Below are 72,089 nucleotides of genomic sequence, written 5' to 3'. Positions count from 1 at the left end.
CTAAAAATATTGTGTGTCAGGTTAAGGACAGTCGTGTAGAAATTGTTCAAAGGGGACGTTTCAGACGCTAAGGCTATATGTGTTGATCAATAAATGAGTGCCGTGTATACAAGCTCGTGGTGGATAAACACACTTACTAAAGGGATATCGTCATGGCAGCCTTACTGAAGTTTAAACTGAGAAGTGCATAAGCTCAAATGATGCTAAGTAGAAACGTTAAATTTTAACTATTAATTTGACATTGGCAGGGAACGTAAATAAATGCGGAGGGATCGAGTTCAAATTACTGATTATTTCAACTGAAAACACAGCTCATATTACATGGCAGAACACAGTTATCTTTGCAAGACACAAGTCGCATTCTATACAACTACATAACAAAAAAAATTACCCGAAAAGTGCTCCGAAACCTACCAAAATATCAAGACGCGTTAAACGAGTAGAGAAGCGATTATATAGTTGGCCTACAATTCAGATGTTCTGTGGACAGACTGATTTATGGCCGACGTGAGTTGAGACGGAAACTTCAAAGTACAAAGCACGTTGAAGCCTGTATTTGTAGCGGCTGAGTACAGATCTGAATTCGTGGCAGTGGATTAATACGCTAAGATGCGCTGTGCAATGCGCTATTTCACCATAGCTCGTAGATCGTAATAAGTGAACGCAGAAAGCAAATCTCATCGCAAGCCTGCACTCCAGTCTTCTCCACAAGGAAGTGCCTGCACAGAGCTGCAAATACGGACCGGAGCTGCAACCACCTGCCAGCCTCTCCGTCTGTCTGTGTCACATCACGTCTTAGTTCTGACTAGCCTCGTTAACCCCATTCGAAGGCAGTCCGTGTCTTGTTGTCCATGGCCGCGCTAAGCTCTCACTGGACGAGACACTGTTCGATAAAGAGCGTCGCTCGGACTGCCCTTTTAGACTGAGAAAGACTGGCTCCATCTCAGATATCAACTACTCGGTACCGAATAAATTTATAAATGTGTTCGCGAGACAGAAAACACGGAAAATAGTAGAAGCTCAAAGCTGACACATGTGACAAGCAGTTTTCAAGAGCCCGTTGCTAAAGTATCAAGTGCAGTTAAATGCAATCAGATCGCAGTTTACGCCAGTTATAATTTGTCATTGAGACAAAAGAAAGTCCCAGGTTGAGTTCAGTGTTACAAACGATCGTTACACCTTTTGTGCTTGGTAAGAAGGAAATCTAAGAGTTTGAGGCGTAATCTTACGGAAGAAAGCTGAGGCTTACGTGGACAGTTCTGATATGAAAAAAGGCTGCTTAGAGTACCAGTGACAGCAGAAAAATTAGGAAAATGAAGAGTAGAAGTATGGCCAGAATGATAAGAAATGTGTTTGTGCAACAGGAAACACCTTCCGTAGTACTTAAGGAAGCTGTAGTGGACTGTAATGTCCCTAGGCGGGAAGATCTCAGGCCCACGATGCCATTGAACCCCGTTAGTCACGGTATCAAATAAATAATATGTGGCTTCCGGGGAATTTATTACAGTCCGTAACGGTAGGATGTCCTCCCTTATCAATTTCTATGCGTCTGGAATCTCCATGTGAGTACGTGGTCGTCAGCTGTTTCTAAAGTAGATCATTCTCCCAAAGGCATGTAAAGATTATTTGTGCTTAATTGTCAAGCTTAATTACCGTGTGCCGCGCGGTTTGGCCGCACGGTTAGAGGCACCACGTATGGATTACGCGGCCCCTCCCGCCGGAGGTTCGAGTCCTCAAGTCCTCCCTCAGGCATGAGCGTGTGTGCTATTCTTAGCATAATTCAGTTTAAGTAGCTCTAGGGAGCGATAACCTCGGCAGTTTGGTCTCTTAGGAATTCACACACACACACACACACACACACACACACACACACACACACAAATTATCGTAATTCATCAAACGGTTCAAATGGCTCTAAGCACTATGGGACTTAACATCTGAGGTCATCAATCCCTTAGGCTTAGAACTACTTAAACCTAACTAACCTAAGGACATCACACACATCCATGCCCGAGGCAGGATTCGAAACTGAGTGATACATCCCTCCCTCGTGTGTACGTAAGGGTCTAAAGTAGAATAAGATTGTCTTTGCTTTCTCTACATCCAGTCCGTTACGAAACTTTGTAATAATTAATGTTTCGTTTGCTTTTCTTCAAAGGATTTTAATAATTGTGGCAGAAGCTATCAAAGATAACGCACAGGTAATGCAAGTAAACTCGTAGTTTGTCACTACAAGTCGTGCCGGATCTTAGCTTATCCGTTGCGTTTATCGTCTTTTGTGTTTGATCAGTTAGCAAATGTAGTTCCTAGATGTGCTGCTTTAATAAGAAGGGAACCTGTACGGTCCTTGCATATGCAGCGAACGATTTATCCGTCCACTAAGCGAAATATGGCCAACGAAACATTACACTGTGTGCTGACTTAAACAGAATTTATCCGTTTCACGCAGCGAGTCTGTTCAGAGTTGGAAATACAGAACTAATTAATATATTCCCCTTCTATAGAAAGTGATTTTACACTTCAGGAGGGTATCAACCAGCATAAGTGCTTTTCTTGTAACTTTGTTCGTTACGAAGGTAAGAACAGCAGTACACTTTTTTTAATACCGTGCTATATTTTATGCAGTAATCCACTTTATTCTACTGAAGACCTGTTCGAAACCTTATCACAGTGTACCATTAACGTAAACGTGATGGTATGAAAAAGGTAAAACAGAATTAACAGACTCCCTGTATTAGCGCATTCTGTATGTAACATGGGTAACCCAAGCCATTGACAGTAAACAGATGAAAACAAAGGAAAAACTACACTAGTCGTTGCGTCAATCACATTCAGTCCAAGGTTTGTATGAGTACACAGTGTACACCAAAGGTACGACCCACGTGGAGGTCTGTATTCCAAAGGACCATTTGACTTTCTGTGACCGTTAAGAAAAAAAATCGAAGAGTTTGATACGGAGTGTTACTGAGGAAAGCTGATACTTAAGTGCATAGTTAATATATGAAATGAAGTTCTCTGCAAATGTAGAATATGTGGGGTGGAGGCGAGTGGATGTAATCGAGTACAGTGCTCTATTACGCCTCCAGATCAGTGCATATGCACTAGGTGTTGGGAGCTGTACTACATTTACAAGAAATTTTAGAATATGGGAAGAGACGTCAAGTCAAGATCGTATGGGTAGAAGTGACATAAAAATACGTATAAATTGCTGAAAATACGTATAAATTGAGAGGAAATAAAGCGAAATGCGGCGGAAATTGAGGATGTACTTGTGTGTCTCCTGGTTGGTGCAGAAGAATTCTTGTACTTGGGAACGAGAATGTGGCAGCAAGAGGAATAGAAGAAAAGGTTGACATGTAATCATCGGGAACCAGGAAACTGTCACTTTTTTCGTTGAGGCAGCATTCTACTGTATGCCTGTTGAGGCAATTGTCATTCACACGAGTTGACTGCTATCTTTGATGCTTTCCTGGAAAAACAGAGAACCATCTGCCTCTAAAGTTACTTGCGTCTGCATTAAAGGATGATATAGTGTGGATGGAGTGATTTGTTGAGATGGAATTGTAACGAAGTACAATTTAATGGTAGACTGATGAAGCATTCTAGAGAGAGAGAAAGAGAGGGAGAAATTGCTGCAGGTCATTTGACTATTTTTTCCCGATGTTCTGTCAGAATGCATCAGTCGTGTGACACAGCCTGCGTTCGACTCGTCCAGAACCACGAGTCTGTGTGGGTCTGAGAGCAATGTCTACTTGTGATCATTAGCAGTAAACCTCCCGGTCACCAGAGGACTTCCATCTCATATGTGACGAAACGTGACATATTCCTCTGAACGAATGAAAATTTTTGTGATGTACTCCATTTCCCTGTCACATCTTGGGTATAAAATCAAGACTTCAGTTTCATAACTAAGATGATTCTTTGTTGGCAATAGGTGTTTGTGAGGCAATGCAAACCCCGTGTATACATTTGCTTCACAGATATCCAGTTTACACAGTCATTGGCGGCATGACGTGTAATTTCAAATGTCAAACGTTACTGCTATGTGTTTATATGTTCACTTCTAAAATTTATTCTCCGTTAGTAACGTTCATTTTATATAGGACTGGTACAGGCGTACTATAATATTTTCTGAACCGCGATTGGATGTGAATAGTGGCCGGTGTACATCTCTGGAAAGCTATATTGTGCACTTTTCACTCAAATCGATATTTTAAAGAAGTAGTTTTTTTTTCATTTTGCGGTTTGTTGTCATAGCTTATTGTAGAGAAACAGGCCAGAAGGATGCATGTCATGCGCTGCAACTATATTTCCTACATTGCAGTATTAACAGCGTTACATTCGATACGACTGATAGATTGGAAACTGGAGCGATCTAACATTATAGCCTGTTTTAAGCGCGGAACCTTATAGCCTTATGAGTGCATGTGTTTATGTTCTCTCTTACCAATACCTTCCAGGTACTGATCCCAGACTCGAGAAAAGTACTTTTGAGTTGATAGCGTGATTCATTTACGTAAAAATACCTCGAATTACATCTGTCTGGAGCTCCAACATGCATAAAAACCAGCCGTTTCTTGTTCTCTTAAGCATCTGTTATTACATCGCAACACTTTCAAATATGTTACTGTACATCGATAAGGGGTGCTAATCTCCTCGACGTGGGCATATCTGAAGAAATCTTCTGTACCTGTGTGGGCGAGAACTCAGGTAGCTCCATTCATTCACGAGACGCAGAATGTAGCGGTCTGCATCTGGTTAGCTGTAGATTAAATCTTTAACGGTGCTGCTAGGCGGGCTGGTCAAAGATAGTGCGAGGGGTTTTTTCAGTCTCTAATTTTATCCTAAGACTGCGAAAATGCTCTGTGGCTCCCATCGACATAGAGATGGATCCTAAATTATGCACTATGCTCAAGGTGCTAGAAATATGTAGAACACTGTCTGGTGTACTTTGATGATGTTTGTATTCATTAATTAACAATGAGTGAACGTACTGCACAGTCATCTATCTGCATTTGCAATGACACTCGCAAAGTAGAGAAGAGGTGGTTTAGCTATGACACTGAGATTGGGAAACATGCTGTCGCATCATTGATCGGTGTTGAACTTACTGCAAAATTGCTAAAATTGTTCGCACTATCAACTGTGAAGCTTATTATTACAGAACATCAACGGAGTCTTTTCCGTCCCATCCATCCACTGGTACGGTGTTGGTTATCACATAATGATTGGCTGAAATCGCTTGTTTGAGTTGGAGAAAGAGTTTTCGTGGAGGGGCAACACCTTGTGGGGATGGATAGCACTGAAACAGTGATTGCGTGTGTCACTGCAATATGAGGAATCAGTCGAAATGGAATGAAGAACCATCACCTATTCCGTCACTGTGACAGATGAGTTTAAATGTAGAGGTCGTCAAACACCTTGAGACAGCAGCTTGGAAACTCTCCACAACGCCACCAAACTCTTCCAGTTTCCTTACGCTGTGACTGTCTTTCATTTAAAATCATCCAGTGTGTATGGTATGTTATGATAGCAGCAGTAACAACATGATTTATACCACGAGATGTCTAGTTTTCTATGTGAAGCAATGGATCACAACATGTTAATGTCAGTTTAGAGCCTGACACAGACCTCTAAGTCGTCGCGGAAAAAATCAAGATGTATGGCATTATACAAAGCATGTTACAGGAGAAATAAAAAAAAAACAATGTTTCAAACAACGACACAGTGTCACAGGGAGGGTATATTCTACTTATAGTACAGTTTGTGAGATAGTATCATCCCCCTAAAGTACAGGCAATGCATATTTACACTGGTCCGTGCAGTGGATCGATAGCTGTATATTTAATAGAATCGTCACATGTGCTCGATGCCGGCATGCAGACGGTATTAGTTTTTGATGTATGGGAGGAGAGGGATGTGGTGAAAATCTTATCAAGTTCTCTATCTGATGATGTTAGTGGAGAGTGTTTAGTTCATAATTTTTCTCTGTTGGATGGTACAGAATAACGAAGGTAGCATGTTGGGTTGACATACACTCCTGGAAATGGAAAAAAGAACACATTGACACCGGTGTGTCAGACCCACCATACTTGCTCCGGACACTGCGAGAGGGCTGTACAAGCAATGATCACACGCACGGCACAGCGGACACACCAGGAACCGCGGTGTTGGCCGTCGAATGGCGCTAGCTGCGCAGCATTTGTGCACCGCCGCCGTCAGTGTCAGCCAGTTTGCCGTGGCATACGGAGCTCGATCGCAGTCTTTAACACTGGTAGCATGCCGCGACAGCGTGGACGTGAACCGTATGTGCAGTTGACGGACTTTGAGCGAGGGCGTATAGTGGGCATGCGGGAGGCCGGGTGGACGTACCGCCGAATTGCTCAACACGTGGGGCGTGAGGTCTCCACGGTACATCGATGTTGTCGCCAGTGGTCGGCGGAAGGTGCACGTGCCCGTCGACCTTGGACCGGACCGCAGCGACGCACGGATGCACGCCAAGACCGTAGGATCCTACGCAGTGCCGTAGGGGACCGCACCGCCACTTCCCAGCAAATTAGGGACACTGTTGCTCCTGGGGTATCGGCGAGGACCATTCGCAACCGTCTCCATGAAGCTGGGCTACGGTCCTGCACACCGTTAGGCCGTCTTCCGCTCACGCCCCAACATCGTGCAGCCCGCCTCCAGTGGTGTCGCGACAGGCGTGAATGGAGGGACGAATGGAGACGTGTCGTCTTCAGCGATGAGAGTCGCTTCTGCCTTGGTGCCAATGATGGTCGTATGCGTGTTTGGCGCCGTGCAGGTGAGCGTCACAATCAGGACTGCATACGACCGAGGCACACAGGGCGAACACCCGGCATCATGGTGTGGGGAGCGATCTCCTACACTGACCGTACACCACTGGTGATCGTCGAGGGGACACTGTATAGTGCACGGTACATCCAAACCGTCATCGAACCCATCGTTCTACCATTCCTAGACCGGCAAGGGAACTTGCTGTTCCAACAGGACAATGCACGTCCGCATATATCCCGTGCCACCCAACGTGCTCTAGAAGGTGTAAGTCAACTACCCTGGCCAGCAAGATCTCCGGATCTGTCCCCCATTGAGCATGTTTGGGACTGGATGAAGCGTCGTCTCACGCGGTCTGCACGTCCAGCACGAACGCTGGTCCAACTGGGGCGCCAGGTGGAAATGGCATGGCAAGCCGTTCCACAGGACTACATCCAGCATCTCTACGATCGTCTCCATGGGAGAATAGCAGCCTGCATTGCTGCGAAAGGTGGATATACACTGTACTAGTGCCGACATTGTGCATGCTCTGTTGCCTGTGTCTATGTGCCTGTGGTTCTGTCAGTGTGATCATGTGATGTATCTGACCCCAGGAATGTGTCAATAAAGTTTCCCCTTCCTAGGACAATGAATTCACGATGTTCTTATTTCAATTTCCAGGAGTGTACATCAATGGGCTCTGACGGACGTGGATCTGCTTCGGAAAGCAGTACTTGTATTTAATTTGCGGACGCACTGCAATGCAGTCCCCGTACTGTCTTTTATACTATCTCGTGATGCAGAAATAGGCTTCGTTTGGCTCTGACCTTACACATTGTAAACTGTTGGCGGAGCTACGACAAGGTGTTCCCATTTCCACCAAATTGGTAAAACATGGTCCTGTCGTCCTACCTCAGGTCACTCTGTTTCTACACAGGTTGCGAGAGGTGGCAGACACAGCTTTATTCGACTTCTGCTCAGTTCCTACTTCAATTCGAACGATCACATACGCAAAGCTACATAAATGGCAGCAGTTGCAAGAGACATAGGGACTATCTAAAATTTTGCTGTAGCTGATAGGTTCAAAAAAGGTGACTCATTTCAGGATAGGAGAGTGCCAGAAATATGATTCACTGCTGGTTGAGCCGGCCGAAGTGGCCGTGCGGTTAAAGGCACTGCAGCCTGGAACCGCACGACCGCTACGGTCGCTGGTTCGAATCCTGCCTCGGGCATGGATGTTTGTGATGTCCTTAGGTTAGTTAGGTTTAACTAGTTCTAAGCTCTATGGGACTAATGACCTCAGCAGTTGAGTCCCATCGTGCTCAGAACCATTTTAACCATTTTTTGAACTGCTGGTTGTAATCGTAAATGACTTCTCCATAGGATCCAACGCAGGTATGCGGTTGAATGAAAAGACTTGATTCCAAATCCCAGACAGCGTTTCTACTGGAGAGCGTGATACTAGAGATCTGAAAGGCTAGTGTACTTTTCTTGTGACCTCAATCAGTACACCATCTACTGTTTGTGATCCTTCTCTATCAACCTTCTCTTATAATCCAGTGGATAAATCGCAGAACCTCTCTCATTGTATCAAGAGAGAATGAATTACAGATACTGGAGAAATATCTAGTGGCAGTATGAGGAAGTTGCAAATTCCGGTGTCATACCACATTCCTTACCCGAATCATTTTCTAAATTGAGTGATTTTATCACACGGTTGCATCATTGGCTATGTGTAACTGCACTGATGGCCTGATAATATACACTCCAGCGATCACCATCTTTATTCAGTGTCGCGGTATTCGTCTGCAAAAACCACTCCATTTGGAGTAATGCCATGCCTCGATTTAGAAAGCCAGTATAACTTTTAACATGAATACTTTTGTGTACCTGTAGAACCACGACCGCTTGTGATAGTTATACGGTCATTGCGATCGTGATTTTTTTAAAACATATGGCGGTTTGTAAGATGATTACGCTTCTCTTTCTAAGATGCAGTCGGACCACTCGTAAAAAAAACTTAAGAGACATGTCCACCATTGCTGGTTTTCAGTCAGTATTATTTCGTATCGCTGGCAATCAGTTATTGGCTAAGTATTAGACTTAGTTGTAGGGTATGCGAGATAGTTTTGCCTTGAGCATCATGCTTATAAAGAGTGTGTGTGTGTTCTGATATGTGCAAAGGAAATGACTATGTCTAGTCGTAAGAAAGGTATGGATTTGACGTGGAATACTGTGACAGCAAAGGGGAAGTGTATGTCACGTCATAAGAATGGTACAGATATTTCTATTTCCAGGGTCACAGCCGTCAGCAAAGTGTATTTCCGATACTTCGCTCATTGTCTAATGTCGTAACGTTTAATTCTAAATACAGCAATCAAATATGCAAGAAGCTTCTGTCTGTGCGTGCTTGGAGTGTAGTGCCAATGACCTGTATTGGGAATGATTCACGTTTCCGGCTAATGGTAGGAGCTGATCGCTTGGAGAGGCCTGTTGGGGTGCAGGAATGTAGTTGACTTAACCGTGTGGTCCTCTAGACGGCTGAATAGCGAACTAATACTTAGTATATGTTGGACAGCTTTCGTGATGGCGTGGAAATTTGAGAAGATTCAATATGGACGGCTGTTTACGCTGGACCATTATTCCCTCCCATGTAAATTGTCCGTTTGACTGCTTCATCATATTTCGCGCTTTTATTTAGTTACGAGAACATCGATTATGGTGTGTGCATCTAGCAGGTGAAACACAATTGGAAGATATGTTTGAGGGTTCTCTAGACATGAGAAATACCATAGCTGACTTTGAAAATTATAGGGATGAATTGGAATATGTTATATCACCGTTATCGGTATTTGGGACTAGAAATATCAGTTTCCTTTATTTTTTTCGAGGTTTCTCGTAAAGGTCTTCGCAGACGGGATAAGTTTCTAGTTACTCAGTGGTTTACAGCAAGCTCCACCTTGCTAAAGCTTCGGATTTCTGGAGAAATAATTTCCAATCTGTATCTTCGGAAGTATACGGTGCAACCGATTGGTAGCGTACTGTTATGTGCTTGATATCTACACCTACATCTACATCCATACTCTGAAAGCCACCTGACGGTGTGTGGCGGAGGGTACCTTGAGTACCTCTATAGGTTCTCCCTTCTATTCCAGTCTCGTATTGTTCGTGGGAAGAAGGATTGTCGGTATGCTTCTGTGTGGGCTCTAATCTCTCTGATTTTATCCTCATGGTCTCTTCGCGAGATATACGTAGGAGGGAGCAATATACTGCTTGACTCTTCGGTGAAGGTATGTTCTCGAAACTTTAACAAAAGCCCGTACCGAGCTACTGAGCATCTCTCCTACAGAGTCCTCCACTGGAGTTTATCTATCTTCTCCGTAACGCTTTCGCGATTACTAAATGATCCTGTAACGAAGTGCGCTGCTCTCCGTTGGTTCTTCTCTATCTCTTCTATCAACCCTATCTGGTACGGATCCCACACTGCTGAGCAGTATTCAAACAGTGGGCGAACAAGCGTACTGTAACCTACTTCATTTGTTTTCGGATTGCATTTCCTTAGGATTCTTTCAATGAATCTCAGTCTGGCATCTGCTTTACCGACGATCAACTTTATATGATCATTCCATTTTAAATCACTCCTAGTGCGTACTCCCAGATAATTTATGGAATTAACTGCTTCCAGTTGTTGACCTGCTATTTTGTAGCTAAATGATAAGGGATCTATCTTTCTATGTATTCGCAGCACATTACACTTTGTAACGCCGGAAATGAATATCCTCCTATTTCCATCTATCGTACACTAAATTTTTTCCTTATTTTGTTACCTGAAGATATGACATTTCCGTATCTTTATATATTATAATTGTTTTATTATTTATGCATTTATGTCGATGTATAATTGGTTTGTTTTGTAAATATTATTTGTATTTTTACGCTAGGTGTGGCCTAGGGAAAACTATGCTATCGAACGACTACATAGATAGGTCGTGTGGAGAACCAAAGTGTTTAGGGTCTTTGGTAGTGTTAACTCTGCCGCGTGGAGCGCGGGCAGAGCAGAGAGAGTCTGGCTGGAGTAGTGCGGTGGAGCAGGTGTGTTGTGTGACGCTCCCGCGAGTTGCCGCGCTTTCGGGGTTTGGCAGCATGTAATTGCGCTCGACTTGCTATGATAGTTTCTGACACGATGTCGCGGACGGGAAGCATTAGCTGGCGCACATCAAGAGCTCGTTTCGCCTGGTGACAGTGTCGAGAAGAAGGCGCGCCAACATCCAGCTTCTGCGACAGCGACGGCCGACAATGAGTGACTGTCGCCACCTCCTCGACCGACGACTTCAAACCTTCAATCAAACAACAAGGAAGACTGGAAGCACGTAAAGTTTTAGAACTGTATGGCAGACCTCAGCTTTTAAAATTGTTCCATCACAAAATTACAGCAACTTAGCATAAATCTTTGTTACTCATTGTCCCAATTGCATTACCAAGCACGGTCCCTTCCTTCTCCGAAATGAACCCGAGTGTCGTTGAAATTCAGACGCCAGCATTATAGTAATATCATTCCACTTCACTGCTTTAATTTCAAAGTTCAGTTAAGGTATTCATAGCTGGCTACAATATTTAGATTACACAAGCACAAATTAAGAGTGCGAGTTTTGTTAGCATATTTTAGCTTACCTGTGAATGCAGCTCAGCTTGGTACGTAGTAAATGTTACTATTGTTAATTGCCCAGAATCATTTAATTCAAGTTCAAAGTTAAATCTCTTATTTCTAAATTGCATAGATTCAAGTAGCTTTTGAAATGATTGTTGAGGTAGCCCAAGACTAACCTTATTTTACTGAATTTCGATGTGCTTCAGAAACAAATCTCACTATTAATTGCAGTCACTAAATTAACTTTCAATTTTCCGGTTTTATTAATTATTTTACTAAATTAAGTCAGAGTGTAGCGAAATTTATTACTTCTGACAAACTTTCAGTTTTCACACAACGTGTCAACCTTCAGTTGCCACGCTTTTAGTGCTAATTATATGTGCAATAACCTTTCTTTTTCAGTTATTACAGTAGTTGTCCGTAGGACTGGCGACCGTAATTTTCTCTAAATCTCAAATATCTAATTAACGCCAATTAATTGTTGACGTGACGACCGCACATTTACTTTCTTTATTAATTTTACCCTTGTCTCAAAACTAATATCCACCAATTTCATTTGCATTTTTCCTTTCACATTTAGATGTAACCCTTGCCTCCCTCTTTAGTGACAGAATAGCTTCGGTGACGATTGCTTTTCCCAAATTTCCACTAGGTACACGCGGTTTAATTTTTCACTGTCATTAAGGTCGATAAGTGAGGGGGAGGTTACAACCTGTCTACATTGAGATCCAATTGCCATTCCCCGCACCTTGAGTCAATTCGTTGCTGATCCTCCTGCATTTAAGTACAATTTTCCGTTTTTACAACCTCTCGATACACCACAGCACCATCTACAAGAAGCCTCAGTGATCTTCCGATGTCATCCACAAGGTCATTTATGTATAATTTGAATAGCAACGGACCTACGATACTCCCCTGCGGCACACCTGAAATCACTCTTACTTTGGAAGACTTCTCTCCATTGAGAATGACATGCTGCGTTCTGTTATCTAGGAACTCTTCAATCCAATCACACAATTGGTCTGATAGTCCTTATGCTCTTACTTTGTTCATTAAACGACTGTGGGGAACTGTATCGAACGCCTTGCGGAAGTCAAGAAACACTGCATCTAACTGTGAACCCGTGTCTATGGCCCTCTGAGTCTCGTGGACGAATAGCGCGAGCTGGGTTTCACACGATTGTCGTTTTCGAAACCATGCTGATTCCTACAGAGTAGATTTCTAGTCTCCATAAAAGTCATTATACTCGAACATAATACGTGTTCCAAAATTCTACAACTGATCGACGTTAGAGATATAGGTCTTCAGTTCTGCATATCTGTTCGACGTCCCTTCTTGAAAACGGGGATGACCTGTGCCCTTTTCCAATCCTTTGGAACGCTACGCTCTTCTAGAGACCTACGGTACACCGCTGCAAGAAGGGGGGCAAGTTCCTTCGCGTACTCTGTGTAAAATCGAACTGGTATCCCATCAGGTCCAGAGGCCTTTCCTCTTTTGAGCGATTTTAATTGTTTCTCTATCCCTCTGTCGTCTATTTCGATATCTACCATTTTGTCATCTGTGCGACAATCTAGAGAAGGAACCACAGTGCAGTCTTCCTCTGTGAAACAGCTTTGGAAAAAGACATTTAGTGTTTCGGGCTTTAGTCTGTCATCCTCTGTTTCAGTACCATTTTGGTCACAGAGTGTCTGGTCATTTTGTTTTGATCCACCTACCGCTTTGACATAAAACCAAAATTTCGTAGGATTTTCTGCCAAGTCAGTACACAGAACTTTACTTTCGAATTCAGTGGACGCCTCTCGAGTAGCCCTCCTCACACTACATTTCGCTTCGTTTGTTTGTCTGCAAGGCTTTGGCTATGTTTATGTTTGCTGTGAAGTTCCCTTTGCTTCCGCAGCAGTTTTCTAACTCGGTTGTTGTACCACGGTGGCTCTTTTCCATCTCTTACGATCTTGCTTGGCACATACTCATCTAACGCATTATGTACGATGGTTTTGAACTTTGTCCACTGATCCTCAACACTATCTGTACTTGAGACAAAACTTTTGTGTTGAGCCGTCAGGTACTCTGTAATCTGATTTTTGACACTTTTGCTAAACAGAAAAATCTTCCCACCTTTTTTAATATTTCTATTTACGGCTGAAATCATTGATGCAGTAGCCGCTTTATGATCGCTGATTCCCTGTTCTGCGTTAACTGTTCCAAATAGTTCGGGTCTGTTTGTCACCAGAAGGTCTAATATGTTATCACCACGAGTAGGTTCTCTGTTTAACTGCTCAAGGTAGTTTTCAGATAAAGCACTTAAAAAAATTTCACTGTATTCTTTGTCCCTGCCACCCGTTATGAACGTTTGAGTCTCCTATTCTATATCCGGCAAATTAAAATCTCCACCCAGAACTATAACATGGTGGGGAAATCTACTCGAAATATTTTCCAAATTGTCAAAGTGGCTCTGAGTACTATGGGACTTAACATCTATGGTCATCAGTCCCTAGAACTTAGAACTACTTAAACCTAACTAACCTAAGGACATCACACAACACCCAGCCATCACGAGGCACAGAAAATCCCTGACCCCGCCGTGAATCGAACCCGGGAACCCGGGCGTGGGAAGCGAGAACGCTACCGCACGACCACGAGCTGCGGGCTCCAAATTACCCTTCAGGTGCTCAGCCTCAACAGCTGCTGAGCCAGGGTGCCTATAGAGACATCCAATTACCATGTCTGAGCCTGCTTTAACCGTGACCTTCACCCAAATTACTTCACATTTCGGATCTTCGTCAATTTCCTTCGATGCTATTGCACTTCTTATCGCTATCGAAAAATATCGCAAAAATGGTATGATATTCTGACAAAACATGTGAAATTAGATGTTCTCTTGTAATCCCAGAGTGTGGAGACTGCTGTAGAAAGCATGTAAGCATGCAAGTCGGAGCCACAAACAGTAACGCCTTTGTACCGAGGGGAAACGAGTCCGTTTTCGAGGTATATGTACAAGAATCTGGCGGTCACTACAGCGTGTCCTGTAGTGAGGGAGTGTGTGTCGTAAGGGAAATGAAAGATTTTGTTTTTAAAAAAAGAAAATTATGTGCGCTATAGATACTGAGATTTGTTCCTGAACCACGGATGTAAAGAGAAGACATATCCAGTACATTGCTCGGTGTCAGACTGCGGCAGCAATCCTAATCTTAAACTGTAGTTACACTGATAAATATGTGTTTGGTTCCCAATATTCTTGTGAGTCTGGAGATGGCCGTAGAAAGCGTTGCACCAAGCACCTGGTCGGGGCTGAAAACAGCATCTCAGTGAACGTCTTTAATCCGAGATGGGGCTTATTCGTCTTTTGTACACCAGTTAAGAGTCCGAGAAAGCTTCTGGCTTATGACGATTTGGCTCGCGGCGCCCCCTGGGCGGGCGAATAGTGAACTAATACCCAGAGCCTTCGGGACCGCGTGTGTCGCATGCATACTCTGTGGGAACATGAGAAGATTCAACATGACGAGTGTTTGCACTAGGTGTATTGATAGCAGTCGAACTGCTACCACTCAAGTCCTCCTGGGGTGTAGGGGTCGTCCACGGCAGGCTGGCCTCCCTCTGGCTGACATGTGCTTCCGCAGCTGTGGGCATGGCCCACGTTTACGGTGGGAGATTCTCCCGTCGGCGCTACACAGTGACACGGTGAGTACGTGGGATGTACTTTACGATGTGCTGACCATTTTGCGGGGCTTAACTGTCAGTGCAAAATAAGTTTTTTCCACTCAAAGCCTCGTCTTCAGGAAAAATGGCCGACAGTGTTTCGATACCGGCAGCATTAGTAATTTGGAGGGTAAAATCAGTAAGATCCAATCAGAATGCTCCATTGATTCACAAGACGTACTTCATATTGGGTCATAGGAGCCTCTACAAACTGATTCGAGTAAGATGGAAGCAAGGTATCTACGGAAAGTTCTGAGAAAACAAGTGTTCAAACATGAGTTGAAGCAGACCGTCCATCACTGGCGGGGTGCCGTCAATCATCCGCCACTGTGGCATTAGAACATCTCCAGACCAGTTACTGTAGGAAACCGGAAATTGTAGCCACTTTTCTCTTCTGTAGGACAGTGCTTCGAATTCTGTTTGCGTAATTGTCCCGATTTTCCCACGTGTGCTTAGATAGCACTCTCTTTCAAAACAACAAGAATGCTTTTATGTTTGAATGTGTTTTCGCGAGCGTGCATCGCTTTTAGCGGTGAGAATGCTTACCGTTTCTGAGACGTATGATGAAAGCAGGACATCAGGATTTCCAGGAAGGGAACACGTGGTGTCTCTTGAGGACCATCTGGAAGAATGCATTCGGTGTTACTCTGGGCTATTTTCATAAACAGGTCCTGATAGGGCAAGAATTTCCATGCAGGTAAGCTGAGTCATCATAAAAACGCTTACAAAAGAGACGGTTAACTATTTCTGTAGCACTTTATGAATTCTGGGAAGGGACTGATAAGTAATGGACGGGCTGTCCGTTACTTCTCTCTCAGCGCTGGACACGAAAGCCCTGTGTCATCGCACCAGCAACAATGCCTAGCTGAACACGTATTTCGGAAGGTATTTCTTAGGTGTCATGTGTCAAAGGGATGCCGCCGCATCATTCTTTCGGGACCGAAACTGACACCTGCGCGTGATTCGGCTGCTGACGGCCGCGTCGTCACTTTGCGGGGGCTGTCGGTGAATCCCGACTCCTGGGAGAACGTGTGGTAGCGTCCTGTGCGGTCCAGTGGACAGGGGACGGCGGGCGGTGCGTGCTTCGCGATCGAAAGATTTTTAACTCTGTGTAATTACGTGTGATGTATGATTCATGACGGTATTCCTTGCGCAATCGGAATAAAAAAAAAGAAATACGATCGATGTAATTACTTCGCAAAAGACCTGAATCTCTACAAACAGCAGAGAATGATGAGTACGAGAAATCCAAGCCCCGGAAACTGATTTTTTCCCATGAAAAAAAATATAACCTTGAATTTCCCTTCGTGAGATCCTTACTCTCCACCGCAGAGACGCCAATTTCCAGGTAGATGACGGGGATGGAAAGGGGAGGGAGCGAGGGTGGCGGGGATGGGGTGATAGTGGTGGTGGTGATCGATTTCCTGAGAAATTTTTTAAATAAATAATTAAACTATATTCCAGATTGTGTCAAGGATGGGGAAGGAAATCGGCCGTGTCCTTTGAAAGGAACCATTCTGGCATTTGTCTGAAGTGATTTAGGGAAAGTGAGGAGAACCTAAATTTGGATGGCTGGATGAAGGTTTGATTTGTAGTCCTCCCAAATGCGGGTCCAGTGTGCTAACCACTGCGCCACCTTGCTCGGTCCCCTATGAAATAATGAAAGGAAGAAAGTTTATCCCTCACAGTTTCAACATACACTTTATAAAACTTCAGCATCCATCATAACGATTTAGTTAGTTACACTTTTACTACTAACTGTATCAGAAAACAGTTTTCAGACTGTATCCTCATATACCACTGAATGAATCTGGAAAATTGTAACATAGTACGACACATAATTCAGGTTACGCTACGTCATACACCGCTTGACAATTTAGCTTTCATTATAACGTTTTCGTTACGCTGTGAGTGAATAATACGAAACTAATACAACCAACATATTTACTGTATCGCATCTTCAACCACTTAATGCGAACTATTTATCACATTTACCCACACGTAAAGTAATCGGATTTTGAAGCTATTTTATACATCAGAGTTCGATTCTTTAAAACATCTAGGTTTGGGAGAAGAGTGTTTACGAGTTTTCGCTAAGAGATATGAGATTGAGCATTCGAATCATCTAAGTGCAGAAACCATTGCTCATTGCAGTGTTGCTATTTTGCGAAATTAACAAATCTAAAAATTTGTATATGTTACATATTAATATTAATTATTGTATTGTGGTGTAATTACCAGTACTCCGTCTTCAGGCCACAAGTGGCCGTCGGGACCATCCGAACGCCGTGTCATCCTCAGATGAGGGTGTGGGTAGGAGGGCGTGTGGCCAGCACACCGCACTCCCGGTCGTTATGATGGTTTTCTTTGACCGGAGCCGCTGCTATTCTGTCGAGTAGCTCCTCAGAGGACATCACGAGGCTGAGTGCACCCCGAGGTATAATTACCAGGAGCGACACAATATTCAGAAGAATATTCTGATAGCACAAATGCACCGAACGGAGAACGCAGTCGTAAGGTCCCGAACTAGAGCTCTAGTAATGGAGGTTTGGGTTATACTTTGGTTTTCCCAATTCAGATGGTTAATGGGGGGATGATTTCTTTCAAAGGACATGCTCGGTTTCCTTCAACATTGACATTTATATCGATGGAACATTCTACACTAACCTTCGATTACATAAAAGCGAGCGATGAGAATAATTTGTGACGTTTTTTCTGCACATATCCTGGAGGCATATCTTCAATAATTCGCACGAAGTCCATTGCATTTCTTAGAAAATTATTAATTTGTCCACACCTATAACCAAAAGAAAAATTTATAGCCTTGCTCATCACTAAAGCTGTCAATAGCTCAAAGACGAACTGAATATATGGCGACAGAATTCTTTGATATTTTATACAACAGCGTAAACGTCTGATAGGTAGCAAAGAAAATCTTAAATCTAATCTGAAACGTCTGTCTCATGAACGAGTATTTAATTAAACAATGATGATATATTATTAAATTTCTTCTTGTTGTACAGCTGCACCACATTATAGAACACCTAAAACGCTAAAGTACCAAAGTAAGCTGCTTAACTTGCAAATCAGTGTCGTGCGAGATGCCTCCAGCCTTTAAAAGATTAATTTAGGACAGCTTTGTCACTGCTCAAGGTCAATAAATAATAATGATACACTTGTTAGGAATAATTAATTTACTCGTTTCGAGCATAGTCAACCATCACAATACTCGTCGAAAGAAAATTGCAGCAGTCGTACAAGCACAAACCACTGATGTCACATTCAGTGTAAACCTACACAGATGACGCGTAAATATTTCATATAAACAGTAGCTTGATAGTTCTTGTAGTATAGTAGAATCATGTTTACCCTCATGTTAAAGCCGTGTTTCACTTACAACAAATTTATGACAGAAACTAACATATTGGCTACACGGAAAGAGTTTTTAAAATTACGTTTTAGGAGCGTGTATTCACTCAGGAGGAATAGGTTAAGCATAATTCCGCCTTCGTTAAACACCTTAAATCCCGTGTCACCAGTCAGCTATGTCCGGAAGCATAAGGGTTTTGCACCACGCTCCGAAAGGTAAGAGGCTCAGTCTGCTTGAAGAGATCGAAACTGGTAAACATTCACACGCAAGGAAACGTTACTCAATGATCAGTCATCAAGCAAGAATTGGGTTTTCTATGATTGCATGTTTCCCATTTTTAAACAATTTATTAGTTTTTAGATTTTTTACGAGGGCCTCGGTCTCGTCTCATCTGTATGCCGTTGAATTTTATCTTTTCGGCATTGTTACCTTTTAGCCATAGATTTGTAGTCTAATCCTCATCTTATAGCTTTATGTATTCTATTTTATTATTCTCTTACACTACTTCTGACTATAAAGGTTTTCTATGTCTCTGTGCATAGCTTTCAACCTGGCGTGTCCTGCAGTGTCTGTATTCCCGTACGACTCATTATGTTTTATTTATTCCTTAATTTATCCGTTAATATATGACTTATACGCTGTTATCACACTGTGAGCCCGATGGCAGCGCCGATTCGTGACTGTCATTACTATTAGCCCAATATTTTGCATGAGCTCCTATATTCAGTATTTTTGCTCTATGTGAATACGGACCGTCCTCTGGGCCGTTGTAGTGTACGGTTGTTTACGGTTTGCATGCGAGGTTCTGTTCTGTGCTGGTATGCCTGTCGTCGCCTTCGTGAGTCCGCATTTTATATGTTTTATTAGGTGTTATGCCTTCTTGACGGATGCATATTGGCAGATAATTTCTGATCTTTTAACATAGCCTATTCGGGCGAAACGCGTCATTCTTAAGTTAATAAAGAACATTCTGCAACCTGTTACTGTTTTTTAAGTAGAATCAATAGAAGATTGTTGTTCCACCATTGCAAAATGGAATGGAATTATTTTTAATGTGTTTAAATTTTCTAAACTTATGTCACTGAACCATATAGTTCTCTGTAAAAGACCAGCAAATAGCCACACATAAGACAAATCATCTGTACACAATTTGTGAACTGACTCGTTCCACCTTATTTACATAGAAAGTACATAAAACATCTACGGAACAAGTTCTCGTACAGAAAATGTTGCCCGGAAAGAGCCACAACTTCATCACTAATTATGCCTCGTGTATTTTTTCTTAGATACATTCTCTGCTAATGTACACATCCATTTTTGTTACTTGCAGCTAACAGCTGGTGGCTACTCCCTCTCACCACAGGCGCGCCTCCCTACTGTCAGAGATATAAAGCATCTAATATATTCCCAGCCATGGCGGAGAAGAATTCAGAGTTTTTCTGGGTATTTTTGCTCCTTTTTCTCTTTTTCCCGCGCCAGAGGCGACATTGCTCAGGTGCGATTACGCCTGACACGCACTTTATTGCGTGGTACGCACGTGCCACCGGAATAAACAACGGAGGATCCGGCTGCGCAGGCCCAGGCACGGTAAGATAAGCAAGAGATTTATGCCGTGTTAACGGGCATCGGAATCCCAGCAGCGCCTTTAAATCTCTGGTTAACCGATCGGACGAAACAAAAACAGGCGAGTAAGAGGAGGAAGGAGGAGGAGGGGCAGGAGTGCAAGAAGGAAGAAAAATTGCGGAGACGGATGGAGTCGGCGCCGAGTAATAGATTTAATGTTTCGGCAATGCACAGTCCGATACTTTCCGCAGGCTGCATAGCGCTGGCTACAGACTCAGCGAGTAAATTTTACGCCAGAGATATATACAGTCGTGCTTGTGTTTCCTTCTGCATCCGACAGGCCGGATTTAGCGCATTTCAAATTTATTTCGCCGAAGTCTCGTTGCAGAACGATAGAGTGCAGAGTAGTTCAGTATTTGCAAGTATTCGTGGCCTGTCAGAGAAGACGAGGAGCAGTTTATCTTACAGTGTTTCTTTGTTCCCCGTTCGACACTGAAGTCATTACTCAAGAAGTATGTTTTTCTTTACTTCGAGTGACCTAAATACTGTAGTCACCCTGGCACGTTTATTCCTACAAACAAACCATTTGTATTCTGGAACGCTCGATATGTTTACGGAGACACCACTACATACCAATTCCAATTCATCGTAACAGTTTCTCTGCCGATGATTTTTATATCAATAGTTTGGCAAGTTTGTATTGTGATACCAAAAGCTGTGGAAATTTGAAAATAATTATACGGACTACTTTAAAAGACAATGCATTAAATTTATGTGTGATGTTTAGTTCAGCGTAGAAAACTTTAATTCACAAGGGGTAACGATTCTGTAACAATTTGCTTCCTTCTCCAGAGACGAGAGAGAAAGAGAGTGAGTGAGAGACAGACAGAGAGGGGGGCGGGGGCGGGAGAAGGAAAGGAAATTAGATCGTATCTTTAATTAGCAATGGAAGTAATTTTTTATTATTTTGTTTGGAATGCAACTATTTTCCATGTACTAACTTTATTTTTTGTCGTAAAGGCGATGACTTGTATACGGAACTAATCATCTAAAAGTTCCACAGAAACTGTAGCGGAAATGGAAAGTGCTATGGATGTGCGGTTTTCGTAGAATGGCTTCGCAGTCAAGGGCTCGTATTGTTAGCCAATCAACAGTTTGTAATAATTCTTAGGAAGTGTATTTTTTGTGCAGACGTACACTTTATTAAATGGAGGAATGCCTGTTGAAATTGACAAACTAAAAGTAAGGTAAATTAGAATGTCAGTGGTATTTGTTGCGGGAGTCTAATGCCTGTCGTATGCGAGACATCGTATTTTGAAAAGTTTTCACACCAACTGTTGTTGCTAGTTCCTAGGTGCGATGTTCTTACAATGTGCTTGTGTGTTCCTTGAGTGCATTGCGACTTTCTAGTCAGTTAATGTGTGACATTCTAAGCAGTAGATTGAGAGTGGACGATGGGAATTACCAATGCAGAAAAAGCTGACATGCTCATGGTGTATGGAGAGTGTATAAAGACTGCAGCTCACTTTTGAACGGTCTAAACGGCAAGATATCCCAACAGACGTCAACCATATCGGCGATTATATATCGACCCCTTCAATCAGTTACCCCCAGAACACCTAATAGAAGAAAACAAAGGGGGAAATTAATGTTCTTGCTGTTGTTGCAGTTGATCCGGACGTTAGCTCCCGCGCTTGAGTCAGGCAAGTGTCCTATGCATTCTCCATCGACATAGGTTCCATTCCTATTACATCTCTTTGCATCAGGAGATGCATGGAAACGATTTTGAGAATCGTGTTAACTTCGGTACATGATCATTACTACGGAATACTCCAAATTTGTTACGTACCTTGTTTAGTGATGAAGCCACATTTACCAATCGTGGCCGGGTAAGTGGAAATGAGCGTATGCCATCGTTGGTCGGAAGGCCCTATCCGGGGAAGTTCGGCCGCCAAGTGCAAGTCTTATTTCAGTCGACGCCACATTGGGCGTCTTGCGCACAGGTGATGAATATGAAATGATGACGAGGAGAACACAACACCGGCCGGGAATCGAACCGGGGCCCACTTGCACGGGAGGTGAGCACGTTACCACTCAGCTAAGCAGGAGGACCATGGCCTGGTAAACCGCTGAAACACGCACTACTGCTCTATTGACAGTCCCCGTTGGTTTTGTCAGGTGGAATGTCAGCGTCCATGGAGTGCAAAGGTGTGGTGTGGGATAGTGAACCATCAGCTCATACGTCCGTTTTTCATAGACGAACACTGAACCCTTGCAAGTGTCGCAGCCTCCTGACAATCTTCCATGGGTGCTAGAAGACTTCCTCTGCAGGCAGACTGGGAGGAACCTGTGGTACGAACATGATGGCTGTCCAGCTCACATTGCAGGAAGTCTTGCAGCATGTCTTCACGAACTGTTTCCAAATCGTTGGATTGGACCCGGAGGACCTGCACCTTGGTCATCCAGCTCCCAGGATTTGACACCTGCAAACATTTTCCTGTGGGGAAAAATTAAAAGACTCTCTCTACAAGGACATAGCTACTACGCTCGATAATATGCGACGACTTATTATTGCAGTCTGCTAGGACATATCCACTGAAATGCTAGCACGTGTGCAGCAGTCGTTCCATAACAGACTGGAAGCGTGTATTACCGCTGCCGTTGGTCTTTTGAACACAACCTGTGATGGTCAGTTCTTACAGGTCAGAGTCCACTTAAGTAGTCTATGCACTTGTGTTGTTCAGTGTATGCAACCACAGGTATTGTACAAGTGTCGGTCTGGAAACTTTTTACAATACGATATATCGTAGACGACTCGCATAGATTCCTGAAACAAACCCACTGACTTTCTAATTTACCCTACTTTCAGACTGTTAAAGTCAACAGGCGTTGTTACATTTAAAAACATGTATATTTACACAAGTACACCTTCTAAATGTTATTAGAGTCTGTTGACTAGCTGACAACACAAGGACCTGACTACCAATCCATTCTCTGAAAACCACACTGCAGTAGCACTTTCCATTTCCACAATATTCGCTGTGAAGGTATTAGGCGATTCATCATATATACGTCCAGTAGTGTGAAGGAGAGCGTGATAAGGAGACATATTAGTTAAGAGGTAGTTGGTAGCAAGGACAATGTGACCGAATGTTTAATTTGTTTCAACATATTTGGTGATCAGATCAGGACGTAGCTCCCAAACAGTAACGGAGAAACCGTTTCTAATACTGTGTAATTTCAATTAATTGGTGGTTTTTATACATAAAAATAAATTCTGGCCCCACGTCTCACTCTGGAAGACATTATTTAGGTTTCCCAGTTGCGTAAATTTCACAGCGCTACAGAAATTTTGCCGCAGGCAATCACTTCCACGTTCTTTGAAGGGCAAGCATCCAATGGAAACACCCGGCGGTTCATCTTACATGACTAGGGAAGCCATGGGATACCCAAATCTGTGTGACCGGACAAGGACTCCCCTAACATGAAAGTCCAGTGTCTCTCTCCACTTAATGATTAGTTACCAGCGTTGGTTGGCTGATGCTTCTTCCCGGTGGCCAGAAAGAATGATGTATGCCACATTTACACTTCAGAGCGTCTCCGGACCCTCGTCGATAGAGGAAGCGTTAAAAAATGACACTTGCGATGTTTTAAAACAAGCCAGTCACGCTGCAACTGCATGTACCCTGTTTCAAAATTAGTTGAAGGATTAGTAATGTGATTGCCACACCACAGTTACCCACAGAAGTTGAGCATAGGCTGTAGTTATCGTATGACAGCGAAACCTAGTAGACATGCGGAACCAATCTACGCGAAAAAGAAAAAGTGAATATCTGAAGCTATGAATGCAAGAAGGACATACATAAATGTTTCTATATAAAGGATGAGGAATGGGACGTGGACAGAAAAAGTCAACAAAGTGATAAAGGCATAAGATTGATTTTATTATTAACCGCCGCTTACACAAGTTGTAACTTCTGGGTGTTTCTGCTGGTCTTTACCACCAGATGAAACTTCTGGTGAAACTACTGAGTGTAACTGAAACTGCTGAATGAAACTGCTGCTACTGTGTCTTATCTTTATCATTGCAACACTGATCTACGGAGTTTTCCAAGACAAAGCCAACTCAAACTTAATCTATTCATATATTACCCACAATATACAAGCACAATGCAATCTGACTGCTATGCAATGACAACATGACTTCAAGTAATCAACACAAAAGAATGGCCCTGAATTGCAAGAAATCTTAACAGTAACCCGTACTTTTTCATGAGTCACTTACCTCACAGGAAATCTTTATAACACGAACTACAGCAATTACAGCCAGCAGCAACGACAGCCAGCTAAATAAAAAGATTCTAACTACTACAGACTCCAACTACTAGGAGGCATATGGATAGCGAAATAAAGATTTTGTTGAAGAGGAAACAATGTATTTAGAAAATTTTGCCCTATTCATGTGACATCCAGTTCCATAAATTACATAGTTCTCAATAATTCCACTACCCAAACATTACCAACTACATCCATCCTCATTTTACAATGCATGTCCTACCAACACTGAGTCTCCACGAAGGACACATGTCCAAGCCGTCCGCTCGCTAACTGCTAGTCCGTCCAACCACAGAATCTCTTGCCGAGGGCGCTGATTGCTGTCAGCGATATTAATATAGTCTACAGCGCTGCCAACATGCAAACATGCTACTTACAAAGTTGTGTAGCAGGAGCACCAGCTTTTCTGTTGGAATCTGAGGAACGTGTTACTGTATACTGACCTTCAGATCAGGCAGATACATGGCATGTCCCAGGTAAGCACGTTATTTTGTGTATCCCCAGGGACAAAAGTCATACGATTTCAAATTAGGTTGTTATGCAGGTCATGCATTTGGAAAAACCTCTGGAGATAATGTGTTCGCGGAAGGTTGCAGTAAGCAGATCTCACTGGCCATCGACATAAGTTATTGCCCCATCTTGCATGAAAACAATGATATCCACACAGCAGCGCTGTTCCAAAACAGGAGGTCTCGATAACTTGCAGACGTCATGGTACACCCGACGAGGCGTCTTGGTGTATTCTTTTCAAAGAAGAACGGACCGAGAATAAAGGTGCTCGTGAATTCACACCACACAGTCACATACGGCACGAGCAACGGCTCTTCGTGAGTAACATACAGTTTAATAATACCCTAAATTCGGCAGTTCTATGTATTCACTGAACGCTCTAGTTAAAAATGTGTTTCGGCTCTTCGTAGAATATTGCCCGGCCACGTGTTATCAACTTCGATCCCTACCAGAGACCCACGAGCAAAAGCAGAACATTGTGCGGATCATGAGCTTTTAGTTGCTGCGCCGTTTGGATCTGGTACGTGAACCAGTGTAATATAGACCGCAACACTTCCTGTACTGTTGGCCACGAGATGGACAGTTCTCGGATCACTGCACGAGCACTGGCACGGGTCACGTGCTGCATGATTAGTTAGAGCACAGCAACCTCGTCAACAGCTTCTATCAGAATAAAACGCGTTCCTCTTACGGGTGCCCCACGAAGCTCACCTGTGGTTCCCCATTTCACTGTCATCTTCTTTAAACCATTTAATGACACTGGGGCTCTCCTCAGACCTTCCAGTCGGCGACACTCTCTCAGTGCAACACTCTAATATCTTCCAGTCACATAAAACAGTTTCATTAACTGTGCATGGTCTCTCTTCTCTATTGATATAGTGTTCAGTCATGATATGGCTGACCAAATGACAGCGTGGAAGTAACCCCGTCATGCAAAAAGTGTACACCGCCAGATTTTCCCCTGGTGGCCAAAATTGAAACTTATTTTTTTCCAGCACCAATGGGTTCCACATTAAAGCTTTAGCATCTCCGCCGTGTTTCGCTGCATACGATAATTACAGTCCTCACTAGCCCTCCGTGCGTAGCTACTCACTAATTGTAACAACAAGGTATGTAGTTTCGAAAATCTTACTGATTGGAAAATTTACTGGCCGATACGCTGAAAGGCGTGATGGGCTAAAAGTTGGTACAACGGATCTGAAAGAGTACCTGTTTATGCACAATGTGTGTCTTTGCTGTTGACGTTGAGGAACTAACGCAATAAATAAACAAAGGACAATGATCACGACATCTATTGGCGCAGCTCTGTATCAGTAAACTTGTGATAATGATTTTCAGCTGTTGAGCTACAGATGTATACGAACTTACGATGGGCAGCACATACTATTGTTAAAATATTAATCATATTACGCAAATATCTTCAGGAGTGTGGTGAGAATTCAAGTCTGCCTGACGTGGAGAAGTGGCAATAACTTCCTTTTATAAGCTTTATTAATAGCGATTTATCATTAAAATGCTGTGCCTTATTTCATCTTACACAGTGTGTGTGTGTGTGTGTGTGTGTGTGTGTGTGTAGTGAGTGAAGTGCTATGAAACAATGTGTGCATAGTGTGTGCAGTGACTGATAGTGAGATATGAATGAACAGTGTGGCATTACATTATTTAATATGTTATTTGTAAAAAAATGTATTGTATACCAGTAGTAAATCTAATGATTGTCTGTAACTAGAAGTCTGTAAGTATATGTGTATACGAATTAGCGTATATGAAATTGGTCTAAACTTGTAAATACTTTGACATGTCCTATATCCTTGTAAAAAGAGATCTACGGATGAATAAAGGTACTACTACTGCTACTACTACTACTACTAAATAGTAAACGAACACAGGAAAGCCAAATACAAATTCACGAGTACAGCTGATGTCTACCGGCCACTGAATAAATAATACACAACGTTCTGTCACTAATTGGTCACAATCGTTGAACCTAGCTGATGATAATAATGCCTCCTAAAACTATATGGAAACTAATCTATTTGTATCATGGAGGGAGTGAACCTGGCACAATCTTGCTCTACTCTTCTCGTTGTGTTGTGACAATCTGAATTTAACTTTACTAATTTTTAGGTCGTCAGTGCGATCACTTGCATTCTTCTAGAGGTTAAGGTATGTATTATATCGATATTATTGGTGCCATAATCCTTTTTTTCTGAACTAGAAAGTTATGGCCCGAAAAAGTGTTTCTTAGGGTGGCTGTTTCCGGAGCAGCTGTATATACATTGCGGTAGTTTACGAGCAAAACTCGTTTTGTTTGCGTGCACATTACTTTTTTACTTTATTTATACGCTCAAAACACGTTTCGCCTTTTTAACAATGCATCTTCAATGTAATTCTCAAATCAGTTTATCTGTCTTCAAATCATTCACGTTCACTGAAACAAGCAGCAATTGTCATATGTCTCTCACAGGGCATACGGTACCACTCAGCACAGATATCTAACAGAAAGAACTGGACATCAGACAATGAGTATAACAAGAATCCAATCACAAAATGAAACAAAAAATTAGACAACAAATCCAGTCAATGAATACAATACACATACAGCCACTAACACAACACAACACAGACAAGCACACACAGTGACTCAACAACAACGGCTCCAAGAATAGACGACAACATGAAAGAGGTACTGTTTGAGGTTTTCCCGACGGATTAGTTGTAAATACGGTACTCGAGCGACACGTCGAACGTCGTTCTCCAATTTCCACAACATTTCGTCGGTGCAAATGGCCGACGTGTTCAGCGGCAGCGAATGCAGTGCTGAGACTGTGACCGAAGCCTCCTACACCTGCCAGTCTGAGGAGAAACTGCGCAGGCATGAACGCGCCAAATTCGGTGACTGCTTGTCACAGCACAATTGTGTCTACATATTTATTATCATCTTATGCATTTTCCCGAACTGGGCTGCTTGCATTAATCAGGCATCATAATGACAGGTAGAACCGACAAATACTATATACTTTTTATTCACGCTGTAACCGGTTTCTTGCATCAGTGTGTTATACAACCTTGTAAGCATATTTTCGGAAACAAGTACTTGAAATGATATGGGTCAGTCTGTGCTATGAAAATAAAATGTTCGTTGACACTATAGGAATCGTTCAATGTACTTACAACTAATTTTCGTAGAACCTTCAACCTCCTTTCGCAAAGAATGAGAACATCCTGAACCTACCTGGCTGCCCGCCCATGTGGTCGCCAGCATGAGACACACGATTTTTTAAGAACAACACGTTGGTGATGGGTGTGGATTACGCTATTGCCTTTGAATTAGCAAGTGGTCGTAAATCTAAGCGACCGAGGACAGATAAATGGTAAAGAATGGTACTATACTTCCTAGACCTATTCATCGCTCATCAAACATTCGTGTTCGGTTTGTCCAGTAAAGGGGGGTGCCACGTTGACTTTCAGCAATGGTAGCCTTCTTTAATAGCTCTGGTAAATCGTAGCGCAGAACTGGACGATAAACAATACATTTTTTCTTGTCCAACAAAAGTGCGTATGGCCATACGAGCACGTCACACACATTTTATGTGCGCATTGACTCACATCACTATCAGCGGCAAGTCCCACCTATGAATTGTTACCAGAGCGAACGTCACTGGTTGCTTCTGTGATCAGTCGAGGATCTGCATCTTCCCACGAATGGATCTTGTGATGTGTGTGCGTTGAGGCCGCCTCACCCGCCAACAAAATAGAAGCCGTGGACCACTGATCTTCATTAATCGTAGAATTCATTGGCAGACGTATACTATGGAATGGTGGTCGTGTGTTCGGAATCTCTCACATTTCCCGAGTAATACGGATAAATAAATTGTTCGAGCCCAGTTCTTCTCACTCTCGATCCTGAATCACCAACTCGTCGCAATGCTTGCTGCTTCACCATCGGCGTGTGAACTATATCACCCGCTATCTTTAGCGTTGTTGTGGATGGTATCAGGTCTGCAAGTCGCTGGAAGAAGTTTATGGAATGCGACGCTGAGAATGTCGTTCGGCGTGCATGACACATTCCTGCCGATTAACGGCATTGGCTAAGTCATTCCAGAATGTCGTGTTTGTCGATTCCAGTGCGGAATGATAAGATTCTGTTTCTCTGGGTTGCTCACACACTGTGGAACCACTAACCATGCTGGGATGCAAGCACGTCTTCAACAAGACGTGTACATAATGGCCGCTGCAGGAGATAGTTTTAACTTATATTTCCACCAACAGTATGGACAACGTGCAAAGATAAACACAGCCAATAATAAATAAGCAACAAATATCGACAGAAAGATACCATTTGTAAGTCCTGGTTCTCGACGCGGGTAAAACGGCACGTAAAAGTATTTGCTGCCAGAATTATGTTTATGGTATTGTCTGCATTTCTGACGTGCACTATAGTCTGTTAGAATATGGAGCACATTTTAACAAACAAATCGCCCTTTGCATGATAATAATCAGCATACTCATGCAGATGTAAAATTAACTTCGAGTGCGCCCCGGGGCAGGATGTAGGCCCTTTGATGTTCGTGATATATATTCATGATCCTGCAAACAATATTTATAACGGCGTTAGTCTTTTCGCCGATGATTCAGTCGTCTATACTGAAGTACAGTCTGGAAAGTTATTCATTCGATCTTTCATAACTTCTGAAAGTGATGCAAAGGTAGGTAACTCGCTTTAAATGTTCCATGTTCAGTAACTGAAAACTGTGCTCTTCGCTATACGAAAATCCCTTACATGTCAGCAAAGAGTGACCGAGTTAAAATTGTTGTCGATCAGCTCATACATGTAGCAGAGTATAACAATTTGCCCTGATATGAAATTGAACTGTCTCATGGGCTTAGTGGTAGGTAAGGCAGATGGCAAACTTCGTTTCATTGATAGAATACTTCTGAAGTGCAGTCTACAAAGACACTGCTCACAAATTGTCTATCTAATGTATTATAATCACGCGTAATATGTGTCGTGAACAAGACGTAATCGGGAGGATAGTAATCATTTGGCTTCCTGTCAATCTTATTTTACTGGGCAGGCTTTGCTTGCTAGCGTCATCGAATTGTTGGCTCCGTTTGTGCCGTAGCGCGCCAACAAACCTGTACATGAAGCTGCGAGAAATAACTCACTACGCAACTGTTATTATAGTTTCAGTCATTGTCATTATTTCTGCTTGTCATGAAGGTGAATTTTCGAAGCTTTTTGTGTGTGCGTAGACTTTTGTCTGGTAGAACAACAGTAAAAAACGGCTCTGTCCCGATACACCTACTTGCATGGTTCTGTGGCGACAGATTACTCCAGTGTATTTCGTTAACGTTGGTATTTTCATTGGGCACAGGATTATGCTGAACATCCCAAGTCCCCGCTACCTAGGCAGACTCGGATGTTTCATTCCTAACCTGTTCCTTTATTGCTTTTAATTTTTTTTCTATGCTACCTGTCTGATCGTTAAGGTGAGTTTGGACATTTTGTTGCCATTTAGAGAAATCTTGTGTCAAGGCTTTTTGTGTGAGTCCTAAATCGTCTGTAACTGAGTGTGCAGAAGTGTTCTGTGCGGAATACACTTAGATGATAGTTTGCTGCACAGCTTTCTTTCATTATGATTGTAGCCGTTCTATTATTTATTCGTCCTTGTCTTTTAAAAATTCATCTTTTATTTTCATGATGAATGCAGAAATCCTCTACTTGGATTTCAAAGTTTCTTCCTGTAGTGGCAAAGTACCAAGTTTTCCATTCAATTTCTCTGCAGATTCCAGAATACTTCCAATGATAGTTTTCACGTCTGAAATCTCGTTAGCTATGGTTCCTAGATCGAGTCACAATTCACTGCGCACGTGACTAGCAACGTCGGTTTGTAACTGCTCAGTCTGATTTATGACATGTTCATTAATTTGTGCGACAAATTGTCTTCTTGTTGCTTCATACCGCCATGTTTCTGATTCAGAGTGATTATATTACTAGCCATATTTTCTGGGCTAGGACGAGACGTACAGCTGAAATATTTCATATGTAGTATAGATATATGCAGTCAGATGAAACATTGTTAAGTGCTACAGGAGGATCTTGTAAATTTGATTTTGCCTGTTACTTTACTCGACTTACTAGTCTAGGATATAATCGGCATGTGGAATGCTCGTACTTTTAGCAGTAATTCAAATCTATTAATTATGCACTTGCATCGTGTGTACGCTATGTTACGGTTTTATGTGTCACTATTTTATTCTCTCCCTTTCTTATTATATAACCTAATGCCACACCACAAAATCTCTAATTTTTAATCTTCGTTCCAACTAGTTGTATCTCTTCACGTACTTAATCGAAAACATTCCTGACCTCCTTAAACCAGTTAAATAACGCGGCATGAAACGTTAAGAATCAAGTACTAAAGTTCAGAAATCTTATGTGAGAGATTGTTCCATAGGCACACCTAAAAACCATATAATATATAAACATTGCAGTTCTTCGTGTGTACGTTAATGTCACATTGCAAATTTTATCGTGCACTCATTAAGGCGGAACCCACTGTCTGGCACTCTGCATCTCATCCTTTGTATACCAGAACAGATGGAAGAGCCTCTGAGGCCCTTTCCAATGGCAGATCGCAGAGAGCTTCGAAGCCGTTTGACAGTGAGCGCTGCAGGCAAACGCCCACTTCATTATACGCGCAGGCGGACTGTGCTGTGTACATCTATTCGAGGGCCCGTCAAGTATTTGGCAATTCAGATCGGGAGTGGCTCGGATAAAGATACAGCGCACCGATCGACCCTCTAAAGCGGAAAAAGTCCGGAGCGATGTTGCATTCAGTGAGTTCCTGAAACCGTCTGGTCTTTTTCCCTAATTTCAGTTTAATACAGTTTTTCTAATCCTTCACCTGTACTTCAGTAGATTTTCTGTGCAAGAATACCGAAACTATGTAGCAGTATTGTGTCAGTGCTAGTCAAATGCACCCTTCTTTCGGTAACGATACTGCATTTCCAAACAACAGCGTTAAAAGTTAGTGGGGTCAGCGGGCTTGGGAATGTAGTCCTTAAAATAATTTGATAACTTTATTTTCCTCAGTGTTATTCATTTCTTAATTTATGAATCCCTTTTGTAAGGACCATTTCTAAACATGTACAAAAGGGCCGAGGATCCTGCTAAATGTGGTGAGTAGGAGCACTTCATCGCGTACAGTGGGTGTTATGAAACGCTAGGTCGTTTAATCGGACTATTTGATTCAATTTATCCAGAAGCACTCAATATTAAATTACACTTATTACTTCTGTAACTTCCAACAACAAATTGTAATGTTTAACATGAAAATCGTTTGAAAGGTGATTGGAGCTGCTCGATTGTAATATCAATCACTCACAAAGCTTATTTCCCATTAACAGTCGTGTTAGAGATATACGTTCTAACACGATCGGGTCTTGGATAGCCAAATCCATCATCAAGTCCATAAGCCAACGCCAGATATAATGAATATCACACGTATTTTACGAAAATGCCTGAATCTGTACTCACTTCAGTATACTAAATATACTGACAGTACAATGAGATCACTCTCGCCGCATAACAGATAGGGTTGGAAACTCCGATAGCCGGTAAGATAAAGACATAATCTACCTTCTTCTTATCTGCTGTTAAAGCGATGAACTTCGTCTCAATTGTGGCGTACGTGACATCTTCGTGCTATCAGTATATCTAGTATACTTGTAACTCTGATTATATATTGATAAGGATTCGCCACCACGTCCGTACCTCTTATGGTGATTCATAAAAAAGAGAGGGGCACGAATGACGCAATATGATCAAGTAAACTACAAATTGAAAGAAATGTTTGGATCCCAATGATGTTATATTAAAGTACTTGTAGTTCTAACCGTTTCTTCTTGCCCTATCTTGAGATAAATATTTGCTTACCTGGAATGATCTCCCTGTCAACTTGATCGTGACGGTATAGGAAATAAAAACGAAATAAAAACTAACAGCAATGCTTCAGTCGCGATGAGCTGGAAGAATTAAGGTCAGGGCATATGGTTGGACACAAGTAACAGACAAAATTTTAGTTACAGTCGGTGTAATTTTAGAACATGTTTTTTGCTAGCGTATCATGTCATTTCTGGAAACCCAGAATCTACTCTGTAGGAATCAACATGGATTCCGGAAACAGCGATCATGTGAGACCCAACTCGCTTTATTTGTTCATGAGACCCAGAAAATGTTAGATACAGGCTCCCAGGTAGCTGTCATTTTCCTTCACGTCCGGAAGGCGTTCGATACAGTTCGCCTGATAAACAAAGTAAGAGCCTACGGAATATCAGACCAGCTGTGTGGCTGGGCTGAAGATTTTTTAGCAAACAGAACACAGCATGTTGTTCTCAATGGAGAGATAAAGTAACCTCTGGCCTGCCACAGGGGAGTGTTATGGGCCACTGTTTTTCACAATATATATAAATGACCTACTAGACAGTGTCGGAAGTTCCATTCGCCTTTTCACAGATCATGCTGTAGTATACAGAGAAGTTGCAGCATTAGAAAATTGCACCAAAATGCAGGAAGATCTGCAGCGGACAGGCACTTGGTGCTGGGGGTGGCAACTGACCCTTAACATAGACAAATGTAATGTATTGCGAAGACATAGAAAGAAGGATCCTTTATTGTATGATTATATGATAGCCGAACAAACACTGGTAGCAGTTACTTCTGTAAAATATCTGGGAGTATGCGTACGGAACGATTTGAAATGGAATGATCATATAAAATGAACTGTTGATAAGGCGGGTGCCAGGTTGAGATTCAGTGGGGAGTCCTTAGAAAATGTAGTCCATCAACAAAGAAGGTGGGTCGCGGAACACTCGTTCGACCTACACTCGAGTATTGCTCATCAGTGTGGGATCCGTAGTAGGTCGGATTGACAGAGGAGATAGAGAAGATCGAAAGAAGAGCGGCGCGTTTCGTCACAGGGTTATTTGGTAAGCGTGATACCGTTACGGAGATGTTTAGCAAACTCAAGTGGCAGACTCTGCAAGAGAGGCGCTCTGCATCACGGTGTAGCTTGCTGTCCAGGTTTCGAGAGGGTGCGTTTCTGGATGAAGTATCGAATATATTTCTTCCCCCTACTTATACCTCCCGGGAAGATCACGAATGTAAAATTAGAGAGATTCGAGTTGCACGAAGGCTTTCCGGCAGTCGTTCTTCCCACGAACTATTCGCGACTGGAACAGGAAAGAGAGGTAATGGCAGTGGCACGTGAAGTGCCCTCCGCCACACACCGTTAGGTGACTTGCGGAGTATAAATGTAGATGTATCGACTCCTTTGAACACAAGATATGTGAGGCAGCTTTTACACCGTGCGAAAACGCCCATATATAATGCTGCATTTGCAGTGGTGGTAGCCTGTTCTCCACGGTAAAAATAATTTATATAAATGAGACTACTAGTGGTAATGAACAAGTTTGTTTCTGCCCCTCGACGATTCTCACTGCACACAAAACACGTAAAACTATTCTGAAGAAAGAGGATGTTCGTTGGCCAAGCGAGTGATGTAGATTCGTTGTAAATGCTGCAATTTGCGAAAATCATATGAAATTTGTCTCAGAGTTATGGCTGTAGTCGTTTCGCAGCGAAAGCTGCAGCCACCAACGGTCACAGCACTGGCGATAATCGAGAACAACTTCTCGCGAAGCGACTGAATTGCTACAGTGATGTAAGCTCTGGAGTTCTGATTCTAAGATGATGGAGGTCAGAAGATGCCGTAAATTAAGCTGTTGTCTGACTTATGTAACTTCACATACGAGCAATATCAAGCGAACGAGACGAGAGGCTGCGTATGAGTATTGAAATGTATTCGCAGTTGCGAATATGGGCAACCTTCAGCTGCACCACAGAATGACGACAGTAAAAATTTGTGCCGGGTCGGGACTCGAATCCGAATTTCCTTCTTATCGCGAACGGTTGCGTTACCATCTGGTTATTTTTTTAATAGGAGAAAAGATTAATTATAATAACAGAAAAAAAAGCCGAGAACGTAGCCGAAAAACCACCACCAAACTCACATGATATGTGTCAAGAATTATTTTTATATGGGTTTCTAGTGATTTTTTAATTTTTTTATTTTGCGTTTTTTATTTATTTTTATAGTTTGTAATAGAATCTACAAGTAGAAGGAAAACGAAACCAGATTACATTCGAAATAGTAAACTAAGAAAATTCCCAATTCGATTTCAAGGATTGTCAGCGCTCATGTGTATCTAAAGTTCACCTATACACATTTTACAATAGAACTGGGTCGATGCTGAGTCAATGCACAAAACAAAACGAACAGGGAAAGCAGAAGAGGACAAGCCGAAGCAAATCAGACTGGAACATGCATAATAAAGAAAAACAATTATCAGAAAAATTAAATTAACCAACACCTTGCCAACGGAAAACAAGATTCAACATGTTTGAGAAGTGGTCTCGATAGCGAGGCATTCGTAAGCATGTCCAATAGGCTGTGATCATGTACTTCATGAAGTTCATGTGATCTTCCCCCTCGCTTTCTACAACATAATGAACGAAGTGTGCCAGCAGCCACATAACTTTATGGGATCTCGACCGTGGAAAGAAACAAGAATTTGAGTGCAATATGTTGTCCGTAGTGTATGCAGTTTCAGATGATCGAGTAAGGAAGGCCGATTGTGTCCTGATCCAAGACCAGTTTGCCATATGACCTCCACAGGTAAAGCGATTTCGTATCGTACTGAAGACGTACAACGACTACATAAATCTGTGTCACTAAGCCCAATACGGGAAAGTCGGTGGTTCGTTGGAGTCAAGTCATTTACCACCTTATATCACGAGGGCGGCTATTTGCAGATGACACGGTTGTCTACAAGAAAGTAGCAACATCAGAAGACTCGTACGTACTCCAGGAGGACCTGCAGAGGATTAATGCATGGTGCGACAGCTGGCAGCTTTCCCTAAACGTAGATAAATGTAATATAATGCGCATACATAGGGGCAGAAATCCATTCCAGTACGATTATGCCATAGGTGGTAAATCATTGGAAGCGGTAACGACCGTAAAATACTTAGGAGTTACTATCCGGAGCGATCTGAAGTGGAATGATCACATAAAACAAATAGTGGGAAAAGCAGGCGCCAGGTTGAGATTCATAGGAAGAATTCTAAGAAAATGTGACTCATCGACGAAAGAAGTAGCTTACAAAACGCTTGTTCGTCCGATTCTTGAGTATTGCTCATCAGTATGGGACCCTTACCAGGTTGGATTAATAGAAGAGATAGACATGATCCAGCGAAAAGCAGCGCGATTCGTCATGGGGACATTTAGTCAGCGCGAGAGCGTTACGGAGATGCTGAACAAGCTCCAGTGGCGGACACTTCAAGAAAGGCGTTACGCAATACGGAGAGGTTTATTATCGAAATTACGAGAGAGCACATTCCGGGAAGAGATGGGCAACATATTACTACCGCCCACATATATCTCGCGTAATGATCACAACGAAAAGATCCGAGAAATTAGAGCAAATACGGAGACTTACAAGCAGTCGTTCTTTCCACGCACAATTCGTGAATGGAACAGGGAAGGGGGGATCAGATAGTGGTACAATAAGTACCCTCCGCCACACACCGTAAGGTGGCTCGCGGAGTATAGATGTAGATGTAGACGCTACGCGCACCCGCAAAATCGGAAGACTGAACCAAACTGTCGACCAGGTTGTATGCGCCGATTCTCTTTCAACGAGGTTCGGGCAAGGGACTGCTTCCCATCGAGTCTTTAGAAATTTCATGGTCAAGAGAGGTCTCCGTAAGACGTCAGTCCCTAAGATCCTCACCCCAAGATAGAAGTCACGAATGTGTTTTAACTTATAATTTATGCGACCGTCATCAATAGGGGACGGGCACAGAGAAATAAATGAGACGTGAATGTGAGAATTTCTTGTCACCGCCAAAATCGCACGACGCACATATAGCATCTGCGTCTACCTTCGTATATCAGTCAGATCCAGTCCTCCAAAGGAACGAGGCTTCGTGATCACCTCATAGCGTAGGCGAAATATATGTCTTATCCATAAGAAAGGACGGCACAGTTTCTTCGCCATCATCGATGGAAGCGGATAAACTTGGGCCACGTAATTAGCTTAGCATAAGACGTATGTATCCAGTATTCGGACTTTCTGGAGCAGAATAAGAAAACGCCTTTCATACTCTAGTATCACTCCCTGAATTTTGTCCGTAACGGACTTCCATTTGAGCATCGCCATTATGAGCGGACAACGATCAATGATGGCACCGAGAGACGTACGCCGATGCACCGTTGTAGCCCATAGAACAACCGCGTCACCAAAACCTCGCAAGAGAAAAGCTTGCATTTACCTTCATTAAGTTTTGCATCTGAACACCGACAAAAATCATCGCTATCAGCATTCAGCCGAGGTATCTCAACAGGATTGCAAATTACAACCGTCACGTCATCTGCGTATGCACGAACAGCTATAGTCCCGCCGGAAAATATCCAACCTGTCAGCTGGGATTCTAGCATCCGAAGTAGGGGTTCCAGAGACAACACAAACAAAGTCATTGACAGCGGGCTTCCTTGAGGCACTTCCCTACGGATATTTATTGGGGGCGTCAGTTGGCCATTAACAACCACCGAAGCCGAAATACCTGTAGACAGATTTGAGAGCACTCACCGTGTGTCAACAGTGAAACCAATTTCCCCCAGAATCCGAAGCAGAAAGTCGTGATTAACACATTCAAATGCCTTATCGAAGTCTATAAAAGCAAGGGAACAAGGAACGGGCGTTACAGCAGCAACCGAAACCACGTCACGGCACTCGGCTATAGGAGTAAGAAGGGTGTGACCAGATAGGTAGCTTTGGCGTTTTGGAAGAATCGTCTCTATCAGAGCAGACATCCTACTGTTCACTTCCCTCGCCACAGTCTTATAATCAAAGTTTAACGAAGTAAATGGTAGAAAGCTATCAGGGGCAGCCGGTCCAGTCCGTTTCTGTATTAAAACAACTTTTCTCACTTTGAACGAGGTTGGCACTACTTTACCCTGTAACGCATCATTCAAAAGTGAGGTAAAGGTAGCACCCAACAACGGCCAAAAGTGCACGTAAAATTCCTTGTGAAGTCCATCTAGACTCGGGGCTTTTGAGGAGGCGATCCCACAATAAGTTTGTAAATTTTCTCAGGCTGAGAGGCAGCTAAGAGCGTTGCATTATTTTCAGGTTTAATTGTCGTATCCAAGATGGTGACAAGTGGGTCATAAAAGGTATGGATAAGCACCACATCAGCTTGCGCCATTACGATACGTCCATCACGTGTCGTGAGAGAATGAGTACGGCCGCATTGGAGAAGGGTCTGATGCCGAAGCAAATGATATCAGGAAGTCAGTTCTTCCATCTCCAATGAACGCGGCTTCGATCGGATTTTCAAACTTTCCATTTGTATTCAAATGGCTCTGAACACTATGGGACTTAACATCTGAGGTCATCAGTCCCCTAGAACTTAAGACTACTTAAACCTAACTAACCTAAGGACACCACATACATCCATGCCCGAGGCAGGATTCGAACCTGCGACCGTACCGGGCGCACGGTTCTCGACTAAAGCGCCTAGAAACGCTCGGCCACACCGGCTGGCATTTGAATTCTCTTCGAGGCCAACAATTTTGCTTTTGGGCGGCTAACATCCGCAATTCGCAGGAGGGGACTGACACGAAGCAAGTTCACACAGGATGGAATATTAATAATCATAACTTCTCCTAAGGTCTCGCACTTTGCCAACACAGAAAAGTGTCAAAGTTTGCATGAGCCTTGGTATTCCTATCTGTGTCCACCAGTCAAGGGTGGAAGAGTATTTCCCACTGGAACGTAGAGTACGCTCCCACACGACTCGCATCCCGTCATTAGAGAGGGGTCAGCTAGGTGAGCGACGTTTAAGATCCACGGAGGGCAAAACAATTTGACACGTAGCCGTTCAATATTGAGAGTTGTAGCCACAGCACAGTGATCAGTAAGGGAAGCTGGTATGACTTCAACATTAAGAATACTTTCGCTCAGGCACTCTGATGAGCAAAAACTATGTAACCTGCTATTGGAATTCTCAGTAAAGTGGGTAAATATAACTAACGTCGGGTATTTACACATACAGACGTCTCTTAGGCGTAAGGGGCGAACTAATTCCTGTAATTCACGAGAGAAATTAATATTAGGAGATTGATCTGCAGCACGCAATACACAGTTAAAATCACCACCCAACATAATACCCGGAGGACTCTTACGCAACAGATAAACGATATCCTCTTTATAAAAAAGCGACCAGTGCCAGAAGGGGCATATGAAAGAACCAAAGTAAGATTAAAAAGTTGACAACCTATGTTCCCGCCAGAATCCAACATTCCCACCTCAGCAATAAGAACGCCTTCGCCAAAGAATAAGGCGGTCCCCGCAAAATATTCGGGTGCTACATTAAAGATCATACGACAACCAAGTAAGGAGAAATTATTAAATAACACCTCCTGTAAGCAGACTATGTCCGAAAATGAATCATAAATGAACCCTACGCAGCGAAGCCAATCGCAATTCTGATTTCACACGGTTAACGTTTAAGGAAAGAAAAGTGTACGCTTGGGTCATTGATCACAGCTGGACAGGGATGTACGGAACCTCCGAGTAGAATTAGGTAGACAGCTGAGAATCTAGGTCCACTGTGGAATCCACAGATGAATCGGACATCGGTGGACCAGCACCCCTGTCACCACAACATTTTTTCTTAGATTTCTTACGTCCCACCACACGGTAATGCTATATACGCTGTATCTGTCGGTTACGTGGGATGGTGGCCTCTGCTGACGGAGGTGTGGGAGGGGTCTCAGGTACAGATTCCTACCCCTCGGAACTAGGGTTGCGTAATGCAGTTCCCGTCACTAAAACGTGAGCATTCTGTGGAACTGAAAATGCAACAGGTGAAAGTTGGTCGCTAATTTTATTCTCCTCGGGAGTTGCAGTAGTCGGAAAATGAGGGAAATCTTCAGCGGCTGAAGGAGGAGGAGGTCAGATTCTAACGGAGGACATAAGGACGAAGGGGGAACTCCGCTCCCTCTCCACACACAGGCAGCTCAGAAGGAACCACTTCGCGAACAGGAGGAATGCTGGAGATAACTTCTTCGCCACTCACCTTACCACGGACAGGAGGTATTGTAGCATCGAGAGGAGCAGAGGACACAATCGATAGGGAGGACGTTGGCACAGAAGGCAAAGCAAAATCCTCACCATCACCATTCTCAGCGCGTCGTCGCTTGTTTGTCGCCGTTATAGGTTCTGTCCTGGGGACGACAGGAATCTGAGCCTGTCGCGGAGGTAAAGGAGGAAATTCATTGACACGGTTATCAGAACTGACTGTTTGTTCATTATAATACGAAGCGGAAGTATGCCCGATGGCGGGAGTGAAAGGAACAAGACCAGCAACCGTCAATTATATATATATATATATATATATATATATATATATATATATATATATATATATATATATATATACAGGGTATTACAAGAAGGTACGGCCAAACTTTCAGGAAACATTCCTCACACACAAATAAAGAAAAGATGTTATGTGGACATGTGTCCGGAAACGCTTAATTTCCATTTTAGAGCTCATTTCAGTTTCGTCAGTATGTACTGTACTTCCTCGATTCCCCGCCGGTTGGCCCATGGTAATGTTGACTTCGGTGCTTGTGTTGACATGCGACTCATTGCTCCATAGTACTAGCATCAAGCACATCAGTACGTAGCATCAACAGGTTAGTGTTCATCACGAACGTGGTTCTGCAGTCAGTGCAATGTTTACAAATGCGGAGTTGTCAGATGCCCATTTGATGTATGGATTAGCACGGGGCAATAGCCGTGGCGCGGTACGTTTGTATCGAGACAGATTTCCAGAACGAAGGTGTCCCGACAGGAAGACGTTCGAAGCAATTGATCGGCGTCTTAGGGAGCGCGGAACATTCCAGCCTATGACTCGTGACTGGGGAAGACCTAGAACGATGAGGACACCTACAATGGACGAGGCAATTCTTTGTGCAGTTGACGATAACCCTAACGTCAGTGTCAGAGGAGTTGCTGCTGTACAAGGTAACGTTGACCACGTCACTGTATGAAGAGTGCTACGGGAGAACCAGTTGTTTCCGTACCATGTACAGCGTGTGCAGGCACTATCAGCAGCTGATTGGCCTCCACGGGTACACTTCTGCGAATGGTTCATCTAACAATGTTTCAATCCTCATTTCAGTGCAAATGTTCTCTTTACGGATGAGGCTTCATTCCAACGTGATCAAATTGTAAATTTTCTCAATCATCATGTGTGGGCTGACGATTTTCTGTGAAAGTTTGGGCAGGCATTGTTGGTGATGTCTTGATTGGCCTCCATGTTCTTCCACCTACGCTCAATGGAGCACGTTATCATGATTTCATACGGGATACTCTACCTCTGCTGCTAGAACATGTGCCTTTACAAGTACGACACCACACGTGGTTCATGCACGATGGAGCTCCTGCACATTTCAGTCTAATTGTTAGTACGCTTCTCAACAACAGATTCGGTGACCGGTGGATTGGTAGAGGCGGACCAATTCCATGGTCTCCACGCTCTCCTGACCTCAACCCTCTTGGCCGGCCGAAGTGGCCGTGCGGTTAAAGGCGCTGCAGTCAGGAACCGCAAGACCACTACGGTCGCAGGTTCGAATCCTGCCTCGGGCATGGATGTTTGTGATGCCCTTAGGTTAGTTAGGTTTAACTAGTTCTAAGTTCTAGGGGACTAATGACCTCAGCAGTTGAGTCCCATAGTGCTCAGAGCCACTTGAACATTTGAACATCAACTCTCTTGACTTTCATTTATGGGGGCATTTTAAAGCTCTGGTCTACCCAACCCCGGTACCAAATTTAGAGGCTCTTCGTGCTCGTATTGTGGACGGCTGTGATACAATACGCCATTCTGAAGGGCTGCATCAGCGCATCAGAGATTCCATGTGACGGAGGGTGGATGCACGTTTCCTGGCTAACGGAGGACATTTTGAACATTTCCTGTAATAAAGTGTTTGAAGTCACGCTGGTACGTTCTGTTGCTGTGTGTTTCCATTCCATGATTAATGTGATTTGAAGAGAAGTAATAAAATGAGGTCTAACATGGAAAGTAAGCGTTTCCGAACACATGTCCACATAACATATTTTCTTTCTTCGTGTGTGAGGAATGTTTCCTGAAAGTTTGGCCGTACCTTTTTGTTGGGGGTTGTTTTGGGTTGTTTTGGGGAAAGAGACTAAACTGCGAGGTCATCGGTCTCATCGGTTTTAGGGAAGGACGGGGAAGGAAGTCGGCCGTGCCCTTTCAAAGGAACCATCCCGGCATTTGCCTGGAGCGATTTAGGGAAATCACGGAAAACCTAAATCAGGATGGCCGGACGCGGGATTGAACCGTCGTCCTCCCGAATGCGAGTCCAGTGTGCTAACCACTGCGCCACCTCGCTCGGTACCCTTTTGTAACACCCTATATATATATATATATATATATATATATATATATATATATATATATATATATAGGGTGTTACAAAAGGGTACCGAGCGAGGTGGCGCAGTGTATATATATATATATATATATATATATATATATATATATATATATATATTTTACTCAAATGGAAAGTTCCATAGGAAGCAGGTTAAGCAGGTTCCCTGTTGACCAGTATACATGACACGGACGCGGTAACCACAAACTTGTAGATGTGATGGAATATTGCGTTTGACATGCACACACGCATTTCCACGGAAAGAATTCCCCTATAACACTGTAATCTGTGTCGACTAAACCAACCTTCACGAAGGACGTTTTTCACGTTACCATAAGGAGCCAATATGTCCTTCGGAAAGTTGTTATCAGCCTCCGGCGGTAGGTTGAACACTCGGACACTAGTATAGTCAATATCAGCATCTGCGAGCGACACCATAGTAACGGAATTATCATGATGCTTGAACGGGACTTGAGTACCATGTCGCGACAGTAATCCAGGGGATCCATAAATTTAACGTAAGACACGTACTTGTTTGCATCAAAATAAGCGGTGTGGACGTGGAGTACACACGAATTGTATCGACAAGCCAATCGTGGATTTCTAGAGACCCGGTCTGCACGTGTCGCGCTGTTTTATCGAAAGTAAAGCTCACAGTACCTTTCCGTGAAATACACGTGAAAACCATGGTAGCCATAGCGGAGCGACTGACGCCGGTGGAAGTAGATGAACACAAACAGAAAATAAAGGCGGAGCGGCGGCGCTACGGCTCATTCGGCAGACAGAACAACACTAACGAGGAAATCTCCACAGAAAAAAATGGTTCAAATGGCTCTGAGCACTATGGGACTTAACATCTGAGGTCATCGGTCCCCTAGAACTTAGAACTACTTAAACCTAACTAACCTAAGGACAGCACACACATCCATGCCCGAGGCAGGATTCGAACCCGCGACCGTAGCAGTCGCGCGGTTCAGGACTGAAGCGCCTAGAACCACTCGGTCACCGAGGCCGGCAACTCCACAGAAGCGACGCTGGAGCAAGTTAAATAGTCCAGAACTTCCTTGCTCTGCACTCTAAGCAGAACTGGCTATTCAAGCACGACTCATACCCACACTCAAACTTGCATATGTCGCCAACCATATGTCTACAATCTGTACTCGTACATCAACTTTGTATAAATGAATTTATATGTGCTTACATGCCCGAGGAAACGTTACATCATAATTCACATTAACTCAGGCACTGCAATGTCGCGTTCATCCGCTAAGACCAGGCAAGCTGCTTTCAAGTAAAATCTCTCCGCTGTACTAGAATATACATAATAAATGTACGAGTACAAGTTGTAAACACATGCTGACGACATATGGAAGTTTAGGTCTGGCAGTGCACAGATAGCCAAATGGTAAGGCGACCACTCGCGATAAGCGGGAAATCCGGGTTCGACTCTCGGTCCGGCAAAAATTTTCATTGCTGTCATTCCATTATACAGCTGATGCATGTCCGAAGGAACTTTGCATGTAACTGCAGTTAACACAGGTACTGTACTATCGCATCGTGCACAACAGTCATCAGAAAAGCGTTTGTCCGGTAATTATGTAGGTTCACGTGCTCCACCATTAATAAACATTCCACGCAGCCAACCTTACCGAGAAGGCTTCATTTATCTCTCCAGCTTCTTCCCTGCGGTGGTACCGGGTATCTCCCAAGCTTTTAAGTTGGCTTTCCAACTGTGGTACTCTCTCGATAACGTGGTCACAAAATAAAGTTGAAGCAGCCATCCTGTTCTTTTAAAGCTCCACATGCACTGTACTCTCGTACAGCGGTTTGAGAAGCATTACAGTGAACTGACGTTGATGTCTCGGCGTTCAAATTCCCCTGACATAAATCCTATGGAATCCATCTGGATCACTAACGAGTGCCATCACCGCCTACGCTAGACAACGATCTGTTATTACCGGAAATTACTTGACCTGTTCCCATACATTTGAAGCCACAGATCCCCACACACCTGCCAACAAACGCAAAATCAGTGACATATTTCGTTCCAAAGACGGGCAAACAAGCTATTAAGCAGGTGGTCATAATCTTTCGGCTGATCAATGTAGATATACTATTTACGAGATACAAAATTACGTTCATACATTCCCCTAAGGAAATAAAAATTTAATAGCCTTGTATATAGACTATCTGTAAAAAGCCTCAGGAACGCATTTTCTCATTGGAGATAATTATTTTGCGCTATTAAATTAACTGATCTGTCTCAAGTAGGTCTCATGGAAATGTTACCCATTACCACGCTTTGACCCAACCATTGCCACAAAAATATTTATGGGCCATTGAAAATAACTAGTCAGTGGACACCAGTTCGACCGTTCAATAATTTACTTTAACATATAACTGAAATAAACTGACCATCTTCACCTATGACATGACAGATATCTGTCTGAGCACCGCATCGGGTTTTGTGAGACAACAGCCTTCGAATTTAAATATAAATTTTGTGCTATGATCTTATGTGACCAAACTGCTTAGGTCATCGGTGCTTAAGCTTACACACTACTTAATCTAACTTATGGTAAGGACAACACACACACACACACACACACACACACACACACACACACACACACACACACACACACATGTCCGAGGGAGGACTCGAACTGCCGACGGGGGGAAGCCACACGGCCCGTGATAAGAGTCATCAGACCTCGCTGCTACCCAGCGCGGTGAGCCTTCAAGGCTGAGCGTATTTACGAGAACTTGGATTGGCATTCATATATAATAGATTTCCTCAAACGCTTCCGTACAGCGACGTTTCTCTACGTGTGACTGCTGATTACGATAATGAAAACATAGAACGTAGACTTACTTTCCGTAGTATCACAGATGATTGATATACTGAATCATTTTCTGGGGCAACATTACACTGACACACAAAGTATTCTTTATACAGGCTTGCGCATCCAGCGCTCATAATCGGAATTTAAGGAGGTGAAAAATTATAAAAAATACCGTGTTCTGATGTTGGTCTCAGTAGACTTTTCTTTTATGAAGTCTGTTATGGAAAGAAATTCACGAAAAGAAAACAGGATAAATTAGAATTAAAAATAAAACACCAGGAAAAAATTAGTTCAGACAATCCTAATTTCCACAGAAATGAAAAACATGCCACCAATAAAATGTTTCTCCACTGTTCTGTTTGCTGCCTGTGAGCTACACAGTTTCAAAAAGAAAGTAAATTGATTTTTGCTTGAGGACTATTTGAACGTCATAGATAAATTTCTGAGTACATATTGTCTATATAAAATTGAATTAATTAATTAAACCACTAATGTAAATTATCCTCAAGTACTCCTGTTTTCACCGGCCGTTGTGGCCGAGCGGTTCTAGGAGCTTCAGTCCGGAACCACGCTGCTGCTACGATCGCAGGTTCGAATCCTACCTCGGGCATGGATGTGTGTGATGTCCTTAGATTAGATAGGTTTAAGTAGTTTTAAGTCTAGGGGACTGATGACCATAGATGTTAAGTCCCATAGTGCTCAGAGCCTTTTGAACTCCTGTTTTCACTGAGAAAATGTATAATTTTTGTTACTCTGACGATATATTCCATATAGTAGGGCTTTATCAGAAATAACATCAATGGAACATGCAGATACCCACGCTGTACACACCGACCTGTTGTACACGTCGGCTGGGGTTCACCTGGTTCCTCTGCTTAGTTGGAGAGCTATCATCCTTGATACTTGTTGAATGTGTTAACCCCTTCTGCTGACGAAACTTCCGATGTACCACATTACGGTACATGCCGTCGTTGAAGACTCATGAACTATCATAACTCAGCATCTGATATTGAAAACTTCTGGTAATGAATCTACCAGAACTAACCGCTTTCGATCACTCACATTAAATGAAACATTTAATAATGCTACGTTTACTCAATTCGAGGTAGTAGGTAATGCGCAATTAATCTGGCCAGAGACTACACAAAGCTGCTCTAGGGAACTGGAATTACGATTGGCCTTCTGAAAACCGTTTATCATCTACTCTGGATTACACAGAGCTGCAATACGCTCGGTCGTGCGGTAGCGTTCTCGCTTCTCGCACCCAGGTTCCCGGGTTCGATTCCCGGCGGGGTCAGGGATTTTCTCTGCCTCGTGATGACTGGCTGTTGTGTGATGTCCTTAGGCTAGTTAGGTTTAAGTAGTTCTAAGTTCTAGGGTACTGATGACCATAGATGTTAAGTCCCATAGTGCTCAGAGCCATTTGAACCATTTTTGCAATATGCTCCAATAAGCAAATATGCTGAGAGAGGTTAATATAGATGAATAACGGGGTCTTGATGGCTAAAATACTATTTCCAAACGATAATTAATGTGTAATGCAACAACATTACCGAAATAATCGATATGCTAACACCACCCATTCAGATCAGCTATTACCATGGTGAATGAGACTGTATTCTTGCGCCAGTAGAGGAAGTTTTATCTACTAATCGAACAGTTTATTAGGAAAACAATTTCATTTGGTCATACACTATTTTAAACAGTTACTGTTTCAAGATCTCGTAACAACAGCAGCGTTAACTCAACAATTCCTATCTCCGGTTAGAATCCTCCGATGCAAGTTTCAGTTCATAGTGGGTTTACAAGGGTAAGATTTTAAATCTCTATGTGGCAATATACGAACAACATACCACGTGGGTTTGCAGATGTAGCGTTTCGTTCCTTACCTTCATTGTTAGCCACCATCTTCGCACAGTAATCATTGAGTTTTAAAGCGTAAACCGTAATCTGAATTAGCTGCTAACGGGTCAAGCGTCTATCTCTCTTACTTACGAAGATGAAGAGGACAACTGAATATCGATAAGTTATAAAAATCATGAAATTCTACTTCACAATCTCTGCATACATTAAGTTTTATATAGTCAGTTGTTTTTATTAGAATGACTAAAATGTTTTATGCCTCATGTATTTCCAAGCACCTGGTATGTACTACACTGCTGAGAATTGCAAAACCCGGAAGGAATGGTCTGAATCACTCCGAAATCACTTGAAGTTAGCACAGTAGTTATATGATACACTATGTGATCAAAATATCCGGACACACCCAAAAACATACTTTCTAATATTAGGTGCGTTGTGCTGCCACTACTGCCAGGTACTCCAAATCAGCGGCCTCAGTAGTCATTAAACATCGCTAGAGAGCAGAATGGGGCGCTCCGCGGAACTCACAGACTTCGAACATGGTCAGGTGACCGTGTGTCTGTGTGTGTGTGTGTGTGTGTGTGTGTGTGTGTGTGTCACTTCTGTCAAACGTCTACGCGAGATTTCCACACTCCTAGACGTCCATAGGCCCATTGTTTCCGATCTGATATTCAAGTGGAAACGTGAAGGGACACGTACAAAACAAAAGCGTACAGGTCGCCCTCGTCTGTCGGCTGACAGAGATCGCCGACTGTTGAAGAGGGTCGTAATGTGTGACAGGCAGATATCTATCCAGATCATCACGCAGGAATACCAAACTGCATCAGGACCCACTGCAAGTACTGTGACAGTTAGGCGAGAGGTGAGATAACGTAGATTTCATGATCAAGCGGCTGCACAGGTAAATGCTGAACAACGGCTCGCTTGGTGTAAGGAACGTAAATATTGAACGATTGAACAGTGGGAAAACGTTGTGTGGAGTGACGAATCACGGTACAGAATGTGGCGATCCAATGGCAGGGTGTCGGTAAGGCGGATGCCCGGTGAACTTCATCTACCAGCGTGTGTAGTGCCTACAGTAAAATTGGGGGAAATTGGGAGGCAGTGGTTTTGTAGTGCGGTCATGTTTCTCTTGGGGGGGGGGGGGGGGGGGAGGGCTGCACAGAGTCCTGACCTGAATCCTATAGAACACCTTTGGAATGTTTCGGAACGCCGACTTCGTGCCAGGCCTTACCGACCGACATCGATACTCCTCCCCAGCACAGCACTCCGTGAATAATGGGCTGTCATTCCCCAAAAAACCTTCCAGCACCTAATTGAACGTATGCCTACGAGTGCGGAAGCTATCATCAAGGCTAAGGGTTGTGCAACACCATACTGAATTCCAGTGTTACTGATGGAGGGCGCCATGAACTTGTAAGTCATTTTCAGCCAGGTGTCCGAATACTTTTGATCACATAGTGTAAGTGATTAAGACTGGAAAGAGGTAAAACTTCTTGGCAGATTAAAACAATGTGCCGGGCCGAGTCGCAAACTCTGGACCATTGCCTTTCGTGGGCAACTGCTCTATCAACTGAGCTACCCGAGCACCGCTCTGACACGGACCTCGCTGCTGTTTTTCCAGCATTACCTTGTTGCCTACCTCTCAGATATGTCAGTGGGTAGAGCGAAAGCAAAAGTCCCCAGTGTCATTGTGGCACACATTTTTGAGAAGTTTCATATCAACGCACACTTCACAGAAGCGAGAAACATTAATTCTGGGAACATCCCCCAGGCTGTGGATAAGCAGTGTCTCCGAACTATCCCTTCTTCAAGAAGATTCGCAGGAGAACGTCTGTGAAGTTTGGAGATAGAAAATGAGTTACTGGTGTATGTAAGGCTGCGAGGGCGATTCGTGAGTCGTGCTTGGGTAGAAACGTCGGTAGATGACGTGACAGCGAAAGGCAAAGATCACGAGTTCCAGTCTCATTCCTGCACACAATTTCAATTTGCCAGGAAGTTTCATATCAACATACGCTACAATTCAAAGTGAAAAATTCATTCTGCAAAGAGGTGACGTTCACGTAGTACCAGCAGCTTCTTCCGTGTGAACGGACACTTCAGTGATATATCACGTTCAGACGGTACAGAAACGTCAAACTATATGGAAACTTACAGGCATGTGCAAGTATGTCTCTACTACTTCGTAAGGCGCAATATCAGCATATCAGTTCCATCAGGGTAGAATGATTGGTTTCCGGGACAGGGTTCTGTCGTACTATGACATAGTGACACGTACAGAGCACACTAGTACGCCAGTGCCGCATTTGTGGCACCAGTGGTTAGAATGGGTTCATACACAGCGAAGAGCGGGAACTGGACCAAGCAATGTGACCACAGCAAGGACTGGCCGTCATCTCGCCCACAAAGCTGTAACTGAGAGAATAGATTCGTCCACAGTGCTTGCTTGGCGTTGGAGCTTTTCAACGTGGGTGGCCGTATCTACTACGACGGTTCCATGCCATCTGCTGATGGCTGAACTTCTTGGAAGCATGGTGTTACGTTTGATTTCGTTGACGAGAAATCAAAAATGCCTCACTTGTAGTGGGGCACGTACGCGCCGTCACTGGAATTCTAAGTTGCAAATTAGTGTGTTTCCGAACGACTTCCGCTTCTGTTTGTCCTACACTGATGGCCTTGGACTTATTGGACACTACCCTAGCGAACGCTGCCGCTTAGACTGCAATGTTGAGTGGCATAGCAGGCAAACTCCAAGTACGGAATGCTACTTGCTATAATGCGCCATCTCACACCTCCAACTGAAACGTCCCCTTACATAAATTTATGAATGACTGTGCTGATAAATCTCTTACATTATTTGCTTTTCAAACAGCTGAGCAAAACTGAACGTACTCAGACGTTAATCTCTTTACTTATTCTGATCAACACAAAATTGACACACAATATTTTTAGGGCAACGCAATCTGACTTTCAATATTCGCTACAAAAGAATGGCCCTGACTAACAATGGCTCTGAGCACTATGGGACTCAACTGCTGAGGTCATTAGTCCCCTAGAACTTAGAACTAGTTAAACCTAACTAACCTAAGGACATCACATACATCCATGCCCGAGGCAGGATTCGAACCTGCGACCGTAGCGGTCTCACGGTTCCAGACTGCAGCGCCAGAACCGCGCGGCCACGTCGGCCGGCCTGACTAACAATAACCTATACCTTTCATGAATTACTTACCTCACAAAAATCATCATTATTAGAACTACTGCAACACAGCGAGCGCCAATACTGCCAGCTAAATAAAATATTCTAACCACTGAGGTCACCAACTACTGATAGGCATAGTTAGCAAATGAAAGATTTTGGTAGAGAACAAACAATGTATTTACCTTAACAGTGTCCAAAAGTGATGATATGTATATCAGTTCATGACATCCAGTCTAACAAATTAACTGTCTCTGATGGACACCCGTCCAGATCATCCGCTCTCAAAACTCCGCCATCTCTCTCCCCACATCCACCACTGCTAGCGGCTCACCTCCAACTGCGCAACGCTACGCGCTGTTCACATCCAGCTGCCCAACACTACAATAGCAAACAACAATGCAAACCAGCCACAGACTTCACACGGCCCTGCTAGTGATTTTCATACCGAGCGCTACGTGGCGTTACCATTATAAAAACCTAAACAGCCTACTTACACAACGTACTGAGGATATTATGAAGGGCAACAGTTATATCAGGGGAATGTTAGAACTCGAGGCACTGTCTCTCCTGGAAGTAGCTCCACATGCCATATTTCAGAATATATGGCGAAGAAGGTGCATACTACTTCGAAGAACGATGCGTACCATTGCTTCCTTTCCATGTGTGTTCGCTAGGTATGTTACCTATCGAAAGTCTGGGATGTGGTCGTTCGGCGACAGGTTCGTTCTGGTCCTCTTACAACCAATGTGGATGATCTCTGTTGATCCACTGTGGGCGCTGGACAGCGGTTGCTGAAATATTTAACAAAGAAATACGCCAAACAGCTGAGCAAATTAAAAAGTTGTTTTATTTTCGCTACCAGTTTCACCATTCAATATGCCATCTTCAGGCCTCATATGCAGCACTACTTCGAAGAACGCGTACCACTGCTTCCCTTGAATGAATGTTCGCCCGACATATCGTCTATGGAGTTGCTATCAAGTCTTAAAAGAAGCAGTTGAGAATTCACGACATCCAGAAACAGATCGCCCCAGTATACCAACATTGACAAATTTTGAGAGGGGCTTGTGGGGCCTGAAGTGGCACAGTGAATTGCCGAAAGTGATAGCGAAAATAGAATAAAATAATTTCTTAATGGGCACGGCAGTTTACCGAATTTATTTGTTTTAAAAAAAACTGTCGATCATTGTGCACACTGCTACGAATAGCTTACTAGTGTGTTCCGCAGCAGCGCTGTGATTCCCTTCCACAAAACGTCTAGAAGCTCCGATTGCAGCACGTGGCTTCTTCATGTCGCACTGAATCCTCACAGTCAAAGCACACGTACGGTTCTCCGGTTCTAATCATTTGCGTACTACCACGTCCCCAACCAACGGATTAAATTTCATTGTAATCACATGTTTTTTCGCTTAGTGCTGCAGTTTTCACAAACATTTGAGTGCGGTATTGACTGTTATTCTTGTTGTTCTGGAACGCTAGCAGTGTTTCATCTGCTGAGCAGACAGTCCAACGCAGTGATACAAATCTGTAACTTCACACTCTTTGCTCGTTTCACGCCTGCTGTGCACTGTAATCAGGGACATTTAATCGTGATTACCAGAACGGACACAGTTCGATGCTCTGAACCGAAGCGTATGTCGGCGGCTTAGCAATTTACGATCCGTAATAAAGCACTTTAATGGGAATTTTGGTCATTAGTGCTTAATTCCAGTCCATTGAAACAAAATAGTCGCTTTGCGGTTAGAGGTTTTGCTAGCATAATCGGTACGAAGAGTAAACATCATGTCGTGTGGTTTGCCGTCCTGCCGGTCTCCAGTAATGCAGTTAGTGACCGTGCTTGTAAGCTTTAAAAATTGTGGGCTCTAGTAGCATGAAAACATCGCGGAATGCACTTTATTGTCTACTGTGATTACGTGATAAGCCATACAGTTTGCAACAGGCTTTTTACTGCGACTTGTAACCCAAAACAGTTTGTTACAATTCGTCAAATACTCTTCAAAGAATAGCAGTGGCATCAATACCAGGTGACAAAATGGACCATATGAAGTTTATATAGTACCAACATAACATCAACATCGGTATCTGATGATTGAAGCTGTTTGAGATAATACGCAGCACTAAGGTTGAAACTTCACAGATGTTGCGTGATCTGTGAGTATGTTTTCTGTAATAAATGTTGTTCTCATAAAGCACACTGATTTTAACAAATTCAGGGAAAAGTTATAAATCCATAGAGACTCAAAATGCACCGTACGTAACGTGGTGGAACTGTACAGAAAACATGTCACAGGTGCAAAAGCAGAGAATTTATTGGCAAATAAATTATATTCGAATTTATTCCACGTTTAAAGTCGACAAAATGGATCTGTCATTCTGATATAAATCAGCGACGTCAATAGCCGATATCTTTCTTCGATCCGCACTGCACATAACATATGGGTAATTGGGTTAATTGTGCTGAACGGCTGTGGTAATTTATACGGGATTGCAGGCATTACTGCGAGAGTTTTCTCGGAATGTTCCAAACATGCAAGAGCGTATATAGAACCGATCACTTCATACAACTCGTTTCTTGTCCTTTCTTCACGAGTTAAAGCTAAGCGTGAACGCATGCAGTTGTTTAGAATGAAATCATTATATATTTAAGCAATGTGAACCTCATGAATGTCATCTATAATCATCTATTATTTTCTGTATACGTAAACACAACGAAGACACAGGTGCCGGCCGAAGTGGCCGTGTGGTTCTAGGCGCTGCAGTCTGGAACCGCGAGACCGCTACGGGCGCAGGTTCGAATCCTGACTTGGACATGGATGTCTGTGATGTCCTTAGGTTTGTTAGGTTTAACTAGTTCTACGTTCTAGGGGACTAATGACCTCAGAACTTGAGTCCCATAGTGCTAAGAGCCATTTGAACCATTTGAAGACACAGGTTCTTCCTTGTATCATAGTCCAAGATTCTTCAAAGAATGGCTGTTGAGTTAGTGTTGCGTGACTAAATGAACCATTTTAAGTCTAATCAGTACCATCTAGTACCAGTAGTAGACCAGATGGTACTAAGGACTACCGTGCTCCGTCATTTGTTGATTGAAAAAACGTTGTGCGAAGACAGAGGGCTGACCGAGATCCGTTGCATGTTTCCGCAACATCCGACACTGTTTAACAATTACATTATGTGATTCACCTGAAAAACGCTAGATGCACAAATTCAGGTTGTCTGCTACGGGTGTCTGACGGACGACCCGAGGTTTTTATAGCACACAACCAGTGTAGAGGTCTGCAAGCAGACTCATAGTGTGAGCTCTCCTCTACTCCTTCTGTTCACGGTACGCCTTGGTGTGTTCACCGAAGACGTTGACTTACGGCGATTTTGAGCGATACATACGTTTCCTGTTCATCATGCATCGCGATGTCTTTTACGCACTGTACACAATGCGCTGCACGCTCAACGTCAATGATGGTGTAAACATGATGAATCTTTGATATATCATTTATCACCCTTATTTTATTATTATCAGTTTTATTTTCATAATTTTTATTCACCAATAAACCATTTAAAACATTGTATTATATGTGTCATCTGAACTGGAGAAGGTCAGAATCATACAAAATATACTAATTCATGGCTATAGTAATATTTCCATGTAGGTTTAGATGAACAAGTTGTGTTGTTAATTACGCAATTTGTGTCCAAATTTTTATTCGTGTTTGCAGATAATACCCAAGAACCTTTGTATCCCTTTTCTGGTCACTGCCCACACTACACACGATCACACATTCGACTGCACTACTCTGCAGCGCACGCTCCTCACACAAACGCACACACGCATACAAGCACGCACGCTCTCTCTCTTTTTCTTTCTCTTTCTATACCCCCCTCTCTCCCTCTCTCTCCCCCCTCTCTCTCTCTTTCGGCAAGAGCCGGAACTCGGACATTACTTAAGCCATTCTGGTGAAGCCTCCATGTTCGCCTGATGGTTATCATAAAATGATAAGTCAGATCCTCAACACATTGCATCAATTTGTGACAGTTTACTACGTAATGAAAGTCGTTTGCTATTAAATAATTTTAACTTTTACGGTCTTAACGGTATTATACTAACGGACTTTTTTTATAGTTTAGGAATAGTATGATGCTATGAGGTACTGTCTATCACATACGAATAACAGGACTCTAAGTGAATTTTACGCTAATGACTTTTGCTTTGTTACTGTATGTGAGTCTTCATTCCGCTTCCGGAGACAATCGGTAAACATTTTTACGTGTTTTTTTTTTTTTTTTGTTTTTTTTGTTTACCGTACGATCAATGGTCATATGTGCCCAAGTCACACACTGTACTTCGTTGGTCGTTCCAAATGCGAGGTCTTATATACCGACTGTAGTACGTAATGGTAGGGTGGGTAGCAGTGGCGTATTTATTACCGTGAAGACTTTGACAGGAGCTCTGGAGATCCTGTATGAAAAATAACTGGAGTGAAGATGGATCAAACGCTTCTTTTTAGAGATAATCAACCTTAGAAGTTACTGTGGCAGAACATTAGAGAGAAATCTGGGAAAATATAATGTGTAAATTTCCTGACGTCTGCCTGTTGTAGAATTATGACCATGATTAAGGTTCACATGTTACGAGCAAAAATCGAACGTCTCCTCTTTTTGTAAACAGTGGTCTTGTCAAACAAGGCTCAACGACATTTAGAAGCTGATACATTAATTTACAGATGGCAAGCAAAGTAAGAGCCGTCGAAAATCAGTTGACAGTTAGAAGTAATATCACTTGCAATAACAATTTTCATACATATGCTTATAGATTCCCTCCTACGCAAAGCCTGTTTGTTTTAATAATTTTGACATTCTGATCAATTGTTATCTATGTAGCAATTCCTTTTTCGTACAGACTCTGTAGCCACTTATTTTTAACTCCTCAGTCCCTGTAGTTATTTGCCGACAGGAGTGGCCGAGCGGTTCTAGGCTGGAATCGCGTGGCCGCTACGGTGGAAGGTTCGAATCCTGCCTCGGACATGGATGTGTGTGATGTCCTTAGGTTAGTTAGGTTAAATTAGTTCTAAGTTCTAGGGGACTGATGACCCCTGATGTTAAGTCCCATAGAGCTCAGAACCCTTTGAACCATTTCGTACTTATTTGGTGTTAAGACAGGCACAGTTTATTTATCTCCTCAGAATTCTGTATACCAGCCTATGGCCTACATTAGTTGTTTGTTCGTCACTTGAGGACTAATCACCTACCAGATGCTATGAACTTCCTTTGGTGCCTGAATGTTTAGTAATGTGTCCAATTATCTCATCATCTAAAACCGTTGCGTTGGCATTTTTCGATTTCTTGATGATTTGGTCAAGTACTTCGTAGCGATTCCAGTTGTGGGACTGCTAGTCTCGACAACTATTTGCCGTTCCCTTATTTATTATTAATGCGAGCAACATTTTTTCACTTAATATTAGCTGATGAGCAACAGTACGAGGAAATGGAACGATGTTCCCAGCAGCCTTACAAAAGCCTCCAAGAGTTTTGACTAATTTAGTATATGCCGAGCACTTTAAGGAGTGAAATCAAACGAGTTCGTTTATCTGTCGTTAAATATTTCAGCTAAATTTCTCAGTCACAGGGTTTGGACTAAACTGAGAATAGTAATCAAGTAACATAATGCGAATATGTCAAGAACATAATTTATGTTCCATCAACACACTGGTATCGCGACTGTCAGGAAATATTGTTTATTGCTTCCACTACAAGATCTCAGTTTATTACAAAGGAAATCAATTGTCCTATGTAAATTGTTCAGCGCCACATAGCACTTAAACAAAATATGCATTCATAGAAATTCTGAGTTCTTTGTCTGAAGCAGAAACAGGTTGCCATTATGAAGTGTGTAATTTAGAAATTTGAGAAATTTTTCACCTTCAGATCTAAAGTGTACTAGATCAAGATCATGAATAAACTTACATTTCAGAGATTTTCTTAAGATTTCATTGCTGAAATTTATTCTGGAAGTTTAAAGAAGAGAAAAAATGCAGACACAAAACACTAACCCTCTAATAAACTCGAAATCCACAGTCATCGTTTCAGACAGCGGTTACATTATCATTACGCTTTTTTCCTTTTTTTACTGAAAAGCTGACAAAATGGTTAGGTCTCTAGGGAGATTAAAACCTAGAGTAAGGACTGTGTTTATGCACAAATAGGCCATGTTACCAATTAACCTTTCCTTTTATATTTCTTATCTTTTATGACTGTGCTGGTCTGTCATATTGTACTGGCCAGTTTTTTTATTATTTTTCAGTTTTTCAAACAAACTTGGTAGACATAAATGTGAAAACTCCTAGAAAACAAACTTTGTGTTGAGGGAGAACGCAATCAGAGAAGGCTCCCAAACAAGGGTAGAAAAAACATAAAATATCCAATGACTTGACGATTAAAGGCAAGTTCCTACATATTTGCAAATAAAGAACGATAACATGGGAGCATCTGCCATTTCCAAAACGCGTTCACCGTATGTTGGCCCGACTACACAGTCGGTAGCGTGTTTGAGGACCCGTAAGATCGAATTTGTCTTCGTCCGAGGGAAAACAGAAAAGTCCCGACAGAGAAGAAGTTGTACCGATAAAGCAGCTTCAGCTGATCGGCTAAGGAAAACCATTTGTGGGCGAATGCAGTGCCTTGTATGGTAATGTAGTACGTCGTTGGCATGTCGCAACACCAGTCGAAAGACCAGTGCGAAGGCGGCGTTCGTAGGTCCGCATCAGACTGTGAATGACCCTATACCACGATGATTCTACTTCCATCGAGAATAGAAGAAATCCACACTGTTTTATGGTCTATCAATTACCAATGACGCGGCCTTTTTAATCGGTGAGCGGGTTCATTGTACTCCACAACGGGAAAGCAAAGATCTCTGATAAAATGTCGGCTCCCAGAAAATTTATTGTAATACAAAATTCGCGTATGTGCTGCAATTTAGATTTGATCAGGCCAGCATCTGCAGAGGGAGTCAGACCAGCCCGCTGCAGACACGTATATAAGCGAGATGTAACGGAATGAGTAAGTCGAGTACATCTTAAAACGTTATGCCGTATAAACAATATTAAATCATTTTCTTAGATGCTGCGAAGCCCTAACCCTCCAAAGGGACGGAGCCTCCCTACTAACATGTAAAACGACAGGATAATTCCATAAATTCTGCGGTGAGCCTGAGTATTTGTGCGACAAAACACATTTCACTGGAAATGTAGGAATCTATGATCCTTGCTTTGTGAAGAAGGCCAAGTGGACTGCCTTCGTGTTCACGAAATTCACCTTAAATTCAATCCGTCATCTACCACCAATTAAGGACAACCGTTTCATCAGGCAGCGATCCACGATAACCCCAGCGGTTTGGATGAGCAACCACCTTTGCCCATGGAAAGACATTTTCATGAAAATTCCATTCATTAACGCTGACCTCAAGGAAAGATCAAAAGAGATCCTACATATCCTAGAGCTGGGATATGTCAGCAATATGACGTAGCAATACCATAACATCAGTAGTAGGTGAGTGGGGATATCAGCAGAATTTTGATACCAAATTGAAATCAAATTAATATTCAAATTAACTAAATTTATAAATCAATTGCCTCTAACTCTACCCCCAACCCCCAAACACCTTCAACTCCAGTCCCACCCCCCGATGAAGTCAGGTGTTTTCCTCCGTTGGCACGTGGCTTCACCCCCGCCCTCCCCTCCCCCCCCCCCCTCCACCACACCGTCACTTACCCTATTGGCGGGAGACTTCTGGCAGGAATTTAAAAAAAAAATTGGGAATTTCTTTGTCCCATGGCACTCTGTAGGTAAGGGAGGGAAACTCTCTCGCTACAGGATGCTACGTGCTGTTGACATTCTGCCAACCAACGAATAACGTGTTACTATAATAAAAGAATACCCGAAATCTACAGTTTGTAGAAGTCCTGACATGGCTGTGGGGACGTGCCGGCCGCGGTGGCCGAGCGGTTCTAGGCACTTCAGTCCGGAACCGGGCGACTGCTACGGTCGCAGGTTCGAATCCTGCCTCGGGCATGGATGTGTGTGATGTCCTTAGGTTAGTTGGGTTTAAGTAGTGCTAAGTTCTAGGGGACTGATGACCTCAGATGTTAAGTCCCATAGTGCTCAGAGCCATTTGAACCATTTGTGGGGACGTATCAGAGTTTGATGAAGCTCATCTGGTAAGTAATTAGAGCATATACTTATGGAAAAAAATATCACAGCAGTATCAGGAATCAATTCTTTACACATGCCAGCTGACTGTTGCAGATCCCTACGAGGTATAGTGGCAGTCAAATGAATGTGTCGAACTGTGCCAGCCTTTGAGTTTCCTTGAAATGCATTGCTACATGACTCTGCAGACAAGCCCTCTGATATGTCGTAGCAGTCGACGGATTAGTTTCAAGACTATGAGTTTCCAATCTGCACCACTTGTTGAGTCGCATATAGGTACGAGGCGAATGTTACTACACTTATCATCCATTCACGTAGATCATCCTGAAGAGGGAAATTCCTAGGATATTTTAGTAGAGTGGTGTATGGGACACACAAATATCCTCGTACAAAATCAAACAACACATGGGTATGCCAGCTGTACGACCATATACATACGGTAAAAACACCAAAAAAAGTGAAAAAATGTCATTAAATCGATAAAATTCGACGAATACCTGCTATAATTACAACAAATTTATGTGAAGTACATAGAATTGAGGGAAATACATGAAATACGGAAAATCGCGTAAAAACTTGCAAAATGGTGCAAATTGAGTGAGAATACATAAAATTAGAGAAAACGTTCTATGAAATGCGAGTAATTGAGATGGGGTGGGGTTCCTGAATACTCAAGACCAAGAAAAGCTTAAAAATTATGCTCTGGCTGCATTCACTTTTAACCGTCCCCACTCCCCTTGAAAACTACGTGGGTTTTCGTAACAAGACTTCAACAAGGGCGACGTAAGCATTGAACAGAGGCGCCACATTAAAGCAGGCAATACATATGCATCCCAATCCATAACTGTGTTCTCACATATGTAGTCGAATATAGATATTACCGAATTATGATTGTTTCTCACAAACAACGTTAGACCTTGAGTATTAAGGAGAAGTATCACTGCCTTTATCAGACTTAAGCCGTTCCATAGAGCAGTGTTTTTCAACCATTTTGAATACGCGACCTCTTTCCAAATAAAAACATTGTGGCGAACCCCAGAACCATAATAAAAGTATGTCAGCGATTTCAAAGGCAACGTATTTAATTTGGTTATTGATACTGTGTTGATCGAAAAATCAAGTACAATGTGAAATGAGGTCATAGTGCTCTGCGGGCAGGTATATATTTACATTCTTTGCCACGGCAAAGGTAAGGGGGTGAGAAGCGGTAAGCTTCAACCTCCACGTCTGGTATAAGTGGTAGCAGTGGACGCGAATCAGAATCGAAAACAGTAGACTTTATGACGACATTTATCTGAAGGACGGTTTTCCTATCGTGAACAATAAACCTCAATGTGTAATTTGCAGCGAAGTATTGTCATGTGAGAGTATGAAACCATCAAAGGTCCTGCGTCAACTCTCAACTAAACATTCCAAGGAAGCTGATAAATCGTAGGATTTCTTCGAAAGGAAACTGAAAACACTTAACCAGTAGCAAACCACTATGATTCAAGTAATAAAATAGTTATGTTATTTGTTGGTTTAAAATAGTATTAATGTTTCTGATTTTTATTCATTTTTCTCATTGAACAATATTTTTCATGTGATTTTAGGTGTCTATGTAAACGACAAAGAGTTACTAGCTAGCTACCGAGTCGCATTCCGGGTCGCTAAAGTAGGGAAACCGCATACAGATGCAGATAATCTTATTTTGCCAGCAGCCCTGGATGTGGTTGAAATTATGTTAGATAAGCAAGAGGCAAACATAAGTATACCATTTTCTGATAATAACATTGAATGCAGAATAAACATTATAGCCGGTGACATTCGAGAACATTTAGTCAAAAAATTAATGAAGAGCCCACATTTTGCTTTGCAGTTTGAAGAATCTACTGATGTTTCAGCTTCTGCTCAATTTTTATTATTTGTACGCTTTGAAGCAGATGAAAGTATCATAGAAGACATTTTATTTTGCAAAGCAGTCCCTACTAACATTACTGACCAGTGTTTGCAAGACATGCTTTTAGAAACCACTCGCAACTACGATATTTATTGGAGTAAATGTATCGGCATTTGTACTGATGGTGCTAAAGCTACGGCTGGCTGTAAAAATGGGCTCATCACGAAATTAAAATGAATAATTCCAATTTTTTCGTGGACACACTGCTTCCTTTCTCAACAAGCTCTGGCGGCGAAGATTTTAACTTCTGATTTAAATGATGTGCTTAAAGAGGTGATGAAAGTTGTAAAGTTTGTCAAAGGTAAAGCGTTGAAAACTCTTCTGTTTAGGATCATTTGTGAAGACGTGGGTTCGCTCCATCGAAATCTCCTTTGTCACACAGAATTCTGCTGGCTTTCCAAGCGAAAGGTATTGACCTCTGGAACTAAAAGGTGAATTGTTAACGTTCTTACAAGATTCCAAATCTGGAGATGCGAATTACTTTTGTGACCCTGTTTGGCTATTAAAATTAGCATTTCTCGCGGATGTTTTTAACCAAATAAATATTTTAAACAAGATACTCCAAGGGAAAGAAGAAAACATTATAACAGCTAAAGATAAAATCAAAGGATTCCTCGCTAAAATTTAGTTTGTGGTCATCATTTTTTCAAAAGATAATTTTGAGTTATTCCCTTGTATTCTGACGATCGTCGGGGAAATTGCAATGGACCAGTAGGTGGTACTAAGTTCTCACATTCCTTACATGATACAGAGCTCGCATAACTTGGAAGAGAAACTGTTAAGTTACTTTCCAGAGCTTAACTCTGAAGCTGACAATGGTCATAGATAGATACTAATTCCTTTTTTAGACATGTCAGCACAACTGGCTGATCTGAGCACGACGATGAAAGAAACACTTATAGATTTAACAGCTGACAGGATGCTTACAATGGAATTTAATTCGCAAAAGGTTTTCGTCTTCTGAATGAAGAGATAAGAAGAGTATCCACAGCTGCCAAAGGAAGCTTTGTAAGAAGAGTATCCACAGCTGCCAAAGGAAGCTTGGAAATTATTAGTGCCATTCGCCACTTCCTAGATATCAACTGGAAAATGATTTGGTGCTTTGTGTCTCAAAAATAGAACCATGACTTGACGAATGATTAATAAATAAACAGGCACAGCCATATTGAAACTGCTGTATTTTTATTGTAGTCTAGGACCTTGGTTACTTTCATCTGGCTAAGTGGCACCCGTGGCAGATATTGCTGATGTCACCCTTAGAATAAAAACTGTTCAAAACAATGAAGTCTTGATAAGTGTGATAAATGTTTTTTAATAATACAAATGAGAGACATTAGTCATCAGGTATCAAATTGCAGTTGTGCCGATAGAGTGCTGTGCTTTTGAGTATAATCGATGGATCGTACCATTGTTGTTATTGACTTTACTCTTCATGGTATGGTTTATGCTCTTCAGGAAGGAAATGTCAATGAAATCACAGAAAACGCGGGGGAAAGAAGAGCTTAATATTTTACATTAGTGTTATTATTATTATTATTAATTATTATTATTATTATTATTACGACGAAGGAAGTACATTAGACGCTCCGACAAAGACAACGCCACCGACAATGCAGTATTAAGCTATACTGTTAGCGACACTCCTCGCGTTGCAATTATTGTAACTGATAAGTCCGCTTGGGTCTCCTCAACAATGTTCCCAAATTCTCTGTTACTGTGTTGCAAGCACGACTCATGTTACTTCATGGCCCTGAAATACCTCTACATGAATTCCTTTTTAGATATGTCGTCGTTTGCCTACACGACTGCAGTAAAGCTGCGCATTAACCAATAGGTAGGCAGATGTTTCATTCACCTAACTGCCTTTTGTGTTTATGACTCATTTGGAAGAGAAGGTAAAAACAAAAATCTTTTGGCGACTTATTGTCAATTTTATTCTCTAATGTTATTTCACATGTCTTAAACTTTTGTAAAACGTAATTGCATTACAATTTATTTAAAGACACTGATTTGAATTCGAGAGACGCTTTCAGATTGTGTAATTTGTCTATCATGCTGATGGAAATTACTGAACATGGATGTTTTCGTTCAGAGTTTAAATTCTCGCTTTTTCCTTACTTCCATTATGCTTTCAAGATAATGAGGACATTTAGTGGAGATCGGTAGTTTTCGCAGAAAACTGGTGGGAAATTTTTTTCCCAATTTTGAGCAGGGTGAGCATATGTAGGGAGTGTATTGCCTGGCATCTGCATTTTGATCATCTGTACTTGTTGGCTATACACTGTTGGATGTTGCAAAATAATTAGATGCGAATTGTATCCTATGCTCGAACGTAAAATCCATACTGACTTTGTTCATAAAACTAAAAGAAAATGGACTGCACCTATTTTCGTGGAAAAATGACATTTAACAATGTCGCAATGTGTTTTCCTTTTTAATAGAAACTCGACTATTAGAGATGCATTGACATTAAATACAATCGTTACCGTGCAGTGTTTCACATTCAGCATGCCAGTCATTTGTGGGGGTGGTGTGGGGATGGTCCTGTGTGTGTGTGTGTGTGTGTGTGTGTGTGTGTGTGTGTGTGTGGAGTAGCCCTGGTGCCCCAACCAGAGGGTGGCATGTGGGGTAGGATGGTGCCACTACATTTTCCTTTTGTGTTGGTGAAGGGTTGTCACATCAAGGTTGGCTGTGTGCTGCTGTTGGATGGGTGTTAGGCCGCACATAAATGCGGTGCTCACAGTACCAGTTCACCATTGGGAAAAACCTTTGTCTTCCTGTAGATGGATGGAGGGAAGGTGGGAGGTGGAGGGAGGGATAAGGGGAAGTAAGATGGCCTCTAATCTCAGCAGTTTATAATCGTATACTGAGGAGAATGCATGTTCAACTACCGCCTTCTGCAGTCTTTTGGGATGATGATTTTCCCCAGTACATAGCTTGCATTATGAACTGTTTATTATAAGCGCTGTATTTTTCAAAACAGTTCCAACATTTAATTAGGGCAGTGAACCATTTTGCATCTATGCAGCAGCCTGTTTTGGCTTCGATTACCAGTGCTGCAGGTTCCGGCATCTAGCGAATTCTGACATCAGAAAGCGCTGTAGGCTGACAAGTAATACACTTCTTAAGTCCTCTCTGTCCAACACCATCATCTCTTCAGGTGAACATAATTCCCACCAAAAAAAGGAAAGAAAAGAAGACAGTACCTCCCACTCTAGTCTTTTTATCCTGCCCGCTTGCAAGTAAAGGGTAGAGATGGATTGCCATCTGCCACTAGTTTTGAGTCGCATTCTGAAATTTTTCCCCATTAGGATAACACTCGTTTTATGGCCTCATCAATTTTGCAGCTGTGTTGCGATTTTAGGCAGTCCTCGAGTAGTGCTATGCATATAATTTTAAATTAGAGCCAGTATAAGTGGTTAATTACGTAATTAGGATTGATTTTTGTTTTAGTTTCCTAACCAAAATAAATAAATTACATTAACTGTTTCCACATTTTGTAGGCTGCACTTGGGGCTATCTATCCAGAAGGACCAGGGTTCGAGTCCCAAAAAGGGCACTGCCATTCTTAATTTCCTGCCAATTTTCGGGTGGGGGATGGGGTGGGACATCAGCAAAGCTCAGGAGCAAAGAATTATTGAAATTCCGGCCAAAATTCAAAATTCCCACGAAAATTTGAAATTTATGACTGTAGGGGATGTGGGAGAGGCGAAGAGACACTATATGACCTCATCCCGAGGTGGAATTGGGGTGGGGACGGGTGAGGAGGTTGGGGATGGTTCTAATTAATTGATCAGTTTAATTTCTCGACCTGCCAGTTATACCGCACGAGGCAGCCACGAAACTGCGGGCAGTGTGAATATGGCAACCTACGGCAAAGTTGTGTCAAGGTTGGCACAACACTTAACGTCACCTCTGACCCAAAGGACCAAAAAATCGATTTCTAAAGTTCTCAATTTACTAACAACTTTCCTCGATTTTTCGAGCTCCAAATGATGGACCAAAAGTGTTTTGGATACAGAAGTTTATACAGAAGTTTCAGTTGATCATACCAACAGCAACCCTCTACAAAACGCTGCCAGAGCATTTCAATAGTTATTTCCGTCAGGAGCTGCAAACCACTTGCCACAATGAAAAAATTACCAACCGTAAACCAGCTCACATGCCCCCACCACCCCCACCACAACCCACTTAGAAAGAATATAGAAAGAGCAGCTCACGCTATCGACGTTCGACAGAAGCCCTTTAGCCCAGAAACAGGAAACAGGCTTTGGCACCCTCAACAATCAGAAGGACAAGACTCAAGGTGTGACCAGAAATTATATGTTACAAAGAAATATTCAGTGCACTCGGGTGATAGAAGTCGTGGGATACATCCTAATATCGTGGTGGACCTCCATTTGCCTGGCGTGGTCCCGAAACTCGTCGTGAAATGGACTCAACAAGACGTAGGAAGTCCCCTACAGATATATTGAGCCATGTTGCCTCAGTAGCCGTCCATAACTGGAAATGGGTTACCGGTGCAGGGTATTGTGCACGAACTGATCTCTTCGACTAAGTTCCAAAAATGTTCGATGAGATTCATGTCAGGTGATCTGGGTGGCCAAATCTTTGGCTCTAACTGTTCAGAATGTTGTTTACGAAAAACGGGAACAATTGTGGCCCGATGACATGGCACATTGGCGTCCATAAAAATTCCTTCATTGCTTTGGAACATACACTCCTGGAAATGGAAAAAAGAACACATTGACACCGGTGTGTCAGACCCACCATACTTGCTCCGGACACTGCGAGAGGGCTGTACAAGCAATGATCACACGCACGGCACAGCGGACACACCAGGAACCGCGGTGTTGGCCGTCGAATGGCGCTAGCTGCGCAGCATTTGTGCACCGCCGCCGTCAGTGTCAGCCAGTTTGCCGTGGCATACGGAGCTCCATCGCAGTCTTTAACACTGGTAGCATGCCGCGACAGCGTGGACGTGAACCGTATGTGCAGTTGACGGACTTTGAGCGAGGGCGTATAGTGGGCATGCGGGAGGCCGGGTGGACGTACCGCCGAATTGCTCAACACGTGGGGCGTGAGGTCTCCACAGTACATCGATGTTGTCGCCAGTGGTCGGCGGAAGGTGCACGTGCCCGTCGACCTGGGACCGGACCGCAGCGACGCACGGATGCACGCCAAGACCGTAGGATCCTACGCAGTGCCGTAGGGGACCGCATCGCCACTTCCCAGCAAATTAGGGACACTGTTGCTCCTGGGGTATCGGCGAGGACCATTCGCAACCGTCTCCATGAAGCTGGGCTACGGTCCCGCACACCGTTAGGCCGTCTTCCGCTCACGCCCCAACATCGTGCAGCCCGCCTCCAGTGGTGTCGTGACAGGCGTGAATGGAGGGACGAATGGAGACGTGTCGTCTTCAGCGATGAGAGTCGCTTCTGCCTTGGTGCCAATGATGGTCGTATGCGTGTTTGGCGCCGTGCATGTGAGCGCCACAATCAGGACTGCATACGACCGAGGCACACAGGGCGAACACCCGGCATCATGGTGTGGGGAGCGATCTCCTACACTGGCCGTACACCACTGGTGATCGTCGAGGGGACACTGAATAGTCCACGGTACATCCAAACCGTCATCGAACCCATCGTTCTACCATTCCTAGACCGGCAAGGGAACTTGCTGTTCCAACAGGACAATGCACGTCCGCATGTATCCCGTGCCACCCAACGTGCTCTAGAAGGTGTAAGTCAACTACCCTGGCCAGCAAGATCTCCGGATCTGTCCCCCATTGAGCATGTTTGGGACTGGATGAAGCGTCGTCTCACGCGGTCTGCACGTCCAGCACGAACGCTGGTCCAACTGAGGCGCCAGGTGGAAATGGCATGGCAAGCCGTTCCACAGGACTACATCCAGCATCTCTACGATCGTCTCCATGGGAGAATAGCAGCCTGCATTGCTGCGAAAGATGGATATACACTGTACTAGTGCCGACATTGTGCATGCTCTGTTGCCTGTGTCTATGTGCCTGTGGTTCTGTCAGTGTGATCATGTGATGTATCTGACCCCAGGAATGTGTCAATAAAGTTTCCCCTTCCTGGGACAATGAATTCACGGTGTTCTTATTTCAATTTCCAGGAGTGTAAAACCCATGAATGGCACCAATGACCCAGTACCCTAACATAATCATTTCCGGTAAATGGTCTACATCAACATCTACATTTACATCGATACTCCGAAAGCCACCATACGCAGCGTGGTGGAGGGTACCATGAGCACTCCTAGTCATTTTCTTTCCGTTACCACTTTCAAGTAGAGTGATAGAAAAACGACTGTCTATATGCCTCCGTATAAGCCCTGATTTCTCGTATCTTATCTTCTTGGTACTTATGCGCAATGTACGTTGGCGACTGTAGAATCATTTGGCAGTCAGTTTCACATGTCGGTTCATGCCGGTTCTCCAAATTTTCTCGACAGTGTTTCTCGGAAAGATCGACGCCTGCCCTGCTGGGATTCCCAGTGGAGTTCCCGAAGTATCTCCGTAACACTTACGTATTGTTCAAACCTACTGATAACAAACCTAGCAGCTCGCCTCTGAACTACTTCGATGTCTTCTTTCAATCCGACGTAATACAGTCCCAAACAATCGAGCAGTACTCGAGAATAGGTCACACCAGTGTCCTATATTCGGTATCCTTTACAGGTGACTGACTTTTTCCTAAAATTCTTTCAATAAACCGAAGTTGACCATTAGCCTTCTTTACCGCCTTTCTCATATTTCCGTTCCATCTCGTATCGCTTTGCAACGTTGCTCCAAATTTTTAAACGACTTGACTTTGTCAAGCACCACACTAGTAATACTGTATCCAAACACTACATGTTTGATATTCCTACTCATCTGCATTAACTTGTATTTTTTTCACATTTAGGGCTAGCTGCCATTCATCACACCAATTGCAAATTTTGTCTAAGTCGTCTTAGTCACTCAACTTCGTCACTTTATGGAACACCACTGCATCATCAGTCGACAACCGCAGATTGCTGCTCACCCTGTCCACCAAATCATTTATATACATAGAGAACAGTAGCGATCCTATCGCATTTCGCTGGGGCACTCCTGACGTTACCTTTGTCTCTAATGAACACTCGCCGTCGAGGACAACTTACTTAGTTCTATTACTTAAGAAATCTTCGAGCCACTCACATATCTATGAACGTATTCCATATGCTCGTACCTTCCTTAACAACCTGCAGCTCGAAACCGTGTCAAATGATTTCCGAAAATATGGACTCTGCCTGTTGCCATTCATCCATAGTTCGCAATATATCATGTGAGAAAGGGCAAGCTGAATTTCGTCGGAGAGATGCCTTCTAAAACCATGTTTACTCGTTTCCATAAGCTTCTCAGTGACAAGAAAGTTTGTTATATTCGAATGATCTGCTGAATTGATCCAGAGGACCCAGTCCATTCCACGTAAACACAGACGACACCACTGTGGAGCCACAAGCAGCTTGCACAGTGCCATGTTGACAACTTCGGTATATTGGGTTCGCGCCACACTACAACCCTTCTGTCAGCTCCTACCAACTGTAATTGGGACTCATCTGATCAGACAGCGGTTTTCCAGTTAGAGGGTCCATCTGATATGGTCACGAGCCCAAGAGAAGCACTGCATGCAATGTCACGCTGTTAGCAAAGGCACTCGCGTCTGTCGTCTGCTGCCATAGCCTATCAACGCCAAATTTCGCAGAACTGTCCTCTCAGATACATTCTCGTACGCCCAACATTGATTTCAGCGATTGTTTCACGTACTGTTGCTTGTCTATTAGCACTGGTGACTCTACCAAAACGCCGCTGCGCGGTCGTTGTTGCGATGTCCGTGGTGAGAGGTAATTCCTAATACTTCGTATTCTCAACACAGTCCTGCTGCTGTAGGTCTTGAAATGGTCAATTCGCTAACGATTTACGAAACGGAATGTCCCATGCGTCTGGCTCCAACTACCACTCCTCGTTCAAAGTCTGTTAATTCCCGTTGTGAGGCCTTTATAACGTCAGAAACTTTTTCACATGAATCACCTGAGTACAAATGACAGCTCTGTCAATGCACTGCCCTTTTATACCTTGTGTACGCGATACTACCGCCATCAGGGTGCCTATTCTGTATCTTCCCGACATTGTGCCGTTCGTTTCGGTACTCAAGAACACCGAACGGTCTAGTACTGAAATTAGAGCCCGTGCATTATTCAGTATGCATTTCGGAAGCGATACCGTTCGGGTCTATAGAACCGAAGTGCTGTTGTCGGTTTGCATCGCGCAAGCCAACCAAAAGCAAGCGGCCGCAGATCCGCGCATGCGCACTGCAGCGCGCACAGCGCCACGTACACAAAGCGGCTAGCAGACGACACATGCGCGCTATTCTTCGAAGTATCGAAAATTGTGTTTACGTTGCCACAACGTTACTGGCATAAAGCATGACGCCGCATTCCATCGAGATCACGTGCCCAACTTTATCGCTCTTGCCTCTTCCTCAACAGTATCAGGCGCAGTATATCCATGTCCATGGTTCTCAGCTGAAATGCATAGAAATTTTTACAGTTTCCCTGATCGCATGTTTCCATGCATGCATAATAACGATAGCGTATTTGACTGTATTCTGCAGATTGTCGTAAATGCCACATAATGTCATTTTATTCTCATTCACACCGCCATCGTGTTTTGGATTTTACGTTTCGGAAAATGAGTTATGAATAGTGTGTAGTACCACATTGTACTAATACATCTATAAAAACACTCGAAAAATTGATTCTGAGAGTTTCAAAGAATAAGAAGATAAACAGAATGTGGTTATAACTCGCTCCTACAGCTTCAAATGATTTAGTAGCCCACTTCCCTATATGATACGTCCTCGATTTGGGTCTTAAAAACAAAATTGAAAAAACGCATTTTCGAGAGATCCTGAAGTTCGTCGAAGTTTATATCATGCATCTCATGAATGAAAATGTTTCGCATATGGTGCTACAGTCTAAAAATATTACGGCTGTTGTTGAGGATTTCCTCGCAGATAAATACTTGTGACAAGCAAGATTATGATGACTGCTGCTAGCTTCATTCCCAATAATTTAAATTGTGCTCTTAGATTCCTGTCTAACCGCATACCCGTAAATCGCTACATATTCAGAAAAAATGGTGAATTATTTCTGTAAAGAAAAAATATAAGGGTCACTGTCGATTGTTTCACTCACAGCAATTTCATATTTCGTTTTTTAAATTCACAGAAATCACGAAATCATTACTGAGGAAGTGCGCACTTACATGTAAATAATAACGAATATTGCAGAAAAATCTTAACTTACCCGAGTAACAGTGTCTCAGAACTTGTTGCATATATGAAGAGGAAAAAAAAATTTTTCCATCGATGCGTGCGAGAAGCCGTGTCCTTTGATGTCGCACTTCCGGTCGCTAACCACTTGCCCACACCAAACAACGGAAACATAGCGCACAATTCTTGTACTAATAGCGCAGAGGAAAATAGGCTGACTTCGTTGCCAAACGGTGCTGCGTAAGTCATAAATGCGTAATAGTTTGGATTGTATCCAATATTGGCTTCACATGATTGCTTTCCATTGTTACTTGAAAGTTGTAAACACGTTTCCATAGTTACAAACTAAAACCATTTGTGGGAAAAAGTACACAAAGTCAATAGTAACGTCAGTTCACACTCATGTAATATACTAATATACGTAAGCAGAGCCGATGTCTCGATATTTAATGATCATTAAACTCTTATTTGCATACAAATAACACGTATTTTGAGAGAATAGTGACCGAAAACTTTTTTTTTTTTTTTTTTTTTGCAATCATTCACAGTAACAACTTAACCCAACCATACTTCTAGCAAAGGAAAATAGTCTATTATGAACTCTCTTTCCAACCAGATGCGTCCTCTGGTGATTCTTTAGTAACACAATGCCGGCCGAGGTGGCCGAGCGGTTCTAGGCGCTACAGTCTGGAACCGCACGACCGCTATGGTCGCGGGTTCGAATCCTGTCTCGGGCATGGATGTGTGTGATGTCCTTAGGTTAGTTAGGTTTAATTAGTTCTAAGTTCTAGGGGACTGATGACCTCAGCAGTTAAGTCCCATAGTGCTCAGAACCATTTCTTTTTTAGTAACACAATCACTAAATCCAAAACTAAAACCGCAAAATATGTTTAAAATAACAAGTTATAGGTGTGCATAAACCACAGCTCACCGATCGACAGGGCCACACCGAAATCAAAAACCTCTCGGTACAACTGTCGTAAAATCTGTGGGAGGACCATTCGGTAACAGGTCTCAGAAGCTTACTGAATAGGATATTTCGGTAAAGAACCGAAAAAGACGTCACTACCGAGACAAACCTACTACACCCATCGGTATGAACGGTACAGTATAGGGCCGCTGTATATGTGCATACCGCTATCCCATGACTTTTTACACTTCAATGTACAAATACTTCCATTACATTTCAGCCTGTGTGCTATCTAATAATCTGTAAATAGCTCTGATGCAGTCATAGTCACAAGTAAATCATTTTGCCTGTAATATGCCTAGGTCCACAAGAGCTAAGAACACGTAATGGCCAGGTCTTCGATGCGAGAGAGGCGCACAGTGGACCAGCGATGACGGCTGACGGCTGCCGGCCATTACGGGAGGCAGTGTCGACGCGTTAGCGCTGCCGCTAACGGCCGGACGGGAGGCGGCGGCGTGGGGTGAGCCGGCGCCGGGGCGGCTGCGGCAGCGGAGGCGGCAGAGGCGGAGGCGGAGGCAGAGGCTGGCTAATTACGGCGGCGGTCAGGCGCAGCTGCTGCCTGCCTGCCTTCAGAGCGGCCGACGCACCTAGCGCGCCCCCACTCCACTCCACACCCCTGCCTCGTCAGCGACCACTCCACACGAGCGCTGTTACTAAACTTCACACTTTTACTGCATACCTCTGGTCACATTTCTAGGTTGGCGGGTAAGCTGGTAGCGTTTCTGTTTTGCATGTTGGTATTCCGGTTGCTATGAGTCTACTTACCGATTGTCATTTTCTATTTTTAGCTCGCTGTTGGTATTCAGCTTACAAATTGTAATTTTCTCATATGGAGATAGTAAGTAGAGCTGTGGACGGTAGAAAATCGGGTGCTAAGTGAAGAATTCGCAACATTTACCACATATTGTAATGCATATACGCACTCCCTTCACTTGTTTAAGCCAAGTATTACGCACATTTATGCGATCGGGAATGCTCAGTAGCAGAGAGGCTACATGTACATTTCACAATTAAGCGTCAGCAAGGAGCATCAGTGATGAAATTATAGGAGGCAATGTTGGTGCAACGTTAGTAGGGACAAGATCCGACTATTTGGGAGTAGGATTTTACAGTCTGAGACAGTTTTCCGAGACAAGCTTCCGTCACAATGTCTGCAAACGTGACGTCAGATCCGCCTGGCAACAGCGACCAGTGACCTGAACGTCCATTGGCTGAAGGTTTGGATATATGTATGAAACGAGAGAAGTGTCCTTATTGGCTGAG

The sequence above is a fragment of the Schistocerca americana genome, chromosome 7 (genome assembly GCF_021461395.2).
Source record: "Schistocerca americana isolate TAMUIC-IGC-003095 chromosome 7, iqSchAmer2.1, whole genome shotgun sequence".
NCBI lineage: Eukaryota > Metazoa > Arthropoda > Insecta > Orthoptera > Acrididae > Schistocerca > Schistocerca americana.
Note: the sequence above shows the minus strand (reverse complement) of the source record.